General features: G+C 41.1%; 3 protein-coding genes across 4 annotated transcripts in view; all 3 read left to right on the top strand.

Annotated features, from left to right (window-relative positions):
• The window catches only part of mmp2 (matrix metallopeptidase 2), a 14,577-nt gene extending 3,818 nt beyond the window's left edge, over positions 1 to 10,759 (top strand). Inside the window, exons 6-13 of the mRNA XM_035154494.2 lie at positions 631 to 804; positions 1,575 to 1,748; positions 1,972 to 2,127; positions 2,297 to 2,423; positions 6,919 to 7,055; positions 7,662 to 7,821; positions 8,118 to 8,227; positions 9,590 to 10,759. Of these exons, the coding sequence (XP_035010385.1) occupies positions 631 to 804; positions 1,575 to 1,748; positions 1,972 to 2,127; positions 2,297 to 2,423; positions 6,919 to 7,055; positions 7,662 to 7,821; positions 8,118 to 8,227; positions 9,590 to 9,693 (1,142 nt within the window). The 3' untranslated portion in view covers positions 9,694 to 10,759. The remainder of the gene's footprint in view (positions 1 to 630; positions 805 to 1,574; positions 1,749 to 1,971; positions 2,128 to 2,296; positions 2,424 to 6,918; positions 7,056 to 7,661; positions 7,822 to 8,117; positions 8,228 to 9,589) is intronic.
• A 3,531-nt stretch (positions 10,760 to 14,290) lies between these two features.
• On the top strand, positions 14,291 to 24,942 carry lpcat2 (lysophosphatidylcholine acyltransferase 2). The gene is made up of 14 exons (XM_035158877.2): positions 14,291 to 14,585; positions 14,973 to 15,115; positions 17,266 to 17,483; positions 18,578 to 18,690; positions 18,947 to 19,007; positions 19,438 to 19,496; positions 19,883 to 19,917; positions 20,088 to 20,142; positions 20,543 to 20,625; positions 20,973 to 21,098; positions 21,376 to 21,529; positions 21,778 to 21,876; positions 22,773 to 22,914; positions 23,566 to 24,942. Exons 1-14 carry the CDS (start codon positions 14,475 to 14,477, stop codon positions 23,742 to 23,744), a joined length of 1,578 nt encoding a protein of 525 aa, XP_035014768.1. The 5' UTR covers positions 14,291 to 14,474; the 3' UTR covers positions 23,745 to 24,942.
• Positions 24,943 to 30,516: 5,574 nt separating this feature from the next.
• On the top strand, positions 30,517 to 55,208 carry slc6a2 (solute carrier family 6 member 2). 2 transcript variants are annotated; one of them, XM_035161454.2, is made up of 15 exons: positions 30,517 to 30,596; positions 31,023 to 31,497; positions 33,061 to 33,192; positions 34,342 to 34,579; positions 42,134 to 42,272; positions 42,934 to 43,068; positions 44,082 to 44,185; positions 46,049 to 46,173; positions 46,295 to 46,407; positions 47,433 to 47,561; positions 48,511 to 48,610; positions 48,973 to 49,073; positions 50,478 to 50,645; positions 52,326 to 52,397; positions 53,115 to 55,208. In XM_035161454.2, exons 2-15 carry the CDS (start codon positions 31,197 to 31,199, stop codon positions 53,136 to 53,138), a joined length of 1,881 nt encoding a protein of 626 aa, XP_035017345.1. In that variant the 5' UTR covers positions 30,517 to 30,596; positions 31,023 to 31,196; the 3' UTR covers positions 53,139 to 55,208. The 2 variants fall into 2 exon arrangements, with proteins under 2 accessions (XP_035017345.1, XP_035017354.1); XM_035161463.2 differs by having other exon boundaries at positions 30,517 to 30,615.
• Positions 55,209 to 72,089: the final 16,881 nt, after the last annotated feature.

Here is a 72,089-nt window from a genome sequence, read left to right as displayed (position 1 = left end):
CATATGAGGAAGTTCAGTAAATAGAATCAGTGTTTCCTATAGAGGCAAAGTAAAACCTCATATCAGATAAGTGCCATATTAAAAGCTGCTCTGCTGATTTTGGACAGAAAGAAAGTAGGTTGGACCATGTGCCAGGAAAGTGTTGTTTTTTGTTTGGAGTGGAGTATGGAATATTTCTTTTCCAAGTTGCTGCCCCACTTTAGAAGAGTGGGCTTTGTCAAACATTTTGTTTATCTGTGTTATGTTGCTGTCCATGGTACTAACATGATCACAGACCCATTACAAGAAAACAGACAGAGTACACATGTACTGAGTTGTTTTATATCATGAGAACACAACTGTTTGTACTGGAGCCGTCTGTTATGTGTATTGATGTACAAGAAAGTTTCATTCCAGCTGTAATTATGGTTTATTTTCCTCTGTCAGTACATTTGTCTGAAATCATTATTCAGGGATCAAAGCGTCTTAGTTGCTTGCAATAATCATGTAAGAAACTGAGCGTATTCATTGTAAACAGGGAAAAATACAATATTATGAAATAAAATATTTATAATAACTATAATATAGATATGTGATCTTTATATGTACTAAACTACAGTATATCTCTATTTATTTACCTTTGTTATACAGTGCTATTCACCATGGCTGGAAATGCAGAGGGCGCTCCATGCAAGTTCCCCTTCACCTTTCAGGAAGAGAAGTATGACAGCTGCACCACGCAGGGCAGGGACGATGGTTACCGCTGGTGTGCCACTACTGAGGACTACGACCGTGACAAAAGCTATGGGTTCTGCCCTGAAACTGGTAAGGGGGTGTTATACACTGTCTGTTATGTCAGACTATGTTCATCACATAAGAAAACTGAATTTCCTCTACGTATCATAAAGATGCTCACAGAGTATAGGTTATCTTCAGTTTATGTGTCCTGTTTATGTGCTTGTTTAGATTCATATAGTGCATTTCACTGTCTGTGTGTATTTTGATGTGCAGTGTATGGTACCAAGTCACGTGCAAGGTCTACTGGAATCTGCCAGTTGGGGCTTCCAGTCTTGCTTGTGGTCTGCTGAATGCCAGTGAAAGTATTTTAATGTGCAGTGGCAGGGCTTATTTTCCATTCTGTCAGTAGGACTGCGTTTTAGGGCTGAAGTAGTGAAGTTGGGAGGGAGAGACGTTGAGATAGAGAGAGAGGTACAGCCACTGGGGCTTTCGTCTGGTTCTAATTGATTGGGAATGTAGCCTTGTTGTAAAGCCTTGAGCGATACCTTGTGCTGAATAATAAATTATTTTTCTTTAAAACAGCACAAAACCTGTCATGCCAAATTGAAAATGATGTTTCTGAAAGAAAACAATTCGGGCGGGCTCTTCTTGGTTTTATGCCTAGGTATTGATGTCATGTGCCAGCTGCCTTCGTTGTGTTGTTGTCGATCATCTGCGTCGATTTCACAATATAATACAAGCCTAATTGCTCTGGAGAAGAATTTTGGCATGTGAATGAGTTCACAAGACAGTGAGATGAACCAAGGTCGCTGCACATTTCCCTTTTTCTCAGTTTTACTTTGTGTTTACCCCTCCAGCCATGTCAACAGTGGGAGGAAATGCAGAGGGAAGCCCCTGTGTCTTCCCCTTCACCTTCCTGGCAGACACCTATGATGCCTGCACCTCATCAGGGCGCAGTGATGGCAAGATGTGGTGTGCTTCCACCAAGAGCTATGATGATGACCGTAAATGGGGTTTCTGTCCAGACCAAGGTATGAAGGCATGGGCCTGTAGGACTAGCAGCCAAGTTGCCTTTCCATAAAAGGCAGAGGAATGATTACAACACTGTTAAATCACAAAAACTATGAATTGGTTAGCCATAGCAATTGTCAAACTGTCAGTCAGACTCCATCATACTCATTTACTAAGACTTGTCTCAACCTTCAAATGAATTGTTTCTCATGTGAAGATAATCATTGAATCACGTCTTTTCAGGCTACAGTTTGTTCCTGGTGGCAGCCCATGAGTTTGGTCATGCCCTTGGCTTGGAGCACTCTCAGGACCCCGGAGCTTTAATGGCCCCCATTTACACCTACACAAAAGACTTCAGACTTTCTCATGATGACATTCAAGGCATCCAGGAGCTCTACGGTGAGATGAAATGTTGTGATATGTGTCTTGTTGCCTAGATCTTGATTAAGTCTAATACAAGAATGAAAAAAAATGTTTTTCTTATTAGAACCCAGGAAGTATTAATACTATGAATGTGTGATTAATCAATCAAAGATAAAATATATTGTGGTAAATCTCTTCAATTTAGGTGGGTCGACAGACAAGCCTCTGTCTCCGACTCAAGGTCCAGTCACTCCAATGGATATCTGTAAGGAGCCAGTTGTCTTTGATGCTATAGCACAAATCAGAGGAGAGACCTTCTTCTTCAAGGACAGGTAATCACATCAAACAGGAAGTCCTGATGTTGTTTTGGCCCAAACTAGATTTCACCAAGTTTGCATACACCATATTAGGGCCAGGAAGGTGCACTAACAAGCAATCCATCCATAATCCAATCTCTGGATCATGTTGTTTGATGTAATAACTGCTCTGTTTTCATTTGCTCCATGTTTGACTTTCTTGAAACTTGCAAGCACTGCCAAAGTCTAGCTGGATTTCCTGTCTGTGATCTATGGAAAGAACAACAAACAAAACCGAGTAGCCTACTTCTGGCGTTATGACTTGTGCAAGTGAAATAATTCAGCCGACGCAAATTGGATTTCATAATAATCTTGCCCACAAAAACAAGCAGTTTGACATGAGGTACCCTGTTAATTATTGTTTCTGCCACTTTAAGATTGTGGTGTGGATTCCTTGTTTCATGATGTGACGATTAGAAAGAAGCAAAAACAAACAATTTGTCTATGCATGCAGTGACAACCAAAATAGTCGTCAGCCATAAACACAGTCCGCAGTCCTCTCCTCCACTGGCACCAGTGATTTCAAAGTCTCGTAAGATTACTGTGTCTACCAGCTGACCCAGTGCAGGAGTTGTCATGCCCGGGGTTTGGTCAACAGTCTTTGTGAGTCAGAGCATTTTCCCTGACAATAGTGAACACTTTCAACAATAGCAGAAGTTTGTTAGTCAAATTCTCCTGAGGGTTACTAAGAACAAAAACAAAAGAAGTGGTGAGTGATAGAAAACACAAACAGCATCCTTGCTGGTTATGATGCATTAATTCTCATAGATGCACCCTGTAATATCTACTCCTTGCAATTTTGAGGTTAACATAGCTATGTATCTGTCATGGCCATTTGGGAAAATCATCCAAAGTAAACAGGCGAGCAGACCTCCATACCAAAGAGTGTAGTCTTTCATTTAGCCTGGCCCTCACCCCCTCCAAGAACCTGGACTTAAAAACTAGAAAAAACAAGCCACACTCACTTGCTTTAATACAGAATTTCTCTTCACCCACATTTATTGCGAAAGACAGAGCAGCACATTCGCTCATAGGGTGCCATGTGGACCATGACACCGTGGACCATGACCCCCTGGCCCTGTTGCTGGAAATCAAACTAGTTTGATACTTTCTTCTCTTAAAAGTTTCCATCTGAGTTACAACTATGAAAAAGTAAGATAAACATAGTTGATTATCATCTGTGCTGTGCCATAATTGTTAACTTAACATTCTGATGCAAAGCTGCCATCTAGATACATTTGCGGACCAGTAATAGTGAAATTTAACGGCTCCATGTTCTAGTTGAATAATAGGACTTTGCCTCTCTTTGGTTATCTGCAGCTAGGCCTAGTTCAGCAGATGTTTTAACTGAAATCAGAATCAAGGGTTTGTTAAGCAGCCTACGTCTGTGTTACGTCTCATGTGGAGTCATAAGACTTTGTTTTGTATATTTTCAAGCAATTATTCATTTGATATGAGTTGAATTTCAGTCATGGAAAAATGTGTCAATGCTTGAGAGGACTAAGAGCTACTCATCTAAAGGCAAGGGAGATAAATTGAGGACAGAGTTCTCTCAAGGCACTGAAATGAACGTACATCACATTTTGACTCTCTAGCAAAGTTTCCGAATGAGCCTGTTGTCCTGACCTTCACAGCAACTTAATGAGTTGCCTGAAGGCCATGTCAGGCTTGTAAGCTGCAGAGCTCTGGTACAAAGCTTTATAGCTTCAGAGAAAGAGCAGTCGCCTCTGGGCTCCAGGGGTAAAGCTCACTTGACTTTTCCATTGTACAAATTGGAACCCCCGTCTCCTGGCTCAGCAATATTTATGATGTAGGACAAATCTTGACATGATACAATGAGCAAAGCTTGTAGCACACCCTGAGCTCAGCAGTGGTGTGCGTCTGTCTGTCTGGAGGCTTAAGGAGAAGGCAATTATAAAGTCCGTCTCAAAGAAACAGTTTGGCCAACCTACTAATAAGCGTCCTAGTGTATTTATGACTATAATTTTACAGAACAAATATTGTCAGTGGTAAAACATGCTCACGCTCTTGTATATTAACATGTAGTCACAGCCAGGGGTTGTTTGCAATATAAAGAATTCCCTATAGTTGCAATCCTTGAGATTTCACTCCTAGTTAATCTGGAAACGCATGGTTTCCTTGTCACAATAAAACACTTATTCAGCAGACACTGTTAGAAACTAAAAACTAAACAGAAAATACATCAGAGGAGCAACGATTGTATTTTTTTGCAACACAAACAAATAACATTATCTTAATAAAGAAGTCAGTCAAGAATAATTTCAGCCAGAACCTAATTTTGTGCTACACATAATGCAATTATTGTTCCTCACAACAGGAGGATACACTTGAGTTAATTACCTTGCTTAGAAGTTGTGGAGCTACTGACAAAAACTGCCAAAAATTAGCATCTTCGAACATTGCATTTCGTGGGACTGCTTGCCTTTCCTGGTCTGGGAATAAAGGAGCAGAAGGCCGACTTACGAAGCAGTCCCCAAGAGTGTCAGTAAAGGCATGGACAAATGCAGGACCTCTACTGAGGTAGAAGGCCAAAAGCAAGGACTAGGACTCTCTTCAAGCAGAGTAGGAGGCTAACAGCAAAAACTGGATCTCTCCAGGGGTACGACAGGAGGCCAACAATGAAGGCTGGGACATGTTGAATGCAGATGTCCCTTCAGGAGGCTAAGCAGGAGGCCAGCGACAGCAGGGCCTCTCAGGAGGAAGAGTAGGAGTATAACTGGAATCTGATGGCATGGGTAAAGTCTCCGTGGACGATGGCGAGGAGACTGAAGATTTAGCAAGATGGCTGGCACCAGATCCTTCAACTGCAGGTCAGCTCAGGCCACAGTACAGCCGTTGGAATATAGGCTGTGTTGTCTGCAAGGAGGTAGGCAGGGCGGGAACGGCCGACTTGGATCCAGGATCTGGTATCGGACCAACCGTTCTTCTTCTTCTTCTTCTTTGTTCGGTCTATTGGCGGGTGGCAACCAACGTCAAGGTGCACTCCCACCATGTACTGTGTTGGTGCACCTTTCCTAGAAGTACTGCAAGACCAAGTCGATGCGTGGAGTGGATGGAGCAAGCCCCTACTCCATCTCCCTCAAGGACCATCAGTTGGTTGGAGATCATGGGGTGGTGTCTGCCAGACTGAAGACTGGGCATTATCCAGGACCCCAAAGCTGGAACTGACTGGACATACGCTGCAGGTGTCCTAGGAACGCATCTGGCGAGTTTTTTTGAAGACACTTCTCAGGGTCTGACAGACTGCCGGCCAATGTACAAAAAGGCCTGAAGGCTATGGGTAAAATTTTTGCCATATTGGGAAACTGACTGAGATTAGCACAGGGTGTAGGTTGCGGCAGTTAGCTGGGAAATAGGCTGGGGGCTAGCAACTGGGAGGCTGGCTGGATGCTAGCAGGTCTGGAGGATGACAGTATGTTAACAGGCTTGGATGCAGGTCATCAACAAATGGATGCCACCTTGGCAATGTCAGGGTCCTGTTTCAAAAGTATTTTAAAATCCTGATAAAAGCAGATTAATCACCAAGAAATGTTTCCTTAGATACTTCAAAATCAAAACAGCATCGATATGTGGGTCTACAAAATAGGTTTGAGAGAGGTGACCCCAAGTGCGGCTCTCCAGCCTCGACCACAGAACTGCCGCAATTGATGCTGCCTTCAACAAAAGGAAGGTTTTCAGGACAACAACACTACATTTGAAGTCACAGGACTAGTCTTGTCAACGATGTAGAATCAATTCAGGAGCATTATGGCTGCTGATATTTCTGTCAGACTTACATTGTCATTGCATCACAATGCAGTGCTGACCTTTTACATCGATTGACATTAGCACAAAGTTACATTACTTTGCTTTGGAAAAATCTGTCAATCATTCAAGTCTGTTCTCTTCAGCGGAAATGTTTTTTTAAAATGTATTAATTAATTAACTAATTAAAGACATTGGGACAAGAACACAGCTAATACAGCTGATACAACTTACACATGATTGGTTGAGACTGGAATATGTCTTTAATTCTGAAATACAGTACTTATGTGGAGTGTATATATGCTATTGAAGTTTATGTCTTATTTTTATTTTCTCATCATCACAACTTTGAAATCGGTAGATGATTTCTTTTCAAAAAATAGGTCAGTGGAAAAGAGTTTGGGAAGCTGATGTTGTTGTGCAGCTGTGGATTTGGAAATCCAGGCAAGATGGGTCTTGTTCCGCTGGCGTCGGCAACCTTAGTCCTAACGAGAACCAGATGCTCATGAATCAGGCCATTGTGGCTGGCTCAGCCAGTGAAGCACTTGCACTACCCCCCCCACACACACACACACACACACACACACACACACACAAAGTCACACTCCTCGTCGTCGACCTCCTCTGCTCCTCTTTCACTCTCACTCTCATTTCATCCCCAGCTTATACCATAAGACCGCTCAACCACTCATTATCTGTCTGCCAGGTTCCTGTTCAGGTCAGTCAACTTCAGAAGCAAGCCCAGCGGCCCGATGCTAGTGGCCACCTACTGGCCTGACCTGCCTGCCAAGATAGACGCTGCCTATGAAAACCCACTGGAGGAAAAAACAGTCTTCTTCTCAGGTATGCTGGAGAAGACAAGTATAACTTTTAGAAACAGATGATTTAAGCATTGCTTCGTGTTGTTACATAAACTGTGTTAACATCATCTTTTTGCTTTCATGGTGATCAGAGAAACAGAGAGTTGCATGAGTAATCAAGGGGTGTCTTTACTTTTTGATCATTGGGATGCTTTTCCATTCACAGTCAAGCATTTCAACAAAGTGAAACAGTAAGAGAAGCAGGAATGTTGGCGCTCCTATGTGCACTTTTGGGACACTTGAGATATTCCACAATAGTTATGAGTGGTTTATGGTGCATTCCTTGCAACTTAATAACATGACAATCCTCATGAATACTGATGAGTTTTACCTAAATGATCAGCTTTGAGTACATCAGCAGCAGAGCTGGTTTGGCTAAGGAGGGACTCTTACTATGCTAAATGGCAATCATAAGATCTCACTCATTTTTTATACATATATATATATATACTGTATATATATATACTTGGTAGATAGAAGTAAGAATGTGTATTTTGTAACGGTCCTTACCTTACCTTCCGTCAGTATAACTAATGTCTTGAGTATTTTTTAGCCACAATTTTCCTTTCTAATTATTTTTTTCTCCCAGGCAAGGAGATGTGGATCTACAAAGCGAATGAGTTGGAGAGTGGTTACCCCAAGAAGCTCTCCAGTCTTGACCTACCGGCAGACCTAACACAAATCGACGCTGCCTTCAGCTTCAGGAAGAACAGGAAGACTTATCTTTTCTCTGGAGACAAATTCTGGAGGTAGGACCCAAACTTGAAACTATTTAGGGGCCAACGGCTCTTGTCTGACACACCCTAGCTTATGCTGCTGTCATCACCCCCTATTGCAGTACTGAATTATGCCTGGATCTAGTTAGTATTTTGTATGACCTAAACTGTACTCTAAACGACAACAGCTGTGTTAGCCCTTACAAAACATGGGATTTAAAGGTGATGATGACAAAATGTTTTATCTCTATAAAAGAGTATGAGTGTTGAATATTTTTGTGTATATGAGGGAACTCTAAAGCATTGACTTTACTGTTTCATGTATACAGATATGATGAAGAAAATAAGATCATGGACGCTGGCTTCCCCAGACTTATTGCTGACTCCTGGAATGGCATCCCAGATGGCATAGACTCTGCCTTCAGTCTTAATGGCATCGGTAAAAATATATTATTTTTCTTTTTTCAAAAGCTGTGAAGGAAAAGGCTCTGTATAATTTGAGGTTGGCCAAATTACCACAAGCTAGCAGCAAATTGTGCTAAAATGCTCATTGGGCAATCACAGAGCATGTAACAATTACCATTGGCACCATCTTAGTTTAGCATGTTAGCATTCAATGATTAGCAATTGTCTTGAGCCTTGGTTAAAGGGGTAAACTTTATTTCAATCCATCCAGTATTGATTAATCCAGTGTTTAACTATAAAAGAAACAACCTCATGGTGGTGCAAGAGAACAAAATCTGTAAACGTTCAAAGTCACGAGGACTCATCCTCTGAGAATCATGAACATTTGCAATAACCTTCATATGCCTTTTACACCATGAAACCAATGCTGTATTACATCCATCTAAAAATTAAGAGGAAAGATTAAAATAAACCCAAACGCTAAGCACTGCTCGGGTTGTAAATAAAAGAATAGAGACAAAACAACAAAAGGCATTCTGGGTCTACACCTTTAGAGTTTTTTGGAGGTTGTTGGCTTCGATTAGAACTTGACTGGTTCTCTGCAGACTGGCTTTACTCATTTAAACACTGCAAAAAACAAAGTCAGCTCTATCAGTGAGTCGTGCACTTTGTCTCTGCCCCAAACCCAACAAGCAGTGATGATGCTATTTTGCCAAAAGTGAATCCTTTACAGGAACTGAATACACAAAGAAATAAATAAAGAAGTAAAACAGGCCAAAGGGAGTTGTTCTGGAGTTAGGGAGTCATCTGTGGTCTGATGTTGATAGAACGACACAGTCAGTGGGAATCCAGTTTATTTTTTCTGTCTCTTACGCAATGCTTTAATTTTCAGTGTCTGAGTAACACATAACAGTTTGCTCTGCTGGCTAGTGAGCAGGGCATTGCAGGGTAAGAAATCCTGTGAGTGAGTGTTGATTTTTAGGCATGATCCAGGTAAACCTCCTCTTGAGAATGTCACTGTCAGCAATGTATACTTAGGGTTAGAGGTGGCAGATATTTGTCTATGGCAAGCAACCAGGGATTTTTCCATTACTGCTTTCTGAACATACACACAGTGTAGCAAGCATCACAGAGCCCCTTCCCCACACAGTGAACAAACAAATTTATTTAAAAAGAACGCCAGTGCCCCTGCACAGAGGTGCCTCTGTATACTACCTGATTGGCATAATTTAAAGAGAGCGACTTTGCACTGCTAATCTAAATGCTTTTATTAGCTTGATTATTTGAAGGTTATCAGAAGGTAGTTTCTTCCTTGTTTTACACAAATTATTGCTGTGGGAAAACTAACTGAAGGAAAAACTTTGAACAGAGTGTGCATTGTGCTTGTTTTTAACAGATTACAGCTACTTCTTCAAGGGCAACCACTATTTCAAACTGGAAGACAGCAGCTTGAAGATTGTCAAACTGGGCGAAATCACAAAGGACTGGCTCGGTTGTTGAGCGCGTCGAAAATTTCTTACAACTTGCTGGTTCCTGTAATGACGCCTGGCCTCATGAGGACATTGGCATAATATCATACACAACTTGAGGTCACTGCAGTGCACACCATTGTAAGTTGTAAGTTTTTGTCCTGGCAACTATGCACGCTTCTGTGTGAGACATGTCCCTTCCAACCTGTATAATCAACCTCCAGCTTTGTAGAAAGGGACCTCGGGACCTTCTAAACAGGCTATACATGGGCAACTGGATATTACTGTGTGATATTGACATTGTATTTGTTATGCTGATGCAGATTTATTACATTATGTAGCCCCTGTTTTATTGTTTGGTAGTTGTTTTTTTAATTTGTTTTTTTATTCAGACATCAGGTATGTCCACACTGCATTGAACGCAGTGCTATACTTTGCTGTGAGATATTGCCGTTTAATGCAGATTTGATTCTGAAAGGCTGTGTTACACCAGATGAGGAATTCATGTTGGCTTAGAATTACTTCTATGTCCAGTGTGCTAAGTGCAGTTTTATAAATGTATCAGTTTTAATTGATTAATTTTCTCATTGTTGAGCAATACATTTAAAGAAATGAATTTGCACAATGTGTCTGACCGAAAATGGTGCTTTAGAGTTTGCTTTTGCATATAGTCCTAAATATATATACATATACACAACTTATATTCAGTGTAACTATGTCCGATGGGACAACTTAGCATTCTCCGAATGTCAGAAAGTAGTATTCGCAGACACACATTATTCTTAATTTGGTTAGCACTTTTTTATAAGACTATACAAGGGAACTAAACAATATAGAGACCAGATTATTGTCATGGCAACTTCATGTTGTATGTCCCTTCACTAATGGTATAGACAGATTAAAGGCACAGGTTGCCTCTAGAGGCTGTATAGGTTTGCTGCATGATAGAATCATGACAAGGGTACCACGGTAGTATTGATTTTTTTTAACAATCTTGTTTCTTTGCTGGGTTTTAGCAAAACAGTAATGTTTTTTTGTGTTGTTTTTAATGCTTTTGCACTTTGTTACTGTCATCAATAAAGATGAAAGATGGTCAATATATTGTGGATCAGTGATTAATAGAGGAGGAGGTAAATATACATTGTGGGTTGACACTGTAGACTGTATATATATATATATATATATATATAAAGATCATATGACAAGTCACCTGGTGGTTGTCTGCAGTATAGGTCATAAATTCTTCCTTTTAGTGGATAGGGCATGGACCAAACTAAAAAGTCGAAGTACACGTCAATTTTTTCTCATAGAAGATTTCTGTCACTTTTGGTAGTTCTTATCACACTAATGTATGTTCAAGATCTTATTTTTCTGGTAAGTTTGGTTTAAATTATTTATTTGATGCTATAAAATGGGGTGAAATGTCATTATTGACAGTTGAGACTGACTTACGTTTGGTCCCACATATCCATGGGTCCTTGCTCCCACAGCTCCTACCCCCGGTCGCTACTACAGACTCTGGCTCCAAATTCCCAAGATGGCAGCATTCGTTTCCAGCATATTTTGGTCTCATTTCTGGATAGTGAGAGGAAGTGGAGACAAGTTGTCCATCTTTATATACAATCTTTTGTTGACACTATTCCATTCATTCACAATCTCTTGGGCAGGGGAGGCAGAAAACACACCCAAAGTCGCCCTTATCCACACAGGCCCATGTTGCATTAACAGATCAAATATATACAAAGTGAAATACAATGTCACAGAAGGTCTTTTCCTTTGCATTTCCTTAGATTAAAGATTAGAAACTTGGCTCCTTCTCCAGAGGCAAGTGACAGATGATAAGTACACTTGGCGGTTGGAACTGTTGAATATAGAAAAAGCAACTTACATGTTTTCATCATTACATAAATACTTATTCTGTTATTTTTAATCAAAATCCAGAGATATTTAATACATCAGGGAAATATACATAGTATCTCATTTAAAATATGTGATCCAAACCTCCTCCCCTAAAATGGCTGTTTCCCAATCTTCCTTTTATCTGAAATATTTAGGAGGGAAAGTCGCAGTCAGCGCATTGGGACATTGATTTTCAATGACATGACTCATGTACATTGTGGATTCAATAGAGCTTATTTCCACCACATTGCAACTTTTCTGACCATCAATGTTGACCACTTTTGCTATCTGGGAACACAAGGTATTTCAAACCCAAAGCCAATAAAAGTGTATTTTTCAGGGAGGTCTACGTGATAGTCACCAAAAACAAGAGTTTTGAAAAAAATTTTATTATGTTCAAATAATGAAGTGTCTCAATTTTGTGCAGCCTAAACCCTCTTCCCAAACCAAACAATGATTTCTGACCTTTCAATTAATTGAAAATAAATAAAAAATCTCTTGTTAGATACTGTTACTGTCAGATTTACCTCCGTGCAGTTGATCTCCTTCCTCCTTTCCTCCTTCCTGCACACAGGATATAAGAACCTGGGCCAAGTTTCCTGCTTTAATGAGTTCTGGTATTGTTTAGAGCAGCATGATGAAGAGGAGTAGATCTGTGTTATCTCAACTGTTCACAGAGATTAACACGATACTGCTATTGCTGCAGCTACAAATGCTACTGCTATTGCTACTAATGATACTAGCTACTGCTACTGCTACAGCTGCTGCTAGTGCTACTGCTTGTGCTACAGCTGCTACTGCTGCTAGTGCTTCTGTTAGTGCTGCTGTTATAATTATTGCTGCTACTTCTTCACTTGTGCTGCTGCAATTTCTACAACAGATACTTCTGCTGCTGCTACTACTGCAATTGGTACTGCCACTGCAGCTGCTGCTATTTCTTCTGCTGCTACTTGTGCTGCTGCTGCTGCTGCTGGTTCACCACCATCATGATTTGTTGTTGTCTATTTATAAAGAAGGAAGGGCTGGATGTTGGGATCTCATTGGCATAACAAGGACGGTGTGCCTATCATATTATGAAAAACACATTAATTTCCAGGCCTACCCAGGGGGCTCCACGCTGTTTCAGGGGAGGTTCAGTTAATGGAATTTAATTTTTTTTTTACATTAGTACCATTAGTTATCAAAAGGAAATCACATGTGGGACTTGGCTAGAGAGATAGTTCAGATATGCATTCTTTGTGGAGAATTTCCCTGTTTTCCCACTTTCCCCAAAACACAAATGCCACAACCAACATTTTTCGTATTCGTTGTAGTGTGGCTGTCTTTGCTGTACCGAGTGTCTGTGGGATCAAATAACCATCATGTCTGCACAAACAAGCAAGTAAATGAAGAGTTAGGAGCTGCTTGTTTTCCAAGCTTTATCAGAGAGGAGATCACCAGTCTGAGAATGTTATAACTCTGTGTGTTGGCCAGCTGTCACCTTTACATTGCCGTAATTTGTTGGGATTATACAACTACAAAATACAACTACAAAAAATGTATCTGTGTGCACAAAACTTTTTCAACGCATGCACAAAATATTTCCACAGCTGCAAACCTATAAACTCCCACATGCTTGCATGTCTTTTACATGAATTCATCAACATCCGTTCAAAAGCGCAAAATACCAATGGCCCTAATTTGAGTTTATATTCAGTTTAAATTCAGTTTGAGCAGAAGTAATATTCCCCCTGCAATGTCTTCATAAAGTGTATATTCTAGTTGCATCCTGTATGTCATCTGGAGATGAATGATTCATGCAGCATTGTGAGGCTGTAGCTGGTCCTAGTGGAACAGGTCTCAGCTACTAAAAATTGCTGGGTAATTCAAGTCTATAAACATGCATGACATTTTAGAAGATGACCATTTGTTTAGAATGGAAAATCTAAATATGCAAAGGAACTAGTAAATGAATGAAAACCATGAATGCACATACAAATCTACCATTTAAATGAGAACACTCAAAGTACAAAATTGTAACATGCACTTAATTCCCACCTCTAAATGACTCATATAAAGTGTTGATTCAATAGATCTTCAACCACGTTGCAACTTTTCTGACCATCAATGTTGACAACTTTTTCCATCCGTGAACACAAGGTATTTCAAAACCAAACCCAATATAAGTGGTGGGTTTTCGGGGGAAGTCTAAATGATATTCACCAAGAACAATTAGTCTAGAGTTCAACGAAAAGCTTTCAAACAAATGATGTTTAAATAATGAAGAGTCTCAATGTTGTGCAGAGTGAACCCTCTTCCCAAACACAACAGGCAGTATTTTGACCTTTCAATTGAAAAGAAAATATACTTAGAACCTCTGACGCTGTTAGATTTACCTCTGTGCAGTGGATTTCCTACTACACAACCTGGGCGAAGTACATAAAGCACAGTACATGCACTTCATTTCCTTCACTACCAGAGCTTCCTCAGTGGGGCGAGATTTCTTGTCATGAAACGGCGCCATCTTGTGGACTATCATGAGAGCTTGTAAACAATCCGCAGACTTGTCATTGGTACTGATTCATTGAGGCTGTCTTTGTGCTTTTTGATCAACGGCCACCACATAGCATCATTTCCCCTCCTCCTTTCATCTGATCTGTGATGTTTATTGCATGTAACTCTAATTAAATGACAGCATGATGGCTCAGGTATGGTGAAATCTCAACCCCCGAAGCTCCCACGCCAGCTCAGCCCGCCGCTGGAGGTGGAGCCTCAGTCCGGCTCCGCTCACGTTGTTGTGTGTCGGCACTTGCCCCGTGTGATCGCCCGATCTGTGGGGGAAGAAATGCGAGAGCAGGGCCCCTGCTGAGGAAGTGACATGAGAACACTGCTTTCACCGCAGCGTCAGCCCGACTCTCCGCTCCCTGGACCGCGATGCCCCCGCAGCGAGTGTTCGCCCTGCCGCGGCAGCAGTCCCTGCTGCTGCCCGCCGTCATCAACCCGTTCGTGCAGGACACCAAACTGTCCCGAGCTGCGATAATTAAAGTGAGTATGCTGCTATGAGTGTGACGATCGCGATGATAAAAGCTGGCGGAGATGAAGACATCGATGTTTGGGGGAAGCACGGCGCGTCTGATGATGTGTGAGATTACATTGCTGTGAGACCAGGGCCTGTAATCTGCTCCAACCAGCCTCTCACAATCCGCTTGTAATGCCTCGTTCTATGCAACTCAAACAATAAGAGCCGTTGTGTGCTTGTGATTCTGTAAAGCTGAGCAGGGATGTGGATTTCCACACCGGTGCATGTTTCTGCTCTGTGGAATGTCATAACCCAGGGTGGAGTTGACTTGACAGCACACTTCCCTTTATGCTCTATCGGCACATATGCTCCTATTGATGGTGTATCTGTGTGTCCTCCTCCTCTCCATGCAGTGTGTCCTCCTGGGAATCTTCCTGGTCCCCATTCGCGCCATCCTGCTGTCCCTGGTTCTCATGGTGACATGGCCGGTGGCCATCATAACAACCTTCAAGCATCCTCTGAAAGGAGCCGTGGAGCCAATGACAGGCTGGCGACGGTAACTAGGATGCAAGCGCTACACCATCTTGCTGCACCACAGCTTCCCCCAGAGCTGCCCAGGTGTCGGGGGCACCAGGTCCCACTGGTATCAAACGCCATGTGGATATCAGCCACTTGTTCCCTTAGACTACAGCCATACTTCAACTCTCTGTCCGTACAAGCGTTTTGGCTCTGTATCAGTTCTAATCCCTGTCCACACTAAAACCCAATTCATGCTTCTGTGTCAAAGCCACGCCGTAGCCTACACGTAGATGTGTACCCTACGCAGAGCCATATGTCGTACCCTGACGTGCACCTCCCCAAAAATGTAACTACGCGTCAAGGCCTCACAGACCGCAAGAGCTGTGATTAGTCCGCTTGGTAGCATCGCATCTCAGGCAGACTCGCCGCCGTTTTCGCTCTCTCTTGCTCTTTAACATCTTTCAGCTCCAACACGATCCACTTAGTAACACTCGCCATTGTTCTGAAGTAAACAGAGACGCCAGAGAATCTGTGAATAAGCAGACCACTAGGGTTTCGGTGGTGTAATTGCAGCGCAACTCACACACATCTAAGCAAACTAAAAATGTTCGGCCCCGTGCGTAGGCTATGTGCGTACCTGCAGTACGGTGTAGTTTAGACGCAGAAGCATGAATCAGCCTGCACATACCTGAAAACATGCCCAATCAGCAAGTGGTTGTGATCATGTACGTCATCGTTTTCAAATGTCTCAATTGCTGCCCAGCTATGCTAAAACGCAGGATTACCAGGATTACCTACCCTAACTTGAAATTAGTTGCTTAAGTTAATTCATTGTAGCTTAATATATGTACAAAATATGTAAAATATGTACCTGCTCCATTCAGTGTATTTAAACATTTACTCCTGGTGAAGTAGCAAATAAACATTTAACAAAGATGGATTGAGATGGTTAAATATTAGTTCATACTAGAGCAAGAAGTAGCAGAATCAGTGTATTTGCTGGGTTCAACTGGGCAACAAAACACAGCCAAGGCAGCATATTCCTAAAAGAACAATTCCTGTCATAACAGAAGTAGTGATGTATCCCCTTTTATATACCAAACGTTTTTACATCAGCCATTGAACATTTTCATTGTAATAAATGATGGGCTGTCAAATTAGAGTTTCTTATATCTATTTAATAACGCACAAAATATGTCATACTTTATATTAAATGTAAAGTTTTTGTGAGATTGCAACATTTTCCCTGTGAGCAGCAAACAGGGTTCGGCATTCTTAACTAACAGTTCTGCAGCTGACAAGAAATCTCTTGTGACCTTAGAGCCCAGCCTCTTATGTGTTTATGACCCAATATGGTGTTGAGTAAGCTTATCTCATCACGTTAAAGTTCAGCTATTTGTTGACTAGAAGTGTCAGAAACTCTCCGGGACGTTTAAGCACGGAAGCTTAGGCTTTATTCTGAAAGAACAACATTAGTAAACTTGGCAATTAAATGAGTATTTATTTGCTCCTTGCTCTGTGCAGACTGGTGAAAAGTAAATGATATTTTTAGGCTTAAAGACCAGTATTTTTGGACGTATGTTTGGCATGTGGTGGAAAAACTCCAAAATGCAGTTCCATGTTGCTTTGAGCTTTCTTCATATTTAGGCAGGCAGCATCATATATCATCATTATCATTTTATAAGCTGGTAGTTTACCAACATGTTGATTATTTATGTCTGGGAAAGACACTGGCTGTTCTCAAAACTGCTAAACACGACATTATGCTGTCTGCACATATCGCGTGCACATACGTTTTTATACTCTTGGTAAAAGTTGACATTCCACTTCACCGTGTATCATCTTTTCACAGTGTCTCAGACTACAGTGTTCTCATAACTTTCCACCCTGTCTCTAGATTAAGAGGAAATACTTTTCTCTATGTTGTAACTCTTCCTGTTAACACCCATTCAGTCATTGTCACACAATAGCCCTGAAGGTGATTTCCGATGAACTAGAATAAACTAAATAAACACAGAGTACAAAGATCTAAAATACTTTATCTGCCTTAAGTTTTTATTTGGATTTTTACAAACTTCCATTTAACTAATAATGAGCACTGTTTTCAGGCTGTGCATTAAACTTTCCATTTATTAAACCTTTATGTGATCTCATGGATTCATCATCTAAAACGTCTGTCACCTCCAGGTTCATGTGTCGGAGATTGATGGCCGCCCTGGGGAGGATTTACTACTTCTGCATGGGCTTCAGAGTGGTGGTCAAGGGGAAGCAGGTCAGCAGCAGTGAGGCCCCCATTCTGGCTGTCGCCCCCCACTCCACCTTCTTCGATGGGATCGTGTGCATCGTCGCAGGCCTGCCCTCCACCGTCTCCCGCGTCGAGAACCTGGCTACACCCATCTTTGGCCGTGAGACACTTTTTTTCTGATTTGCATGTGGTTTGTGGGCCCTCTCTTGTCCTCACAGCCACTAGTGTGTGTGTTTGTGTGTGAAACTTGTGTCGAGTTGCTTCAGGTTCATCTCAGTTCAATTTCACATCCTCTTTGTTGATTTTTTTTTTATTTTACACGATGTGTTTTTTATTGCAAAATCATCATCTTATGCTACCAATAGGAGATCGGTCAGTTCAATGTCTTTATTGACAGTGGCCCTTGTTAATCAGATATCATAATTATTACTATAACTAAAATATCTGCTATTTAATGTAATAGTCTTCTGAGGACTTGATAAACATGAGCTATTCCAACCCTTTTTATACACCACAGATCTCTTTTTTTTAGAAATGTCACATAATATCATTAGTGACTGTTAAATGGAACAATGTTATTAATCAGGACCTGCACATGAAATCATCAGTGAATAATATGACAGTTTTCTTCCTATAAGTTCGTGTTCAGACCTGATGTTCACATCCGCCCTGAGAGATCCGATCACAAGTAATCAGCGCTGGAACTGGTCGGAACTCACCTACATGCGTCCTGAGTTCTGATCACTCAGACCACATTCAGAGGTGGTCTGCATGGGACACATATGAAGGACCACCTACTCATCTGACGTCCTCTGACCACCTACAGTTTCACTACAAACATATTTTTATGCTTCTCTGTGACCATATATTGATTTTTTTGTAGCAACCACCACAATATCATTAATGATTAACATTTATGATTGACGGTAGATTCTAGATCTGCGCTCTGCTCATTAATTCACCCAGCCCCTCCTGACTGAGCTCATTCTCTTTAAACACACACACATACCCAACACTGTCATCAGGCACATCTGTTAACTCAGACTGGGTAAAACCAACATCTTATGGTCTCCACAGTATATTTGCAAAGAGCAGGAAGTGAGATCCATGTGGTCACAGGAGACACATTCTAATGCCACGTGTGAACAGATGAACTTAGCGCTGACGACTTGTGATCTCAGGACGGATGTTAATAGCAGGTTTGAAGTTGGCACAGTATATTGATGTACAGTATTTGTTTTGCTCTCTCTAAAGGGTTCGTGCGCTGTCTCCAGCCAGTGCTGGTGTCCAGAAAGGACCCTGACTCACGGAAGAATACAATCCAAGAGATTGACAGCAGAGCCAAGTCAGGAGGACACTGGCCACAGGTCTGTTACATCACGTCAAAGAAAACATCCACATACACTGTCAGCATAGACGACTGTATAGTTGTGGAGGAAACTCAGAGATTGTCAGTCAAAGAGCTGTAACTCAGGACGTTGCTTTGGCTATGAAAATGCTTCTTTTTAAATATTATTATAGAATTAGCCAAAATTCATAAAATGATACATTTGCTTTGCATATTAGTGGCTGTAGTGAAGTTGTAGTGATTTTAACATTTACTAATGATGCCGTTTTCCTCAGGTTCTCATCTTTCCAGAGGGAACGTGTACGAATCGCTCATGTCTCATCACTTTCAAACAAGGTAATGCAAAACAGACACATTTGCATGTCATGTAATGTAAATAGCAGTCTTATGCAACAAGTTGTAGTAGCGACAACGGAAATAAAAACAGGCAAATGAAAGAGAACCAAAAAACCAAACATCGGTTTATCAACACTTTTATCTGTTATCTGTCTATCTAACATTTCAAACTCGCATGCACTGTATCCACTGAGCAGAGAGGCTACACAACAGAAAGGTCTCTTGATATTACACAGCTCCATTCATTCACTGTGCGATGCGGTTTGTGCTTTGACTTATGAAGTGATACAGTTATTTAGAGTGATGTGAGAGGATGTGGATCTCAGCTTTGTAAAGTCATACACTTTTAAATACACATTCATTCATGTGGAATTAGAAATCACAGCCGCCATGTTTTTATTCATACTGTGTGTCACTGTCCCACCTTTAGGTGCCTTTATCCCAGGGGTCCCTGTGCAGCCTGTGGTTATGAGGTATCCCAACAAACTGGTGAGTGATTGTAACTGATGCACAGTTGTGACCTCACCTTCTGAGAGCTAAATGTGTTGCGTATGCCACACTGTACTCACCTAAAAGATAAATATTTGATTCATCATATAGAGCCATAGATGACTGATATATGCTTGTAGAATATACACACTAACCAACCAAGCATCAATTGTCAGTAAGCCACATCATAGAAATCTTTACAAATGGTTGTTATCCTCTTACATTTGCAGTTTTAGTTTTCCCACAGTGCTGTCATTCACAAAGACAGACTGATGGCAACGCTTCCAGCTTCACTGCATCACACTCCCACCAGATAACACGTAACCATCTCTATCCACTGTTAATGTTTTATATCTTCATGTATCCTCCTCTGTTTTCTCCTGCAGGATACAGTGACTTGGACCTGGCAGGGTTTCAGCTCGTGAGTTAGCTTCTTTTTTTTTATATAATTGTGCCTCTCTAGTGGCTTCTCATGCAGATTCTATGTTTGATGAAGGTGCTGCTACTTGTCAACTGTTAACACTATCGAACCACATTTGGAGCTGGTGAACCATTACATGTGACTGACTGCCTTGTTTGTGTTTCACACAGGAAGACGCTGCTGCTTCTAACACTGTGCCAGCTGTACACCACAGTGGAGATAGAGGTAACAGGCATGGCCTGTTTCCTTTTTTCTTCCCTTTAGATCTTCTAACAGGATTAACGAACACTGATAATTGTGGACATTAATAATAAAACAGTTGATGTGAAGTGCCATTTACTCTATATATGCACCTTGATTTCAAATCCAATCATTATACAGAGCACCTTGTTTAAAAAGACCATTTAAAATCATTTTTTGTTAATTTAACTGTTTGTATCAGTGCCTCTCTCTGTTTGTAGAATTATAGTTGGATTTGATTCTGCTCTTAAAGATCCTGATTGAGAAGATTTGTTTTCTGCAGGAGGGGATTAGTTTTCCATGAAAATGTTTCAAAGTTTGCTTTCTGCTTGCTCTTTCTTGTGACCTTTTTTTTTTTTTATAATCTGCTTGCTCTGTGTTCCAGTTCCTGCCGCCGTATATTCCCTCAGAAGAGGAGAAGAAAAATGCGCCTCTGTTTGCCAGCAGAGTGCGAGAAACTATGGCGCAGTGAGTCAAGGTTTAAGAGCACATTCCATTGTTGGAGCACACAGTAGAACAGAGTGTTACAGTAAAGCAAACATAAATACTCGGTAAAAGGTCATTGATTCAATGTTAAAAATACACAGAATACATGTAAGTTAATAGACAAACGAATGTTGCTTTTTTTTATATAACCGTCAAGATAAGATTTAGATTAAAATATTGTATCTGCATTGACATATAGCTAACTTAGTTTGCAGTAAGTTTGGTTATTGCATTTCTCTGATCAGTCTGATCTTTGCATACTTTACTGGTCTGCTGCGCCCGCCTCTCAAAGGATCATTTGCATTTGATATGAAAATGTGTGTTTACAGCGCTTTGGGAGTTCCAGTAACAGACCACACTTATGAAGACTGCCGCCTCATGATCTCTGCTGGTGAACTGACTCTGCCCATGGAGGCCGGCCTGGTCGAGTTCACCAAAATCAGCCGTAAACTCCAGTAAGAACGTCTTTGCCTCAGTAAGCTGTGGGTGTGTCCCATAGACTCTGTATAAAGATGAACGACGACAAATATCTTGACCTGTACTTTGACCACCAGGGGGTGATCAAGACACTTGGGCCACACTTCCGTGAGCCGTCACGTTGACCATCTTTATGTACAGTCTATTGTGTCACCAAGCAGGGAACTTAGGATTGACAAATATTGCTCGAAAAGTTGTATTTATTGTTAATGTTCATACAACGTACACTTTCCTCATTGTACCCTGTTCGCTCAGTCTGAAGTGGGACAATGTGAGGAAAGAGCTGGAGGGTTTCGCGTCCATGGCGAGCTCCTGTAAGGGAGGACGCATCACTATCGATGAGTTTTCCAGATTCCTGAAGCTACCAGTCAGCTCTGCCCTTGAGGAGCTGTTTGCACTGTTCGACAGGGTGAGACACATTCACTGTAGACAACTGATTAATACCAATATACTGTAAATGATCAGTTAGTTTTGCTCACACACAGCCAGGCCTCAACTCAACAAAACAACAATGAGTATCAATCCAAATATTAGATCTGTTGATATTTGACAAACGTCTTTGTTTGTATATCATAAAGGGTAAAATATTACGCCTCATAATAATCTTTGCATTAACAACTGAAGTTTAATTGTTGCTGTTGCTTTCACCCCATCAAGAACGGCGATGGCACTATAGACTTCAGAGAGTACGTGATCGGTGTGACCATCTTGTGTCGACCAGCCAACACTGAAGATGTTCTCCGAATGGCTTTCAAGGTAAAACAAAGACATTCTGATATTGTTCTGCTGAAAACTCGGGTTTAAAGGAAAAGTCAGAGGAACTAGGCCAAAGCTGATGGGCCACTTTATCACCATATTCCATTTTCATGTTTTGCATCAGATACAGATACCACGAACAGACATTTTCTGCAAACTGCTCACATGACACAGAGGCAAAATATCAATTCACCCCACTAAAAAAACGTATTTGCATTCACAAAATACAGATCATTATCCAGATCCACACAAAATTCCACCTGTTCATTTATACTAGCACTCTACATGTGTCTGCCTTGTTTTCTGCATTATATCTTGAGAAATTTGGGATCCTTACCCCTTTAATTTCAAGGAAATTGGAGTTTTTGTGTAATCCTGCTGACAGACAGACAAACAGCAATCAAAACATAACCTCCTCGGCAGAGTTAGTTCTAAAGAGACAGAAGTGAACAGGATATGGTGATAATATAATATAATGTTCACTTTTATACTGAACGTAAAAAATATATAACAATATTGATATTACACTAAAGTTAAGGGTATTTCAGAGAATTGAATTTGAGCGACAACACGCAGAGCAGCAGGCGGTGTCAGTGCCACTGTAGGAAGAACAGAGGGAGCATTCACAGAGGCTTGGATAATGTCAAGTTAACAGTGTGTGTCGGTTGTGTAGAGCAGTGAGTCATTCTGCCGTCCGGAAAGTGAAACAGTGGTTGTTTTTTTTTTTGACAAACAGTCCTGGTGTTTCTATTCTGTGACTGAACAGCAAGAATGATTAATTTCCCCTGATTTCACGTAAACTTTATTCTCACACATAATATAGAATAGTTTTTTCTGGACGTGGAAACACGTGAAAGGAAAATTGAATTTCCTCTTTTCTCTCCTCTGTCATGCAGCTGTTTGACACAGATGAGGATGAGAGGATCACCAGGGAGGAGTTCACCGCTCTGCTGCGCTCCGCTCTGGGTGTGTCCAATCTCAACATGACCAAGCTCTTCAAGGAGATTGACGCTGACGGCTCCGGCTTCATCACCTTCAGTGAGTAGAGACTGTTCCTAACACAAAAGGTTTAACACCAGTCCACTCTCTGCCCTTTTACCCTCCTTTAGTATTTACACTATTATTACGGGATGGGAATACGTGCTGTAAAGTGATCCGTATGTCCTTTTTACAGACTGTATATGAAGATGAACAACATGAAGGCTTCCAAAAGTGAAGCCAAAACACCTATATTGCCTCCTGGTGGCTGGCTGCAGTATAGGTCACAAACCCTGCCTCCTCCATGTTAGTGGATGGGACATAGACCAAACAAAAAAGTCAACGTGCATGTCAAATAATTTTTTCTCGGAGATGATTTGTTCAAATGTTCTCTCTTATGGAAAATTTGGTTTTGATTAGTTATTTGATGCTGTAGAAACGGGATGATTAACAGCTGAGACTGACTTGCGATTGGTCGATGCTGCGACTTAACTCCATGTTCACTGCTGCCCAGACTTTGTGCAATTGCAAGATGGCGGCACCCACGTCTAAGTTATTTTGGCTTAATGTTTGTACAACAGGAGGAGAGTGTCATCCATCTTTATAAATATTCTATGGTTATTCTAAGACAATGGTTTGTTTTTTACATTCCTCTCAGCAGCTGCACTTTTTCCTAATGCTTTTCTCTGTGCCTTCTCTGTGATTCTTCAGGTGAATTTCAATCCTTCGCCACAAGCCACCCGGAGTATGCCAAGCTCTTCACCACCTACCTGGAGCTCCAGAGATATCAAGCGATCCAGGAGGCGACGCCAGGTGATCTGGAACTCACCGGTCAGCCCAGTTCAGGGGAACAACAGGAGGAGAGCACCTCGGACAAGAAAGATGACTGAGACGGACGACGAGCGTAAAAATAACCTTCGTGACTGCGCTGAGAGACAGTAAACTGTACTGACTGCACTGAGATGGAAAAGGCAGCAAACTTGAGTCAGTTGCTATGGCGTTGCCATATTGTAGGTCATGTGCTTGCCTTTTCATTAATGTGGTTTATTGAGTACTTCTATTTTCAATTTTAGTGCCTTATAGAGATTTTAAAAAACTACTCCCCAAGTCATTGCACAACAAATGTCTTATGGCCAGAGGCTGATATTGCTTATACGTCTTGCGTACATGAGTGTGTGTGTGTGTGTGTGTGTGTGTGTGTGTGTGTGTGTGTGTGTGTGTGTGTGTGTGTGTGTGTGTGTGTGTGTGTGTGTGTGTGTGTGTGTGTATTTTACCTGTCCTTTTAGAAAAAAATTAAACAATTAAAAGTTAGTTAAGGGTGACATGAAAACTCTGTGTTTTAGTGACCTGTGTAAAACCTGCAGTCTTTATAGTTGTAATGTTAATAACAGTGTTTACGATATACTTCAGTATATATTCCTCATTGTTAAAACTGCCTCACCATGTTTTCCACTTGGATGCACCACTCTCTGTAGCCTGAGCTTTCCCCTCGCTTGCTTGGACTTAGATGAACTTAGCGTTGTGTACCTTTATCCTTTGTCTTTGTGGTTTCATGTAAATGAGCAGAGAAATTGCCAAACACAACAAACACTGTTTTAAACAAAAGTGAAGAGTCCTCGTGCTTCTGTGTTTCTGTATAATTAGCGAACAGTAAGCTTTATTAAGATCTTTCTAATCTGGCAACACGCAGTTGCTCCGCAGAGCATACATGCTGCTTGTTACACTTTTTTTGCCCAGCGCTCAGGGACACAGACCTTGTAAGGTGGCTGTATAATTAGCCAGAGGTTTGCTTTGCATGTGTACCCATTTGCATTTCCACTGAATACGGTTTTGCTGAGGCAGCAGTGCGTCTATGTGGCTTTAAGTTTACTAAAGCAAATCAAGCATTGAAAATAGGGCAATTTGTGAGCAAAAAGGCAACAGTGCTTCTTCACAACAGCATATTCCAGCAGGGTATGCTTTCAGATTAACTAGCACTGCTGTTATTTATTTAGCAAACAGGGTGCATTGCAATTATGTGATTGTTTTTTTTTTCTTCTCCTTTTTGCCAAGTTTGCTTTTTAGAATAAAACAAGAGTACAATTTTAACTCTTGCCTGACTTGTGTGGTTTTTTTTAGATTCACCACTGAAGAAACTTGTAATGACTTTCATTGACTTTATAAATAGTATTTTAATAATGAGTGTAATGAATGGGCTACAGCTGCACCTACTGCTACCGCCACCAGGTGCCAGCAGATACCTATTACAAATTCTGTGTGCGTGTGTGTGTGTGTGTGTGTGTGTGTGCGTGTGCGTGTGTGTGTGTTTGTGTGTGTGTGTGTGTAAACTAGGCAGGGATGAATTAGAATCTGATTTAATGTGTGCATTGGCGAGGGCTGGAGAAAACCACAGATATGTGTGTGCACTTGTAACATGTGTAATACGTAACCCAGAGCAATACTGTAGGGTTGGTATTCTGAGTATTGGCAGACATTCTGTTATGTCAGAGCAGGAAAAGCACGAGATATTACTGATGACATTAACGATGGCTCTGTTCAGTTCAAGGGTCTCTTAGACAGGGCCGTGTGACAATGAGCCGACATGCACAATAACAAAACCCTGAAACCGAAGCAGCAGAATGGAATACAGCCATCATTCATTTTGTCATTTACACATGCTGTGATATGTCAAAAATGTCTTTCTGGTTTAACGTGTAAATCCATTTTAACTCATTAACTGCACAGAGAAAATATTGTATTGTTGGAGTGGATATTGCATTGACTCATGAGAACTCAGTCAGGTGTGACATGATTTTCTTATGTTCAATATAAATATGCTCATCTATTTGAATATAATTTCTCAACCCTTTAGAAATGATGTATTATTAGTATTTTTAAATGTCATGTAAATCAATGTGCATCCAATAAACATTTTCATTCATTTCTACAGTTCATTGGTCAAAACTGATATTTTTCCTGTGGGTGCTGCGACCATGAATCCTTTTTCTCCTGCTGTCAGGAAACTAGTTCATCTGTAAAGAGGCCATAATGCAAATACAAACCTAATGTATGCTGTCCTAAATACAACTTATGTGAACATGCTCACACACACACACTCGCTCCATATGAGTTGGTTGGAATGAGTGATGGAGAGCGGCTCACTTCATTAAAAGCCTGCTGTTGGACAAAACTGTGATTACCTGCTGTGATTTCCTCCTTCAATTTGTTTTAACCTTTTCAAACGTACAGAGGCTCATTTCATTTTAATCAGAATTGATGAGATGGCAGGGAATCAATTAAGTCACATTGTTGCCGTGCTCGCACCGGTGTGACACCTCCCCTGCCCGCACAGCTCCCACCGCCCTCCTCTTCTGGTCCCACACCCTTCCATCCTGCCTCTTCCCTCGGCGTGGCTGTTTTATATTGCTGTATCCATTTGAGCGCCGCCTGGGGGCTGATCCTGTCACAGTAGATTGTAGGAGATATGTGGTGGTAATCTGATTTGTTTCTCTATAGGACCTGAGTGAGTGAGTGGCCTCTTGTCTGTGGACCCGGGCTGGACGCAGGCCTCGTATGGTGGAGGGTTTCACTGTGCCAGGCTGGGAAGGAAAGGTCAGCGTCGACAGGCTTCGCTGCTAAACTGATGTGACACTACTATGTGCCTCAATTTCACCAGGTCGCCCGGCTTTCTCAGGCAACATGACGACGATTTCACAAACCATGAGGCTGTGTAGTGTCGATTGGTTTGATTTGTGAGGGGGTAAATGCTTTGTATCAACCTATCTCTAAGTACTGTCACATACTGAGAGGGTAAACACATTTAACATCTTTCTTCAACTGTTTTGTTCAATTGACTGTTTTTTTTTTTTTTAAAGTAAGCGGTGATTGGGCTTCGTTATTGCAAGTATGTTTTTTGCATTGTTACATAAGAGGAGGAAGAAAAGTTATTTGGGCTTCATGCTCCTATAGAATAGACCTTCCTGCTTATAACAACAGGATACCTGTGTGCATATACACTCCCCCTCCTTTGTCCTGCGTGATGAACATAGAGCTTCAAACAGGCCGCACAGTGTGTTAACCTGAGTGTATAGGTTAGAAATGGTTGCTAACAATGTAAAGGCTGAAAGTATTGTGTAAAATAGAAGAAACTCTCTCCTCTACCTCACACCATGCTGACAGTAACTGAAATATTGAAGCCTTCAGAGGAAATTGGCCATTTGGTCATGACTGTGTGAATCATCTAATGGAAATATTGAAGATGTCATTTTTTATAGATATTTCCTTTCACGTCATGATATGATGGATATTTGGCGAACTTTGGGATGTCCAGTGTGATTTATTATCGTAATTCTCAGAATTTGAGTAATGCCTGGCAGCACAACATACCACTGAGAGGGAGGATAAAGAAGATGGACCCACAGCTTTGTCCGTTCTCAGAAACAGGGCCTGACTCACCTCTTTGCGTCTGATGGGCTTCTGTCGACACATGGTGTGGATCACCTTTGACTGTGGCGGGGCCGACCCTGGCGACTTGTCCGTCGGCTCTTCGGGGAGTTCCTCCAAACCTTATTGTTACGTTTCCTTCTCGCACCAGATGACACCTTGTTGTTTTTCTCCCTCCTATTATTCTCTCAGGAAAGTGATTGTTCCTCCATTTCCCCATGTGATGATTTGTAGGAACAGTAAAGGTCCTGACGGGGGCAAGGTTTGGGGAAACTGCATGAAACATTTGTGGCCAGAACCAGCCAAATCTGCACCGGTATCTGCATCCCAGGTTTGTTTTCTTTCTCGGTATTTTAGGTGTTACACATCTGCGTTTGATTCTTTTCCAGATGACTTTTGGATGACGGGCAACAACTTTTTCCTGTGTAATATTTGAGGAGGGGTCAGCGTGAGGATGTGGAAAAGACATTTGTCTCCAACTTGTCAGTGTGACTGTCCAAATAAGGCGTGGAAGATTTTTATAGATTCCAAACAAACGCGAGGCTCATCTCTCTGCACAGTGTGAGACAAGAAAAGAACATCTTCAGTCACTCTTAAAACTGCTGTGGTTAGTGAGGGAGAGTATGATGCGCTACAGAGTTTATTAATAATGTGCAACAATTACGTAAGAAAAAATAAGATATATATTTATGGATATGAAAAGTATGTCTATAGGTTCAGTCTGAATCCAATCTTTTGTCTCAATCTTACTTGTCAATCAATCACAGCCTTTTAATTCTATTTTGTCAGGCTCTCACAGTTAAATAACGCCTGTCCTTCTGCTGTCATGCCTCCCTTTTTGTGCCCCTTAATTACTACCCACCATTCAAACTCAACTTGCCTGCACCCCCTATTGTGTTCTTCATGTTCCACCCACTTGGGGATCGGAGGGGTGTGACCTCTGCTGAAAGATAAAACATGTTTTATAGACGTATAGACTGCCAGAAAACATGCTTATTATTTTAAGCTTTTTAAAAGACAATGGTGCCACATTCTCTGGTGTTTGTTTTGGAATGTATGTGTTCGGTGGAAGCACGAGATGAGGTGTTGCTGAAGAGTTCACTTTACCCCTCTACACCTTTTCATGGTGTTCACACGCCACACCTCCCAAATGTGTTGTGTTGTTGGAAAGCGCTCCTGCTGCTGCTCTAACTGGACGTGGTGCGCACGCTGCTGTTTCTTCTCACTCCATGTATACAACCTGTGAAGCAAACAAGACTTAACATTGCTGAGGTGCTTAAATCTTTGCAGATACTATAGTAAAGCCCAGGGAGCAGCTTTATGACACTCCGTCTCTGGGGAGGCCTGAGTGGAGAGATTTAACCCAGAGAGTTTAGACTGAGGGACAAAACAAACCCCACTCATTGCTAATACCACAACCTGATTACCATGCGATAATGACCTGGCACTTTAAGTCTGAGGAATGACAAAACAAGAAATGCACTTCCCCATTCAAGAGGACAAAGGTCACAGATGTAAGAATGCTTGAAAAAGGGCACTTTCCAAAATTTTAAAAACAGGCTGACACACGTACATATAGATCTGAAAGTCTGATTCAAGTCATGTCATAAATCATCTGATGTCTGGAACTGTGAGGTCAGGTGGGTGAAAGGTCGAGATGCAGTGTGTGTGTGTGGACCAGGTATTACTCATCTTATGGGGTCCTAAATCTAAGTGCCCATAATGTAAATAGTTACATTTTAAGGTGAGGGCATGTTTTAAGGTTAGGATAACATTAGGGTTAGGTTTGGGTTTATGTTTATGTTTAGGTTAGGGTTAGGGTTAGGGTTAGGTTAAGTTTAGGGTAAGGGTATGGTTTGGGCAAGTAGCTATGATTAATGTTTGAGTTAATGCAAAGAAGTAGCAGTGCATTTACAGACATATCCAGAGTGAAAAAGACAGGAAAGGAACAGAGTCTTATGCGACCTCAACCAAATGCGCAGGTTAAATCCAGAGGGTCGCACTGTGAGGCTGCGTCTTGTTCAATTAGCTTCTCAACCATAGCTTGGAACTGATGGGAGAGTCCGAACGTTCAAACAGAGCGAGAGGTGAGGCCTCTGGAACTGGATCAAACTAAAAGGTAAGGGATGATGTAATTTTGCCTCGAGCAGTCCTGTACACCTCCATGGATTCAGCATGATGGTGCAGGTTAAGGGTTCAGTTCCTTTTTATTCTCCAATATATAACCTGAATATACACCTGCATATTGAGCTGAGGGACAGCTCCAATCAAACTGTATGTGCCAGTGTACATTACTGATGGCTTGAAATTCAAAGAAGCCCAGTTTTATGCGCAACATCACACAAGTACATCAGATCACACATTCAAATGTACATGACTATACAAAAAAGGTGCAAAGAATAGAACATATTCAGGGGAAAACATCAGTAATAACACATTATCCCTCCATGTTAGCCGAACCTTTACTTTACCATCACTGCAGTTATTCAATCTTCACAAACAAAATGCCTAAAACCAGCCCTATTAGGCTTTTATAAAAACAAGCACTGGAGAGCAAAGAGGACATTTATTGACTTTAATGGGATGAACTGATCAACCATATCTAATAGAAATCATTGCCCTTGGCTAAAGCTGGCGTGGAATTGAATTACACATGGAACACAATGCTTTTACTGCTTCTTAGAAAACTGTAATTCAATCTGTTCAGAACAGAGAAGAAACAGATAAAGTCTGAATTAAAAACATTGGTAAAAGTTTTGGTTGAAGCCCATATGTAAAATTCAAATGTGAAACTGCAGGTAAAGGGATCTTATGTGTCTTGGAAAATGTTAAATCCAAGCACCAGTCTGAGGTACAAGAGGCGGTCTGTCTTTAAAATGTATCCTTCAAATAAACAAACGCACCCAAAGCTTTTAAAGTTTACATCAGGTTCTTTCTTGAGATAAACTATGGGATTTATAGAAAAGGTAAGTGGCCATGTCACGCACCACTAGTGGATTTATTTTTAAACCTGTATACTGCCGTGTGACTGTTCCCCTCCCGTCAAGTCAGGAGCAGATGCAAAAGTTTTGGGGATTATGAGCTCTGCAAATGAAAAAAAACGCGATCATGCCAAGTCAACATCAAACTGGAGAGAAAGTGTTCAATTATAAAATATCACGTGGGGGAGAGAGAGAGAGAGAGAGAGAGAGAGGGGAGCGTTTTAAAAGCTCGCTTTTTTATATGGTTTCCGTTGGAGAAGGCGAGTCTTATAGTTCCCTCAGAATGGGCAGGCGTCCCTCAGATGCGTCTGGACAACCACAGCACCGGGTCATGGAGAGGTATCCCTAGCTTTTCCAAGTACGGAGGGATTTGCCTTTCAGTGGCACGGCTTTAAATCGCTTTAGTAACGGGGACATATTCAAAACTACATTTATCTTTTTCATTATCCTTACGAGGAATGTTTTAGGTAGTTGTTTTAATTGGGTAGATCGTTGCGCTCTGAACAATGCGCGCCGGTGACGCAGGGAGGAATTCGCTCTGAAGCGTTTATCGCTCGGCACCTGCTCCTGCTGCACATCAGACTATAATGTTTTTTATCTTAATGCGGCACAGACATAGGTCTGTCTGCTGTAGGAGTAATAATGTCACCTATTCCCTCCTGGCAGTCCTAACCTGTATTTCTCGCTGTGCGTAAATGTATTGCAACTTTACGCACCAGCACCAAACCTGTCCAAACTCTCTTGTTTGTCTTCCCTCCTCTCCAGCCCATGCACGCGGAGGTCTCTGCTGTAGTGTCAGCGGAGAACGCTCTCTTGTCCGGGTGGTATCGGCGGGATCCTCACTCCAGTGCACCGGCTCAGACCACCAGCTCCCGGAGGGGGCTGTGAGAGCGCCGGACCAGCGCGGGATTCCTTCCCGTGTACTCACCCGCAGAGAAGATGAACATCCAGGTTCTGCCAGAACACAAGCTCTCGTCGGTGGCCCCGCTGAAACAGTGCAATGTGGAGAAAAAAGAGGTAGAACTGATCCTGGTGAAGGACCAGAATGGCGTCCAGTACACCAGCTCCTCCATCATTCCCACCCCCGGCCACCTCGCGGGTCACCCCGGATCCAACTCCGACGAGGACGAGCGAGAAACCTGGGGCAAGAAAATTGACTTTCTGCTGTCGGTCATTGGCTTCGCGGTGGACCTGGCTAACGTTTGGAGATTTCCTTACTTGTGCTACAAAAATGGAGGAGGTGAGTTAACCATGTTTTATTCTGCGCGTAAACAGATGCTTAAACATTTTGGAGGTCACCAATCACATCATGACGCGAGCTGACACGTTCAGGCTCTAAACCCTTGTAGCAAAATGTGCCAAGGAATTTTTTACTTTTACTTTAAAATGTCTAAAATGAGTTTAAACTGTTCATAGATATCATATATAATTTATTTCACCAGGTAAACGTCCCAGTGAGATTGAACTAAGTAACCAAATTCACACTGAGGCTTCAGCATTCTGTGATCGAGTAATCTTTTGTCATTTTGCTGTATAGTTGTTGTGATTTTGGTTCCTTTAATCTCATTTAATCAGCTTTCAATACTCTCAGGTCTATATATGAGAAGATATATGTCGCTTTTTATGAAGGGAATAGTTTACATCTCTTTATCAAAGCATGCACATGAAAAAAGATCACGTGTAAAACATCTACCTACTCCAAACTGCACCATGTGAGACTGACAGATAAAAAATGTCAAAAAAAAAGGGTTTGTCACAGAATACATTGTTTTAATATCCTGCAAGATTTCTTTGTAAAATGTAAGTGAGTATGGAAATACAGGTGTCATATTCTGCAGGTTTGGTTACAACATAACCACCATTAGAACTATAGGAAACTGAAGGTTCCCTGCAGTGAGTGGGGGGAAACAGTGGTGTTTAATTGTGTTTAATTGCTTAATGGCTCATTAGAAAGCTTAGAATGAAGAAAAGGTCTCATGCAGATGTGGCTCTTAAACGGACTCCTACTGTTTCACATGGTCAGACGCATCAAGTGAAGTTACCTCTCGACGTGTAAATCATTTAGATTCTAATCTTAATATCAGATTTTAAATATACAGCGAGGTTCATTTGCCAGAACTATCTGAAAACCTGAGAACAAGTCTTACTCTTTAAGTCTGAATACAAGAGCGGGACAGGTTGCACTGTTTTCAAGCCCATTGACCAGTGAAGCTTCACTGTAGTAAGAGAGCGAGAGGAAAATAGGTGTGCGTGGTTGAGCCAACAAAGGATGGTGTCCAACCGTGTTGTTTTACCTTCAGTACTCATGACAACAGAGTGGTCACTAGAAGGTGCACTGCTCTGTCCTCTGTTTGCCGACGTGTCCATTCAGAAGAAAAAAAAATCAACACGTTGTGCGCGGTGCCCCAAAGGATCAGCTCCTCTGCCGTCCCTGTCAATCATATTGACCCTCAGCGAAATGTATTCATTACAGTAGATAATGTGTCATTTGTGATGGACAATGTCGAGAACAATTCAATTACAGGGAGGTCATTTCCTCGCTGGTGGATGTGCCACTGAGGCGAAGTGGGAAAATAGCTGTGAGCCTTCCTGCTCGTATGTTAGTATGTTGTTACGTGGCCTTTTTCCGAGAATGTCAATCCCCTCTCCAACTTTTCTCTTTGGTAATTTGTTTTATCTCGCACTTATTTCCATATGAATATTGAAACATCTGTTACCGTGAGCTAAATGTAAGTCACACCAGAGATGAATGAGCAGAAAAATACTCAAAATGTAACATGTAATTCCCTCTTTCTTTCTCCAGGTGCCTTTTTGATCCCCTACATTCTTTTCCTGGTCATAGCGGGGATGCCATTGTTCTATATGGAACTTGCTCTGGGCCAGTATAACAGGGAGGGGGCAGCTACGGTTTGGAAAATATGCCCCATCTTTAAAGGTGAACTGTAACACAAACACACACTCACCTATGTGAAGCTGCACGTGTATGAACCTGTGTCTCTCTAACCGCATAAAGTACTTACCCTGCTCTGTCCTGCCCTTTCTTTCTTTACCTCCTCTTTCTTTTCATCCCTTTGATGATGTCCTCTCCCCTCACAGACGTATAAGTGTCTCTCATCACCTCTCTGCATTTCTATATGTTCATTTTTCTTGTAATTGCAACATCATAGATTTCCGCTGAGTGAAAACAAACCAGGACAGAAACACACGCCTACATTTCAAATCAAACATGTTCCTTATTACAGGGAAAAGGTTGCAGCACATTTACTATAAAGTTCAAAAATAAACTCACTATTTTTGTGATTTGTGATAGAAGGAGCTCTAATAACATGTATCTGGATAAGAGTAAATCCGACCTGACCTTTACACACTGCAGCCTCTTATTCAATCACTTCTTATTTAATACTGTCAGTCAGATAACCACCGTTGTCTGCACTATTGAATCAGCACCAGTCGTTCTTTTTGTTGGCGCCAGCGCTGAGGAGGGTTTGTTATTTTCCTGCCGAGGAATGAGTGGGTGATGGCTCCATGGACCTCTCTGTTTTCATGTGAGGATGTCACATTCCAGAGGAGACAGAATGACTTGGGATACGATAAAATAAAAAAGAAGTGCAATTCAATGGAAATTCTACATTAAGCCCAAGTAGATGTGTATGCATATTAAGTAGTTTGTGTTTATCAGCATATACCCTTCACCGCACAGAGGGAGTTATACACTGTACGTACCTTATGGTGATGGTGCATGAAAATGACTCTTTATCCAATCAACTCTAAGAGGCCGTTTGTCGGGGGACCTTTCACCAGGCTGATGTTCTGAAAACAGTGGTTTCCCTAAACTGACACAAATTAGACCACGGACCCTCATTTGACAAGATATTTGCTTTTTACAAGAAGTAACCAGGACCAAAATAGTCATGCATTGTGTCACTCCTCAAGGAGATTGAGAACCCCTGCTGTAAAACACTGTAAAGACAGTGGTGTGGTACAGATACGTGTACTGTCGGTGTGTAACTTGCCTAAGGTCATGTTTGTATGCACAGCACAGTGTTAGAGTAAACCATCATCTCGTCCTCCCTGTCTTCTCCAGGTGTGGGCTACACTGTGATCCTCATCGCCCTGTACGTCGGCTTCTACTACAACGTCATCATCGCCTGGTCCCTGTACTACCTGTACTCCTCCATGACCAGCGAGCTGCCGTGGCTCAGATGTGACAACAGCTGGAACAGTCCGAACTGCACGGACCCCAAAGCTATAAATGCATCCCTCCTCGGCAATGGAACATCTTACGCCAAGTACAAGATCACCCCGGCTGCGGAGTACTACGAGTAAGTGATCTCAGATAAGTCAGAGCATAATGTTCCCTTGTGTCAGGACAATGGCAGAAAGGTGTTCATTTTGTAGGTCTTAGTGATAATGTTTTGCTAGATTGTGTTGTACAGGGAATTTCATAATAGGTTGTACACTACCACACATTTTAAAGAATATATTTGAAACCTCCTCTACACAAAGCAAACTTAACTTAACAACTACAGCTGACTAACGCCCTACACACCAAAATCATCTCATACATTAATGCTGTGTATTTGAATAACCAGTTGATGTGTCAGACCTCATTAAGTGTCACAGACTTTCAGCATTGACAACATCTGAAGTGTGTGTAGCAGTTAAGTTGTGTGTGGTTGTCTTAAACTAGCTGACTAAAGCTGCTTTCTGCGTTGTGCATGTGAGAAAGTCAAACTCCGTAGCAAATTCTCTACTTATCGTAGCTTTAGGCTTTAATGTATAATTGACATTTCAGGGTTTATGAGAAGTTACGTGCTAGAAGTATTTCTTTACAAACAACAGCAGGACTGTGTGACTGTAGAACTTGGATAGAAACATGGATAGATTTACTCACAAATTGTTATTTTTCCGTTTTTCTCTGAGTCTTTGGTTTAAACAAGCAGGATGTACTGATTAAATACAAGAATTTAACCCAGGATGAACTGACACCAGATCCATAATTGCACTAATGACTTAATGACTTAAGCCAAATATGGCCATTATCTTGTCAGAGTCCCATGAATGAAACTGCTTCAGAAAGTTGTTTTACGCATTAGGTATTTTCAAGTGAAACACTTTGGTTTCACCATCAAAGTTATTTGATGGGGGAAACGTCATTATTTGACATCTGAGACTGACTCGCAATTGGTTGAGCGTGTGTATCAACGGGTTCTTGAAATCCCCCAATCGCTACTGCAAAGGCTACGGCTCCAGATGTGCAAGACAGTGGGAAGAAGTGGAGACGTGTCATCCATCTTCATTGTAGACATTTCAAATCCGTATCACAGTTAAAAATCGTTCTTTCTGTTATTTACTGTTGACACATACTGTGTGCGACTGTTGCCAGGCATAAAAAATACTGTGTAAAATGACAGTTATAAATCACTGCATTCATAAGGCCTCAGCAGATGGTCTGTCTGTCCAGGACTCAAGACGGGAAAACGCGTCTCCAACAAGTAAGACGGTCTGTCTCTCTTTCACTATGTCTGATGTCTCTCCAGAGCTGAGAAACACTCAGAGCGGGTCGTGTTTTATTTGGATATCAATATCCTGAAGTAAACTATTTCAACTCACTTTTGTTCCCTTCACATTTGACTTTCCTCAAGAAAAGATTCAATCTTGTTGGCATGTGACGTCGTGGGTGGATAAACAGCGGAACTGGATTAGAATCGGATACTCAGGTTGCATACACAACCGCTCGACACACAAAAAGCCCTCAGGAACACGCAAACTGCGTATGTGTCCAGACGTACAATCCGAAGGGACCGAAGGATCCGCGAAACTCCTCTTTAGCATTCGCCTTATCTTTGGCTGATAGTAAATTCAAAGCTACAGGGTCTTCTGGGAGACAGATAGCAGCGTGAAGACATCAGTTTATTTGGAGAACGAAATTTAGAGTCCGTACATGACCCAGAGGCCTTGTGTGGTGTTGTAATTCCCAGAGGCCTCCTTGTACATCTGATCGTATTGATATTGCGCTGCCAGTAAATGTTCACTTTAACATCATTCCAGGTCCCTTTGGCCCTGTTACTCTAAACACATTTACTCTTTTCGTCACTCCATGAGCTGGTGTGCTGCTTTTCCTAACACACAGGGCTGCCATTGGCTGGCCTTTGTATACTTGAGGCTGACGCAGTGTTTTAATGTTGGTTACAGGATGAGAAACGGAGTAAGCAGGACAAAAAATGAAATAAATGAAAAGCATCATAGGTCAAAACACAGCTGAGAGGTTTGATTTCATTTCCTCCTAATTTATCTAATTAATTACAAAATGATCTGACGTTGTTGTTTTAAAAGTAATTATTTCAGCAAATAAGTCAAATTGCATGTGAGGCTTAGGTGAAATCAATCTCCTCAAGTGTCTGTGTAATTAGATCTCTTTGTTTAAATGAGGGCTATTCATCAAGTCTGGTTATCCCTGACATGAAATCACATGTGGCTGCTTCAGGGTTGTTCTGAAGAGAATGGAGGTTGATGTGTGGGGTTGGTGTTCTTGTCACTGTCAATTTTTCAGTTTGAACGTTAGTTTTTTTTTAACTTTCTGTAAAATTACGACAGTTTTTTTTTTAAATTTTCGTTTATTTCTCAGAGAACAATTCATGGATCTCTAATGAAAAAAAGGCAGATTTAGGGGACTGATATTGGGGCCGGCTGGGGCTCAGGAGGGAGAGCAGTTCGTCCACAGAAGACCTGCGATTCTTGAGCAAGCTACTGAACCCCAAATTGCCCCTGACGTCATCAAGACAAGAAAAGTGCTATATAACTACAGACCATTTACCTTGATATTTAAGAGTGTGTGCAATTTGGTGCAGCTCCAAATTAAAATCCGGATTTGTAGTGAATTTGAATGTGGTTCCATTCTAGTTAGAAAGGTTTTGGGGGAGCTGGTTTCCAAAAGTGTTGGACTTTCCGTCCCGCAGCTTAACCATGAAAGCTCAGTTTCAACAGCTTCATGATTTGTATGCCTTCAAGCTATGAGGCAGCCTCATTCTGTACAGTTAATTGACTTGATGCTGTGATTTGAGAGTTTAACATCTTGGAGGTTTCTTTTGAGGCTGCACGAGGTACAAAATTAATTGCAGAGAAATGCCCAGATCTTTTGTTTCCAGGTCAGTTTTTTTGGCCGCCGTCACTGAGCCCCTTCCACTCCACATCTTCCAAATAAGCCATGTCACATGAATTAAATTTCACTTCCATATCACCTTCATCGAGTCCGCTCATATGGAGTTTTCAGTCTGTGTTATCATTGAATTATTGTTAAAGTCCTGCATGTGATGCCTAAATCAGCCCAGCTTGCTGTTCTCAGCTACAATAATGTTGACGGTATTCATTATTCAGTGCTAAAAAAAGAATTAACTTGTTTCAGAGAACCTTTGGAAAATATATTGGAGGATGAAATCAGGTTATGAAGTTGTAGAAGTGACAGACGTGGATATTTTGGATCAGCTCATTCGATTTTTGACAGATCAGTATTTGGGAATCTCCCTTTATTGTGGGTTATCAATCAATATTTCTGTAGTTCCACTCAGCTCTACAGAGTGTTTAGCATCTTTCAACTAACTCCCTAATTTTTCGGGCCTGCAAAATACTTTTGGGATTTCAGGAACCACTGAAAACAGCTTCCACTGTACACTGTGCACCAAATGGTAGACAGGCACCTTTAACAAACATAAACTCTGCTTTTGGCCTTTGACTAAAATCTAATCAGTTCGTCTTTGACTCCAAGTGAATGTTTGTTCCAAATGTGGAGAAATTCCTAAGGCATTCCTGAGATAACGTGTTCGAGAGGTTTTGACCTTTGAACATCAAATTATAATCACTTTATTTTCATCAAAGCGTTCCTGAGATATCATGTTATCATGTGTGATAAGTGGCATTGGCCTGAAAGACAACTCAAAATGTTTATGGACATGGTCACTGTAAGAACTTAAGGAGGTAATTATATGACACCGCTTCCTCTAAGTGACTTGAAAAACATAAATAAACAGCCAGAACCATTTCCATGAAATTTTGAATAGGGTTGGCCTGAGGAAGAACCGTTTGGAAATTACATTTTGGAGCGGATCTAAAAAAATAAGCAAATTCAGGAATTGAAGCGTTTCCCACAGAATTAGTTAAACCTTAGTCACATGCACGGAAGTGACTCTCACAGATTCTGAGTGACAGGTAAAGAGCAAAAGACAAGTTCTTGCATAAGAGAGAAAACTGCATCGTATGCCACTTGCAAGTACGCGTTAAAACTGAAACTATGAGCTCTGACAATCTGTGTGGATGGTAAAAACTTTATGGAAGATAGCAGGAATATGCGAGTGAGCATGTGCTACACACAGCTATACAATGCAGCAAACAGAGCAAAGCGCCAAGTTAGAAATCTATTTATTATTTATTATTCTAAATATTATACCTAATATTTATTATTATGAGAAGTTACAAATTTACAGATAATTAGACAAATTAGCCGAGTCTTCCTGCTTTTAAGGCTCAATTCTATTCTGAAGGTAACTCGTTAGCTGTAACATGGACTTAATCATAATAATACAGTCCTGTATTAAGAACTGTTCTGTATTATGAGCCCAGAGCACAACATCTTTGGTGTAAAATAAAGTTAGATGAAAATAAAAGTTGGTAATGCTTTAGATTACATCCCACTACATACAGGGTGAATACACCAGAGTTACAGTGTAATGTACACTGTACTGTTTGTACCAGAACATATAACTACATTATTAGAAGAATATCACACAGAACTTACACATTAGCCATTTTTAACTTCTCTATCAGGACAGAGTACAGTTTGACCATAAACCTGACATTTCAGGAAAGATGGGAGTGATGACTACTGCCTTGTTTATTTCATTGCATGGGATCTTAATACCAACTAACAGGCAAACCACATTGATCCTTTCATAATTTTGCTGTGCTATAAATAACTAGTGCACATCTGTGTCTTAACTTTGGAAAAAAGGTCAGAAGTAAAGGTTTATCTGTAATAAGGTCATTTTAAAATAAAATCGCATGAGATGAATTAAGTGATGCAGACATCACTTATCCATCTTCGCTGAAAGGTCGAGTTTAATGCCCGTAGAGGAACCATGGTACCATGTAATTAAATAACTATGGTATGATTTCTCTCCAACTTACTCCCAAACATCTGGATCTTAGCTCAGCAGCTCATAAAAACCCTAACAATAAAATACTATTAGGTTCCCAGTATATATAAAATAACTACAGTTCTTTTTAAGATCCCAAACCGTTACCCCTCCTTATTCCACACATGTACGTGCACGCAACTACAGCTATAATCTAAAGCCGACTAGAACTTTCCATTATACAGTTTGTGTTAGAGTGCAAGAGGTGAAGGAAGAGAAGTGTTTACTCAGTTGGCTTCGCTCCCTCACGCTGTGCCTTGGCATCGCCGCTGTGTGCTCAAAGCTAGCAGCAAGAAAGAGGATTTATTATCCCCTACAGAGCCCAACCCCAAGCAAGATCTGCCTTGAAGTGCCCTATTGTTGTCCGTCCGTCCATACACACTATACTCGCTGATTATTTTTCAAGCGCAATAGTCCACCTGGAATATATGGTTCACTTCACGATTTTACGATTCATATATTATTTTCGAGCAATATCATGTCACTCTTTTTCCTGAGGTTTTTAACAATTCACAGGTCCGGAGCTTACATATGATTGACTTTGACACTGACTTTCTCCTGTCAAGTAAAATCATTGACTTACTAATAATAGATCAAGTCCCTGGAGGCTGAACAATATCCAGAGAGGCTGATAAAATAAACATACATGTACAAGGGAGTGGAACTTCAGCAGGTTTGATTATTGGCCATGCTGCGTGCTCAATATATTTAGTGCGTCAAGCTCAGCATGTGTCCTGTATTGTCAAAGTCATTTCACAGACTTCCTCTGGGCTGCACAGTCTTCACAGAAGCTATCTGTCTTTGAAGTATACAGTATAAACAGATGGGGCTTTTTTCATGCACTTCAAAGAGGGGATTTGAACTTTTCATGTATACACCTTTTTTACAGTGCAAACATTTATGACTGGAACATTTTTTATTCCTCCACTCGTGTTCAGTGACTAGTCACTGTCTTCACATGGACCGTGGCTCCATGGATACATACTGTCATTGTATTAATCCGACAGGAAACAAGAAAGCATCATGTACATGTGATGCTGCTGTTGTGTCAGACTGTGTTCAACAGTAACGCAGCAAAATCGTATCTTTTGTAACTGTCCTAAGGAAACAAACATTACAGAATGACCTGCACAGTCATTTCGCTTGTGGAAATTTAGACAACAGTCGTCGTCAAGAAACTGGCGTCATTAAACACTAACTGTGACTATATCAACATCTTTGATGAAAGAATACAAGACTAAATTAAAAACTTTAACAAAATCTCTCCACATTTTCCTTGATGAGACAAAAATTCTAAATGTCTTTCCTTGAATGTCGTTCTTGTGATCCTGAAGCACAACCATGAACGCACTTGATTGGACCAAGCTAAGCACTAAAAGGCTGCGGCTGGTTATGATCAGATAACATAAAGTGAGGGTTAAGGAACATGACGACAACAAGGCTGGTTGACATTTGCACCAACATCAAACATGATGCAGCTGAGAGAAAAAACCGAGTGTATAGTTTGGAGAGAAGCCCCGAGGCTCCGAAATCAGTGGGAAAAACCACAAACCTGAAGAGACACCTGAGGACGCACCACACAGAACGTGAGGTACCCTGACTATAAGATGATATATAACACTATGTTTCATTAAGAGCACTAGTATATACAGTGGTGACATTATAAATTAGCATCTCTCAACTCAGGGATAGTGTTTCACTGCAGATAGAGATTTAGTCTTAATGAAAGTCAGTTGCTTTAGCCGTTTTCAAATACACCGGAGCCTGGACCGTCACCACATGACAGGACGACACATTGGCTGCAGCTCATAACATCAGTGACCAGAACAATTGCATGTAACGTGTGAACTTTGCTCTTACTACAGTATTGTACCCTGAAGTTGTGCGATACAGCGCTTCCTTCCCACTCCTCAGAGCAGAAACTTAAAGAATGAGCTTGCAGCTAGAGTCAATTGTTGGCCAGGGGAGGAAGAGACACCATTTGTCTCCCCTTGTTTCATTATGTCATAATAAAACACTTGAACTTTTGAACTCCCACACTGATCTGACATTTAGTGTTTTGCTCGAGGATGGCCGATAATAGCAAAACAGTCCCGGAGGTCATTATTGACAGTTTTAAAGCATCCGTTTGTGGCGGGGCAGAGATGAGAAAGAGAAGGTTAAGGCACTTTAAAAACCAGACAACAGAGCTTTTACCCGGATACTTTCACGCTAACCTGCATAACTGCTGAATAACTTTTAAATGCGTTTGTTGTCGGTGTTTAACTGAGGTGACATGATGTAACGCAGATCTTCACCTCAGGCCTTATATTGTGGGCTGTTTGGTTTAGACTCTCCCAGCTGCTGTAACCCCCTGGGTGGGCCTGTTCTACAAAAACACCTCTGAACATTAAGATGTGGCCGAAATAAATAACATAAGATAACATTTTGTCCCTCTTATCATATTTAAACTCATTGATGTGTTGCTGAGGCACAATATCAGTGTTTATTATATTCCTATGGATCATGGTGCATATTTTTGTCATCTATTAACAATACGACGCTGTTGTTTCATCACATATCACCTAAAATAATATTAAATATACTATTGTCAGATGAAAATGAGTTTGCAGTATATATCAAAACCAAAGACAACCTTTTAGATGTCATGATCCCTTTTTCTTCATTTTGTCTGTGTGTTTCGTGCAGACGGGGTGTGCTGCATCTCCATCAGAGTAGGGGCATCCAGGACCTGGGCATGCCTCGCTGGGAGTTGACCCTGTGTCTGGTTGTGGTGGTCTTCATCCTCTACTTCAGCCTGTGGAAAGGTGTCAAGTCCTCAGGGAAGGTAGGGGCCCGGATCACCACTCAATACAAATAACCGTTGCTTTCTCAACATTTGATCTTCTTTTAGTTTACAAAAAAAGAACCTTGACACAAATATCTGTAGATGAATTTGTAGCAAATACTCTCACAGGCATCAGTATAAATTGATGGTACTGGGTCAAAAGGCAGTGATAAACATTGTGAGGGCTGGACTCTCACATTCAGCCTTTTATTTAATGCTATATAACCTACTGTAGTTACTCTCATTGGCCATCATTTAAAGACAAATTAGCCTCTGGTGTCAACGGCCAATATTTTGGGGTCTCTGGTGTACACAGGGAATATCTGGGCCAAGACTTTCATTTGATTGGTCAAACTAGAAACAGAAACCAGAAGGCGCCAAAATCTTGTCCGTCGCCTACAGATTCTGTATATTTACATTCAGAATCGGTTTATAGAGATAACTTTCATGCAAGCAACAAACTGTAGCAAATATACTGATTTGTTGCTGTCATAGTGTTTATCAAACTCACTGCACATGTTGTGCATGTTTAGCATATAATCTCTAGACAGTTTTTTCTTATTTCTCAATATTTATTTAATGATAGAAAGAATCAAAGAAAAAAAGGGACAATATGATGTATTTTTGCCCTTTCCCCTGTTTGTCCTGTGTTTGTGTTCAGGTGGTCTACATAACAGCCACTATGCCCTACGTGGTCCTTTTTGTGTTGCTGATCCGAGGCGTAACTCTCCCAGGGTCCATGGACGGCATCAGGGCTTACCTACACATCGACTTCAAGCGGCTCAACAATCTGGAGGTCAGAGGATTTACCCTTAAGGGGACTATTAAAAGAATTATCTTATTTTATCTGAACTCATCCATGAGTGTTGGAGATAAGAGACAAGGTTGACACAGGAATGATTGTTGCTTTGAGTGTGAAATCCCAGGTTTTATAGCAGTTTGGTGTTATTTGTTTATATCTGGATGGTTTCATGTTAGCCTTTGGGTTTATCTGCCCATTCATCTTACTCTCTAAATGAATAACATGCACGCCAGAGGCTATGTAGATTTAGAGAGCCGTCTGTCTGTCTCACTGTAATTAAGAGGGTGGAGTATCTCCAGCTCTCAGGGTTAAAGGCTGGATACTCAGCGGTGCCTCCAATGCTGAATGTTTGTAAATGAATGAATGTAGTCTTTACACGCGTACGTAAGATACAATCTTCCAGTAACTGATACTGATATACATGTGTTGGGGTTGACAAGAAGTTCACATTTTGCTGAATATTTGTGGCACTAGACGTAGTTGTTTCTTCCGGCATGGAGGTTATGTTTTCACCCCTGTTGACTTGTTTATAAGCAACAGGGGTTGCTATGAAAGTCTGGATCAGGGACACAAATTTGCTGTGGATCCGGATCAGGGGAAGAACCCAAGATTTCAACATTGCATTTTTCAACATTTCAGTGAATACTTTATCGATCTTGGCTAAACATAATCATCTGACACATTTAGGGGAAATGATATCTCTAAGTGTGTGAGATTTGGTGCAGTTTGATTTAATTTAGGGGGACTATTGGGCCTTGGTGGTGATATACACTGTCTGAGTGCCATTCCAGTATTATAATTATATAATTACATACTTCAATTACCTGCCTAAAATGTACAGGAGAATAAAGGATTCAGTTTTCCACATATTGGTCATAATGCACCATTTGAATAATAAAATAAGTTAAATAATGAGAGTTAGCATTTATAGGCTCTTCAAAACAGTGCTTTGAATATTCTTTAGCAATCCAATATTCTTCCTATTTGTCTTTTATTTTGCTGTATAGGTATGGATCGATGCCGCCACCCAGATCTTCTACTCTCTCGGAGCAGGATTCGGTGTGCTCATTGCTTTTGCCAGTTATAACAAATTTGACAACAACTGCTACAGGTAAGCGTTTGCAGTATATTTGCAAACCAAGCCAGCAGCCACATAGCATCCTGGTGATTTTAAGCAGTCGGCCGTTCCCGACATGTAACTGGATCACAGAGCGGTACAGGTGATGCTAATCTGTCCAGCTGACCCCAGTGACCAGGTGTTAACAGGAAAGATAAAGCACAGGCCAGGAAGGGTTGTCAGATTATAGCCCAGGGCTGTGCTGTACGTCCACTGATTTGTCTTAGTGCTCCTCTTCCTCACAAAAAGCAGATATGAGGCTGGCTCATGTTTTCCACATTAATGGGATGCAGAGGTGCTGTTAGTGACTGCCCATTGCCCGTAGCAGCAAAACTTTTTTACTATAGTTTCACGACATCGCTGCATCAGCTAATGCTGAAATGATTTTGTCTCTTAATAAAACATTGAATGGTTCAAGTAAATGATCCTCCAACGCGTGAAATATAATGAAAAGTGCCTGTGATGCTGCCGGAGGAATCAGATGCTGAGATCAGACCGGAGACCGGGGTTTAAGATAAGAGACGTCGTCTTTAATCGCAGTCCAAGTGATCGTACACAAAGAGTCAGTTTACATAAGAAACCAGAAACAGAAACAGACGATAGGGAGGTAAAAAGTCAAAATTGGCAGAGGAACAATAGAATTGGCAGATATAATGAACAGGGTTTACCAGGCAGGAAAAGCAGGGACAGGAAACTAACCCAGTAACAAGTGTGTAGTGGTGAATTGACCAAGAACCAGGAACTGAAAAGTGTTAGTCGGGAACAAAATAAGAGAGGAAATGGAATATGCAGAGTCTTAACTTAACAGATGTACCAACGCTGTATGAGGACAAGTGTAATAGAAAAGCACTTTGTAAATGTGTGTGTGACTGTGACTCATTACATAAGGCACTTTGATTGGTCGTCACATTACCATTAGAATTCAAAACTCAAATCTAAACTAAGTAAAAGGCCAGACCAGAATTGAACACAGATTTTATGTTCAAATACCCACACAGCTGGATGAAATCTATGAAAGCAAACTGCAGTAAATGAAAAGCAATGTGTCCTTTACACTCCATTCTTCCATCCATCCTCTAAACCTCTCTCCTTTGAGTTTTGCATGGGGTCTGAATCTCCTTCATATTGTACTCAGGGGAATCATACAGGGTGAAATTATGTAAGACCCTCAGAGCTCAAAAGAAGAAACTAATTCCATTTTTAACACTTGACTGAATAAATTGAAATACAATGTCTATAAGAATAAAAGACATAAAAACATAGTTATTTTAACCAGGTTAAGATATATGAAACATAAAAGCCTAAATGCCTCCTCCTGTACTCGATGTACACATATACTCCTGTGCTAGATCAACTAACTTTGATTAAAATGGGTTATTTAGAATTGTTTTTAAAGGAAAGTTTTGAGTATACAATGGACAAATGTCCTTCTTTTAATATACCCTGTTTTTCACATAGCTGGTTTTGAGGGAGCCACTGGCTCTGTGAATAAAAACAAAGGAAAACATATAAGAGCACAAGATCAGAGGGAAAATCAGAGGGAAGAGAATGTATCTGTGAGACGTTTCTGCTTCCTCGGCTCTGGAGGAGGCCGACAGCCACAGGTGTGAGGCCACAACAGCAGCACAGTAATTACTGATCGAACCACCAACTGGGCGCAGAGGTCAAAAGCGGCTCATTAACCTGAAAATCTCTCCTAAAACACAGTGTTGGGCTGAAGACTCATGGGAACCTTAAAAAACATTAAGCAACACTGATTTTAGCAGTGATTCAACAATGTTAGTAACACACACGCTGCCATGTTCTGTTAAAAATTAAGTCAGCGAATCCTAACTCAAGCTACAACTTTTTTTCTAGGGATGCTCTCTTGACCAGCACTGTGAACTGCATCACCAGTTTCTTCTCAGGGTTCGCCATCTTCTCCGTGCTGGGATACATGGCTTACAAACATGGGGTGAAAATAGAAGATGTGGCAACAGAGGGTGAGCAGGTTTTTATTCAGTTTAATATTCGCTTTGTAAAAGCATCTATTAGTCTGGGGATGTCATAACTTTTGTTTGTGTGTGTGTGTATATGTGTTTGTGTGTGTGTGTGCACTTACAGGGGCAGGATTGGTGTTCATCATCTACCCTGAGGCGATCTCTACACTCCCTGGCTCAACATTTTGGGCTATCGTGTTCTTCATCATGTTACTGACGCTGGGCATCGACAGCTCGGTGAGTCTCAACAAACACTTTGTCTGCAGATCATATCGTTTTAACCACACGTGGGATGGAAGTGTATATGTCAAGAAAACTTTCAGGTTGGTGATGATATCCATGCATAGTATTGTTGAGGAGTACTGTTGGGAAACTGCAACCTCCCTGTGCTAGTTCAAATCTGAGAGATAGCACATGTTTTTTCTGGAAAGTACCAGTTTGCTTTAAAAAAGTCAGATTACCGTGACTTTTGTTTAATCTGCCATGACATGGAAATAATATAGTAGAGAACACAGTAAAATGTTGTTTAACATTTCCCTCCTTGAAGAAGCTTTTCTTAATTTATATCAGATTTTGCTCACAGTCTGACTGATGTTAAACTAGACTGTTGAGTGCTATTAACATAAATAAACCTGCAGCCTTATGACTTGATTACTTAATACGTTTTATTTAACACAATTATACCAGTGAAGTAGAACCAAAGACACATTTCCAACCCTTGCTGGATGAAAAAGTTTTACTCAATTCGTCAAAATTGAAATTCTATCAACCTGTTTTAATGGACACATGATGTTGTAAATGCAATATTGAATTAACATTCATTAGATGTTAAAAGGTTAGATTCGCCCATGCCAGTCTGATTGGAAAGACATCGTGGTACCCTGGCATTGGTGCAGTGGTTAGCGTTGTCGCTGTGGGGGCCGGCCTCCTTACACTGTACAAAGATAAGGACAGTTTAGGTTTTCATTTTCATTGATTTCTCAGAGGGGATCGAGTGAATTTTAATGTGTTTTCATAAGGGGACTTTTGGGCCTGGGTGGAGGTATGAACTCAATAATTAAATTAGTGTTTCTGGAATACTATTTTTTTGATGATTGCATAACACAGAATACATACATTGGGACCACAGCTGTTTAGTTGACTATACAGTACTGAATGTATCTGCATACAAAAGCATACTTTCAAAGTGTTGATAATTATACTTGGATCTAGGAATAAGCATGAGTCGTCTCTCTCTCTCTCTCTCTCTGTGTGTGCGTCAGATGGGCGGTATGGAGGCGGTCATCACAGGCCTGGCGGACGACTTTAAGTTCCTCAAGAGAAACAGGAAAATCTTCACCTTTGCCACAGCCTTTGGAACCTTCCTGGTGGCCCTGCTCTGCGTTACTAATGTCAGTGTCATATTGTCACCATATATTTACAGACAATACTTGAATGAAGCACATGTCAAAGCCTCACGTCTAACATGACAAAGACTCATACACTCACTCAGCCATGATACTGTCCGTGTACAAATACCGAAAACAACTAAAAACCTGGCTGACAGAAATGCATGTTTCAAAATATATTGGATTTGAATGGTGTGTTAAATTTGAGAGATTGAGTTGATTTGCAATGTCAAAACAAGCTAAATCACAGATTCAAACCGATTCCGCCCTTTTCTGAAAGGAAAAACTAAAGTCCCTTGATGACGAAACTCTCAAAGAAATCATTTAGTTAGGTCACATGAGATCACACTTTAGAATGTTATTAGAGCTGTACAGAGGGAGCAAATCATTCGATTTCTCAAAGGTTGTCGTGCATTCACGTATCAGCAGTGATGAGAAATGCTGAACGGGACACAGACTCAGGCAGACAGAAAGACGTGATGTTTGTGAATCACATGGTTTCTCTTGAATCCAATAAATAATTCTTTGGGGGATAGTGAACGATGCCTTGTCCATGTTAATCCACTTACACAAGATAGCGATTGTTGATTCTCAGGATCCAAATCAAACGCCCAACAAAACCCCCTCGTTGTCATGTGACGCTCGTCTACGCTCCGACTTTCTCTCTTCAAAGTGCACTTCCATTCACCTCCCGATGAAAGGCAAGCAGATACAGAGAGGGTATTATGTTACCACTAGTGTTTATGTGACTGCACACAGGGGGCCACTCATCTCTAAGGGTGGAGGTTTATATACCACACGTGGCACACACACACACACACACACACACACACACACACACACACACACACACACACACACACACACACACACACACACACACACACACACACACACACACACACACACACACCTACGCTGAAATCCTCTCTGTTTCCTCTCCTCTCTACAGGGTGGGATCTACGTGCTGACTCTATTAGATAAGTATGCAGCAGGGACCTCCATACTGTTTGCTGTGTTGATTGAGGCCATTGGAGTGTCGTGGTTTTATGGTAAGTACGTAAATTATTTTCAAAAATTACTACATTTGTTTATCAACACTAAACATTTATAGATTTCTTCTAATGCCATTGCAACATGACAATGAATTTGACGAGTGAAAACTGAAACGTCTCTTCACTCACACATTCTCGAACTCTTGATATAATTTAAGTTAAGAAAAATACACTTTGAAACTTGTATGTGCAGATGATAGAAGAATGACTTGAAGGTGTAGATCATCATGTCAGTGCTGCTCTGCTTCTGCCTGCTGAGACCACATACTTGGCACAGAGAGCTTGGCGTGGCCTAAAATGTTGAGCGTGTATAACTTTTAACTCTGCAGTAACCTGTGCTGTGTAACATCTCTCTCCAGGTGTGGATCGCTTCAGCGAAGATATCGAGCGGATGATGGGCTTCAAGCCAGGTCTTTATTGGAGGCTCTGCTGGAAATTTGTCAGCCCAGCTTTTCTTCTGGTGAGAGGAGTCAAGAAAATGGATGTAGCTACATTCAGGGCTTGTGTCCTTGACAGGAATAATCTAATGTGTTGGAAATTCCAGCACAAATGCTTGCAAGATGTATGACGCCATCATTCATTGCATACAGAAGCTTATGCATCAGAGAACCTGGCCAGCATCAGAACTTTAATTGCATTGCAATCAGAATCAATAACAGCTCAAGTAAATAGATGTAATAGTTTTGTGGGCACACAGGAAAAGCCGTTTACACAGCGCCTCATATTCAATCATCTGCAGAGGTGCTTGTGGCCTGTTCCCAGAGGGAGGACAGAACAGAGAGGATAGATGGAACCTTCTCCGACTCCAGGCGACTTTATCACTGGCTGGATAAAGAGGAAGCACGTGGCTCGGTCTGCTGTCGTCCAGGGGTGGGAGTAAACAGCCATGTGCTTCCTTTAATACATACGGCTGCTGACAGCCTCTCCTGGACAAGAGAGGAATTTTCACAGCAATGAGGAGATCTCATTAAGATAATGTAAATTACAAAAATGAAAAAAATTAATTAGTATTGTTTAAAGATATAGCTTTTGATATATAGGAAAGACAGATCTTTTATGTCAAAAATTCTAATTTTTTTACAATCTCATTCGCAAAAAAGTTAAATAGAGCAATAAAAAAAAAAACTTTCTGTTTTTGTATTTTGTGCCATAGGAGATGTCTAGAGGAAACACATTCCCCATCCAACCAATTATATTCATCTCCTCATTTTCTCTTAGTCTAGATTGTCACATTTTACCTTTAATACCTCGTGTGCATACACCGTCAATGTGTATCAGGAGGTACAGGCGGGTCAAAACAATGTTCTACAGGTGTGAAGTCCAACCTTTTGGCCCCTACAAGCTCTGCTGCCTCCAGCACCCAACTAGACCACTGAGGTTTAAATGATTTTATTGATTAATTGACACTTTGTCTGTCTCGAAATTTCTAACTAACGGAGACTCAATGATCTGTCGCACTTTAGGTGGTATTTTCAACTAACATGGCCTTTGGTAGTCAGATGAAAAAGCCGGGTATACCGGTAAACTGACTCCTCCATGATACACGACTGCAAATGATGTTTCCGAGGGACAGAGCACAGGTAGCGCCGTCATGAATTAGTCCAGAACAGGTCAATCAGGTTACAGAAAGGGAGAGTGATTTATTACAGTGCACACAGACGAACTTTTAAAGAAATTACAGAGGGACCTTAATAAGGATTATCTGTTCTGATAAAGATATTTCAGTTCTTGACCTGGGTTCCGCTGTGTCTGTTTCTTCATTTCCCCTCAGCTTATCTCTGCCTCAGACTCCACATAATATTTAATGCCGCACTAATACTCTACTAATCTATGTTTCTCTTTCCCTCTCCTTTTCCTTTCACAGTTTGTGGTAATAGCCAGTGCTGTGACATCTTCGGGCCTAAAGTATGATGACTACACCTTCCCTTACTGGTCCAATGTAGTTGGCTGGGGTGTGGCCATGTCCTCCATGCTGTTTGTCCCCGTCTATGCTATTTATAAAATACTCAGCGTAAAAGGAACGTTAAAACAGGTCAGTATCCAATTAAGTTGTAAAAAATGTGTTTAACCTGCATTCTTATGCTTTTGAATGAATATTTCAAGATTCAAGTGTCAAGTGTACACTGGTACACAGTAAAAATAAAACTGGACATCACACACAGTGTAACTAGACATTACATAATAGTGTAATTGGAGGTAAACAGAACACTTGTGGCCAAAGGGCTTTTCAGTATGTTTGTGTTTCAAGCACAACTTGAAAACAACTGTCGGATTTGGAGGAAACTCTAATCTTGATGACACTGTGAGATTTCACTTTCAGATGAAATCATCACTTCAAAGCAGTCAGAGTTTATGTTTGTAATTATCCAAGAGAGCTGTTTTGAACCCTCAGCAGCTAACGAGTGGGTCACTCGACTGGAACAGGTCCGACATCCCATTGGCATTTCCCATTGTTACTCAGGCCTGAAGATTACCCACAGGTTAATCCTGAAAACTCCTAAACTCCTTAGCTTTGTTCTCTTCATGATGACCAGAATAAACTGCTCTGAGAATTCCTCACACGGTTCTGGAAAGAGATGGCATCTCTAAGCAGAGATAACCTCCATGAACTGTTTTACTAATGTATTTAAGAAGGCAAGCATTCGATTATTAAATAATAAAACAAAATTTTAAGTAGATACATTATCGGTGGAAAGTTATTACCGAATTTTTCTCGGTTTAATTTTTAATATTGGACTTCAGGTATGGGTCAGACAGTATGTTTCTATTATAATGTGAAGTAATAAAGGAAGACAGGCGGGCTAGCCAGGGGTTCGTCCTGCAGCAAGATAATAACTAAAACAGGGAGTACCAGGGTTTGACCTCAGAAGAAAAGAAGCAGACAGAGGCTTCACATGATGAAGAGCAGCAAGGTCTCCAGACTTAAACCTCAGGGAGCTGGTTTTTAATCAATTGGACAGAAGGTCGAACACATCAGTGTGAACCTCTGTTTAAAACCTTTTGTTGTGACGGGGTGAGCAGGTGGACCCAAATGCAGGAGACAAGTCCAGGTGAAAAGCTATACACAACCAATAATGAACACGGGGAACAAGACGAACTGACAAAGACAAAGGGAAGCACCAGAACTTATATACACAAGGGAGGCAGGGATAACCGAACACAGGTGAACCACATTCGGAACAGGAGCAGACGATCCCACAGGAAACAGGACAAAGACAGGAAGTTTAGCTAGAGAGAAACAAGGAGCAAAACTTCAAAATAAAACAGGAAACTGAACTCAGAATGAACAACCCAAACACAACCCACACTTCTAAACTAAACTTAACTCAAGGAAAACAAGGTCAGGACCAAAACAGTTTTTTTCAAAAGTTCATCATAACAAAGGCAGAATCATGAAACCCTTCTGAACAACTTTTGATTTCCAGAGAGCGTGTATGTTTGGCTGCTGTATGTGTCAAAAATGTTGATTATTTCAAATCCCATTTAATCTCCAAAATATTTGTTTGTGCATTGTTCTTATTACAGAAACAATTAGACATTAAACTAAGTCAATTTCAATAGAAACTTTTCTCTATAAAAATGTGGTTTACCTACTTTGACAGTAGTGTGTATGGACAGTTATTAAAGGGCCAGTTTATACATGCCTTGCAGATGGTAGCCATGTTGTGAGCTCAGGGTTGAGACTGATGTGTTGTTATTACTTGTTTTGCAGAGGATAGCATATTGTATCACTCCAGAACATGAACATCATTTGGTGGCTGAGGGAAATATACGGCAATTTACAGTAAGTATCTTTTCTGACTAACTTGAAGGAGCCTGCAATTAATCTGTATTTGAACACATGGAATTAGCAAATTGATTTGTGCACTATGACTTACTGTTGCTAATTTGTCAAAATGACCCCAGAATGGAGGGGCACCCGGTGGGGAAAATCTACTGTAAAAAACATGGGCAAAATGAAAGGAATAATACTTTTGGATGTACGCTTTTTAAAAGAAACATATAACGCTCATATTCAGGTTTATTATCTTAACTGGGGACATTGAAAAAAAAGTGTACATGCTTGAACATTCAGTAAACATAATTTTCCTCATATACTGGAAATATTGACCTCTGCTCCCACTGTTCCTGGCTTCGTTAGGGGGCGCACCAGACTAGCTGTGTGTTGTGCAAATTTGGTGCAGTGTGATGTCATGTGACATCACAATGATGCAAAGGTTTTGGCCAAACTACTTCAGGGGCTTCAGAAGCAGTGTTTTCTTTTGGGGGAGAGAAGCTACTTTTACTGCCTAGGGCTTTAGATAACACACCTTTATAACACACTGGAGTACTGAAAAAGTGAAAAAGCATAATATGTCTCCTTTAAAAGTGAAACAAAATGTGAGGAAACAACCTACTCCACTATATGACGTTGAGAAAATACCCCATCAGTGAGAAAGCAGAAAAAGCTACATTAAAACACATTTGACGACAACTCCCAACACTTTATTTTGTTTTCCAGCTCAAGCATTGGTTGGCCATCTGATGACGAATACCCAGAATTCCCTCGTCCATTGTCCCGTCTATTGTGCTACCAGTGGTCGGACACATGAGGAGAGCAGCAGTCTCCACTGTCTCGCAGCAGCCCCTCTCCTGTGCATCTACCACCCAAGGCATTCGTTGTCAACAGCGGCTTTAAGCACTTTGATTTCGGAGTCATGCCTGTTCATATTTCAACCATTCTACAACTTCGGCTCATAAGGGAGGGGCACCCGGTGGGGAAAATCTACTGTTATTCGCCCATGGACATTATTATGTTTTTTATACACAGTTTTAATTATTATAATACTATTTAATTTTGATATTTAGTGATGTGACTATAATCTCCTAGAAGGGATATAAACTAAAATAAAACCAAAACAATCCCTATTACTGAAGAGGAGACAAGCATATTTCAGTTTTCTTTTTCGGCCTGTGGTTATTTATTATTATAACATTATTATTATTGTCACTCTGTCGGTTGAGTGGCTTCTATGTGTCAGTGCCTTATCGAGCGAGACACTCCATGTTTCTTAAAGTCCGTACAGGAAGAAATAGAATAAACTGTGTTGACTCAGGAACCCACTAAATCCAACCACAGTTTGTGGAACGGCTCAGCTCGCCGGCTACCTGGTCCTTTGACATTCAAGTCAAAGAGCTGCAGGTCGACAGAGCATCAAGGTCGAGCTCCTTAGCGAAGAGAAACCAGGCCTGATATAATGCTTTTTGTCACATATTGTGTGTTACAGAAAAAGGGAATAATGCATGCATCACTCCAAAGCTTTAAAAAGAAAAAAAAGAGGCAGGCTTCATTCACCTCTTACGCTTTTTGAAAGGCCAGACTCACAACCAGAGCTTTATCTCAAAGAAAGACTGATCCTGATCAGTGCCTGGCTGCTCACTTAAGATGCAGGGAAAAAATTCAGCTAAACAAATGGCGTAACTGTTACAGTTTTGAATCGTTGTTGTGTTACAAACTTCCGTCTGTTCAGTGCTTCTGAGCTTTTTCTCCAGATGGCAAGAGAGTGAGAGAGTTTGTGTGTATTCAGATTTTGTTGTCAGCCATACAGTATTGCTGTTAGCGTTCAGTACATGGAGGAATACCTCTTTCACTGCACTGTTTTTAACTACTATGTTGAGTAGTGGATATACAATTCTTATGCTGTGTTCACACTAAACGCAAAGCCAATTTTTAAGGGTCAAGTGATGCGATTTTGACTACCTGAGGCCTGCCTACCAGTGGCCCATTCACTTGCTAGCTTGGTTCACTTTCTCCAGTGGGTTTCATTCTCAATGCTGATTGGCTTTTGCAACATTGCATCATTCAAGTTTTTCACTCGAGTTCAAATATTTCAACTCGAGCAATTCTGCATCTTTGCATCTCTCATATCACATCATTCGTGCTGTTTGTGTCGCCTGATGCGAGTGAAATTTGTGTCTATTCGCGTCTTTGCATTGGCTTGTCGTGAAAAAATTTGCTTGGCGTTTTGTGAACACACTATTATTCTGTCATCAACATATCTTGTGACGTTCTTTTTTAATAACCTTAGAAGTGCCATTATGTTTATTTAGGAATGTTTTTGATCATCTTTTTCTGTTTTCTCTTATTTTTTTTATTTATTCGAATGAAGTTGAATTTGAACCTTGAATCGTAACAGAACACCCTTACTGAAAGGAATAAAGCCACATCGAAAAAATATAATTTATGTGGAATATATAAGAAGATATAAAAAATATATAAATATATTCTTTTGTTATATCTAATCTTGTATTTATCAAATTGTTTATTACAAAGCGTGAATGTAAAGTATTTTAAACGTAAATGTCCCCAGTCATAACTTTGTGTTTGATGTATAGCTAAGATGGACTATTTAGAAAAAGAATATTATATTATAGTGTAATCCAGGGTTACATTGTCACATGCGGATGTGAACAAATACACCCTGTCTTTCCTGGGCTATGTTTACAAAAATACTGTGTACAATACCAATGTCCTGTGGAACGTGAGTGACAAATATCTATGAAGAAGTCTGAAGTATTCACACTATGATAATAAAGAATTTCTTCTACACACAAAGCTGAAGGCCACGAGTGGTGATTTCCGTCTTTTCTTGATTGCAATCACCTTTTATTATATAATATTGATTAGACTTAGCTTGTTAGATTCATGATAGACATCAAACTGATTAAGGGTCAAAACCCAGACCAGAGATATCAACTTATTTAGTCCACACATTCTTCTTTATTGTTTGAAGCTGGCTAGCCTTACAAGGCAGCTGTATTTCTTGCCAGAATCCATCGTGCTTGACTTTTAGTTATTCACTTGTGGGCGAACCACAGTGGTTCAGACCAATCAGTGTCCTATGAGGGAGGAATTATCCTGACAGGTGCTGGTGCGGGCTAGGAGCAGAAGTGGGATGTAAGACAGTACATTTACTTTGTACCTATACTTAAGTAGTACATTTTTCAAGCATCTGTACTTCTCTATATTTATTTCCGGGTACTTTGAATCCCTTTTACTTCATTAAATGTATCAGTAAATATCTCTACATTCTGATCCAATATATTTTTACACTGTTACATGTTTATATTGTTTTTTATATTTCTAAATGTAATCAATAGTGCGAGGTGAATTATTCCAATCAGATCCAATCAGAGTGGGCAGGGAACATCAGACTCCTGCAGCAGCCGCATCACTGGTTAAGAAACCTGAAATGGATTTGGAAAAGGCATCGGCCGAGGCTCAGCCATAGATAATTGGATTAGGGAATAGAATAGGCTACATCAGCAGGTACTTTTAATACTTTAAGTACATTTGGAAGCAAATACTCACTTGCTTCTACACAAAAAGAAAGGTTAATGTGGTACATTAACTTTTACTTGAGTACATTTTGTCTGTTTATTTGTACATTTATGTAAGTAAAGTATTTCCTCCATCACTGGCAAAAAGGTGTAGCGACAGCAAGAACAATAAAAATGACAGATACAAAAGAGTTTAGTGTAAGCTGCTATAGCATCGGTTATATTAGAAATGGAGTGTTTCTTTGTTGAAAGAAAAGCAAAACAATGTGAAGCAGGTTTTTCTCAATGGAAAAATAAAAAGGTTTCTGTCTTCTGCAGATGGCTCCTGCTAACAAAGAAGTGCAAATGTTTATTAGTAAATTCCACTTTAACAACAATATATTATAAAAAATGTAAAACTGCCTTAATAAGAAGAAAGATAAGTGGCACCAGAATCCCTGTTCATCGTTCTTTTATCCCAAGTAACATTCTCTACTTGTAATGGGTCATGGGTCAAGTTTTGTACATGTATTACTGGATGAGGATGTATTTTTTGTAAATCAAGCCCCCCCCCCGACCATGAGAAACTTGACTCAGTTTAGTTTTACTGCTGACTGAGGGCTTCTAATAGTGGCTGACTGTGCCTTTCGACTGACTCTCCCTTTGTTCTCCTGCTCTACACTGGCATACAAGCCTTCAGTGTCCATTCTCTGTGCCTTTGCTGGGTAAACTACTATTGTTCATGATCCTCTGCTGCACACAAGCCAGTTTTTCACATTCATTAATAACCCTTGAGGAAATCACTTCCAAAAAAGATACACACAAAACAGTGTTTAAACACTGGCCCTGGTCAGGTCTTCAAATAAACTGTAGCTAACAAAAGTGATCTGTTTTCTTATTCCAGTGATGTAGCTTAGAAGCAAATTAATTTTACTAAGGTTATCAATTGTGTTGATATAACTTCTTCACTTTAATTTGAACAAACTTATTCAATTGTACATTGCCAATTGAAGTATTTTTTTAAGTTTTAAGTTTAAGTTTTGAGTAAATAATGTTTATTTTTCAGTGTACATTGCAAACCAACAGTAACAGTTTAAACTACATTCAGTGGGACAGCAAAATACATCAACATCACACTAAAAAATGAGTGTACACAGGAAAAAAATAAACAAAAACAATATTAATGTGCAGAAATAAATAAAGTGGATGAGCAATGATCTTTCTGCTAAAAACGAGTACAACGTTGAAATTTACTTTTCAGAATAAATAACTCTTTAATACAAGAAGGTACTACCTTTATCTAGAAATAAAAGTAAGCAATTAGAAAGTTCATCAACTCTCAATACAACTGAAGAAAAAAAAATTAAACAATCTCCAGGAGATACTGTTAGCTTAAACAGTGTGTTGACTGGGAAGAATTCAAGCTAGTCATAACATAGTCTTTAGTACGTTATTGGCAGATGACCTGGCTATGACCTCAATACAGAGTTAAGACTGTGATCTTACCCAACACACAAAATGAGAGAAAGCAGAGAGAAGCCAGAACCATGTTAATCCAGTGGAATGCCTCCGTAAATGCCAACTTGACCATTTCCTCACCCCACAACCACTTCATCACCTGTACACATGTCAGAGAGGCCTGAGGACCCAGCTCAAGTTGGACTCCCTGTGGTGGTGCAATCGTTTGCGCTATGACTTAATGATAAGAAGGTTCTGGGTTTGTATTTTGGATCTTGCAACTCTGCATTGCCCATAGTATTCTTTTTTATATCCCATATTTTCTTAACAAAGTTATAAGTGCTGGGAGAAATCACGAGTAAAATATAACAATAATTGAAAGAATGAAGGACAAAAATGTACATTTAAAAGGAATTGATTTGAAGGCAGAAATCTTGTCGGCCAACGTGAGATCGTTCAGTTGCCTAACTCACTGTCACCACTGATCACAACTTTCGTGGCAGATACAAGCAGAAAAGTGACCATTAAAGTGCTCAGATAATGAGCAGCTACATATAAACTGCACTAATGTAAGATGGAGTAAGATTACAAATGGCTTTTAATGTTTACAATTGTACCTGTGTTAGGTTAGCTTGGGAAAGGAATGTTTAAATGTTTTCAATATTCCTACAAAGGTAAGCTTTTATCTGTTTTTAGCTTGGGCCTTAACAGAAGCTTATGGTTCCAAATTTATCCTGAGGTGTACTCTCTTTGTGAGGATTAAATAAAAGAACCACTACCTCGTCCTGATTAAGCTTTAAAACATTTAATCACACATGTTAACAATATCCAGGTGTTTTGAGAGCAGTAGATGTATGTATCCTCAACATAGCAAAGGAGACTTTATGCTGCAAAATGATGTGGCCCAGGGGAAGCATTTAAACATAAAACATAACACTTTGGGGACCTGAAGTTCAGAGGTGAGCACTGAGCACTGAGCACAGCAGGTGCGTAGGTCTGGATATAGGAGAAACACATGCTTTAGAATTCAGGGGGTGTTTTAACACACCCTGCTCTCTGGTAATTTGGGTTTTAGTAGCCCCACTATCTTTAAATGATACAAGGGATATACTGCTCTAAGATAAGGGTTTAAAGAAAGCAGAACGTTTGGCTGGGGGGAAGAGATGAAAAACTGGAAAATATCTGAAAAGATGAAATGGATGTTGTCCAAATGTCTAGGATGAGTAGATACAAATCTTCAAAAACCAAAAGTTGAAGGGGGATAATTATTATTACAGATTGGAGCCAAGGTTGGTGGAGATTAGAACTGGGACTGACCAATCACCACAGTCAGCTGCCATGAAGATATAATTAATATACTTTGTCAGTGTAATTCTGGAACTGCTCAAATATGCCTATAAGTTTAGTCATAAAAGCTGGAGGGATATAACTTTATATACTTTCCAGTTTTGGGGCTGGAAACTAACTCCTGAGTTTTTCAGCACTAGCAAAAAGAAGACAGTAGTATGCACACTTTTTGTAGTGTAGATGCAAATTATTTTAAAAGATGTACGATTCCTTTAAAATAATAAATCTTGAGATGTAAGAAAATTATTCTAACAGCTGTTGGGGAGGATGGAGTGTAGACGATATCCATTTCATGTTGGCCTTGAACAAACTTCAAACCTGAAAGGGCAGGAAATCCCATTCAGTTTCTTGTGTAATCTTCAAGCAGTTCGAAAGAGTGAGCAATGTAATTGCAGCAAGTGCTAAATCCTTAAAGCAGTGCTTTCCCCCAGCTATATTTGAAAAGCTAATACTTCCAGCAAATATGCATCAGGAGAGAAACCAACATTTCTTCACTAAGTCTCATGTGAATCTGATCAGCTTGAAAATAAGTCTTTGGGCAACTCTTGGACCTGTGAGCTGTTGACACAGGAGCCAGTTTCCACAGCAACTGTACAGATGCAGACACATTTGGTAGAGGTCTTTCAAGAGTTTTGAGCAGCATGTTAAGATCACTTGCTTTTTCCCATGTCAGCAACTTCATGTGCCAGAGGATTTAGTGCTAATTCCCTGGGTTATGGTTCATTATTAATACTGAACACACTTGATTATAGGCCTCACTGTTGACAAGAAGCTGGTTGAAGTCACAAAAAACTCAAGGCAATCCCTCATCTAACCGAACCCACTTGTTGACAGTTTTTTTTTGTATAACCGTTGCGTACCCACAAAATGGGGCCTGAAACGTGCGATCTACACTTCTCACCCAAACGTTGGGATTTATAAAAACAAACTTGACGGGAAAATGTGCGCATTTCCACGCAAACTCTGACTCATGCGTACTAACATTTTGGAGACGGGAAAATGACGATGCAGACGTGAGGTGGTAAACTGAAGCCAGATTATTGATCCACTTCATCATTTAAATTAAAACCAAAAGTTTTTAGTTGTGCTCGCGAGACATAACTGTTCAACACGAACCTTCAATTGAAAAAGATATAAAACAACTTCCAGCAAATAACGTTCAGATTCCATTAAACAGCAGAGTTACAGAGCCGAGTTATTCATAGTTTTTAATAATATCTTCTAACACTGTGCGTGTATCATCAAGTACGAGTGTGTGTAAAATCGCTGCAGTGAACGTGACTGTGCCATCAGGTGCACAGAGCGCACTGGAGATCACTCACAAAAATAAAGAAAAACTATTCACTTTCAAACTATAGCCAAATAATATCCCAGAGTGGAGGTTACGATCCACTGATGTGTGAGGTAATCGGTCCGAGTGATGGATGCACGTGAATGGAAGAATGAGGAGGAAACAAGGGTTCAGTGATGACTGATCAGCTGATATAGATTCTATAGGTCTGTGATCTTGGATCCTTGTGCTGTACTGAGTCCAGTACTAGATCGACAGACGGAAGCGAGCCATCCCAGTAGAAACACAAGCATATAATCGTAATTCTGTTAAATTCTATAGATTGGGGACGTCACAGCTGTCTTTGAATTTAATAATACTGCAGTTTTGGATGATTAAAATACGAACAGTCGATACAACAAGTTCCCTCACAGTGTGAAGCGATTACTTTTTTTGCCTTCACCTATTAATGACATTTTTTTTCATTTCAGGCTCCGTTCTTTCTATCATCCTCCCTCTCACACATTGTATTATCAGAAGCAACAGTGTATCAATGTATTTTCTTTATTAATGACATCACTGCTGTACCATAAAATCACTCTTCACCTCCACATCACTAAGAAACAACTCGATGTCAGTGTCAGAACGTTTCGCTTCCTCTTCTCATCGCTTGATGCAGTGATTCGCTGTGGAAACCCATTTTCCCAATTTATTTTCATGAGGTGCATTGCATTGACCAAAAGGGGGCGTGTAGAGGGCGGATCCAAGTACGAACGTTCAGGTGGACTGTGATTTATAAAGTGAACATTGCGTTCAGGTGTGCGTGCGCACGGTTTTCTAAATCTGATTTGCGTATGCCATGTTTTGGCTTTTGTGCGCACGTGCACTATTAGTATGAATCCCACGCAATGTTTTATAAATGAGGCCGACAGGGAAAATGTCCGAATCTGCATGAATTGTTTCAAATTAGCCTATAAAATGCACAGTATATCCATTGAAAAATGCCAAAGTGTTACTACACCACCAAGTGATGACCTGGACAATCCAATTCAAAACCACAGGCAGTGGTCAACACTGTGTGACATCACAAAATCATGGAAGTCCCGAAAGCTAGGGCACAATTTAAATATGGCCTATGTGAATTTTTCCATGGATTGAATTCTTTGATACTTTCACAATATTTATACTGCACCTATACCTGGTTTATCCTCAAATGAGACATGGAAATCTCACTCTCCACATTATGGGACCTTTAGAATGAATCCTCCCTCGGTAATTTACTTTTAGTAATGTGGAATTATTATTCTAACAGTAAGCCAGTATTTGCAGAGGTCTTGAATTATCATTCTGGCTGGTCACACTGTAAATGTCACTCGTCACAATGAATTTTCAGAAAGCTAAAATACAGATAGTCAGGTGAAACCTTTTATCTGTTAAAGCTGCTTGTCATATCTTGTTAGCGGCTGAGAAGAGAAGAACACATGCACACACAAGGGTAAAGGGCAGGCTGGGATTAAACACACACACTGGTATTGTGTACAGTCTTATGTACAGCTGGGGATGATGGTCCATCTGTTCTGCTATTAAAAAACACTAACCAATACACTACGAAAGAAAACTACAAAATAGTTTAAAGAGAGAGTACTTGCTTCTGCTTCTGTGGTGCACCAAAAACGTATTGATTATTAAGTTTAAGTTTTCCGTAAAATAGGATACAGGGTAATGGTGTGTTTAGACAATGCAAAGTGGATTTTTGTCCCAAACACATACAAAGTCAATGCACAGACATGATTTGCCACAATTCTGTGCTGGGCAGCGTTGTTGTGCCTGGTCTAGGGGACACCTGAGCATAACATAAAGATGGCCTCTTCTAACAAACAAACAAATTATATTCTATAACAAACAATATTCTACAACCAATCCCCAGTAACTTTCCTAACAGAAAAACCAAGAGAAAATATGCATCCATCTGACGAACTGAAAATATTTCAACTCAAGTGAAAAATTTGTGTCACGAAGACCTATTAGTGTGGAGATTCTTTATATGTCACAGAACCAGACAGAGAGACTCACTGATGCTTTAAGTGGGCACCCGCAGTTGCAATGCTACTTCTCGTAGTTGAGTTAAGTCCTGTCTCTCTTTTTTGTGCGTTTTTTAGTTGTTTCCTGTTTCATTTTGTACCCACCATTGTCTCTCATTTCAGAGCACTTCACTCCCTGTCTTTGTCTCCTTTCCCACTCTTTGTGATTACCTTGCATTGGTTTCGTGTGTAACGTGTGGAAACTAGATTTCTGATCTGATGATGGCGCCTCGAACGGCCGCCTCAGTGTGTTGGTGCGCAGTTCTGTGTTTGTTTTTAGTCTTTAATTCAGTACATTGCGACTCAACCCGGATTATTTTCACGATGGATGAGCTACTTAACATCAGGGACACAACACCATCTGATTTATGTCCCAACTTTCTCGCCTCTTCCGTGGATTTAGTGGACTTACTAATCAAAGGTGCCGTGGTCCTCGGTCATGCAGCGAGACGGTTGCAGCGAGACGGTTGCAGCGACGTGAAAGTGATTTTACAATCCTGTTCTCCTGACCTGGAATCTTTTTTCATCACCTGCAGACCGTTTTACTCTCCCCGTGAATTCACTTCTTTTATCCTGGCCGGAGTTTACATCCCACCGCAAGCTGACGTGCGCGAGGCTCAACGTCAACTCGCTGATCAGATACTAGGAGTGGAGAGAAGGAGAGAGAACACGTATTCCCCTGTTATTGTCATTGGGGACTTTAATAAGGGCAACTTAACTCACGAACTCCCCAAATACAAACAGTTAGTTAAATGCCCGACCAGGGGGGAGAATACTCTGGACCACTGCTACAGTACCATCAGCAGGGCTTATCATGCAGTTTCCCACGCTGCTCTGGGTCTATCCGACCACGCTCTTATTCATCTGATCCCGGCTTACAGACAGAAACTCAAACTTTCTAAACCTGCTGTGCTGAGATCTAAGAACTGGAGCAGCAGAGAAGCTGTGGAGGAGCTGCGTGACTGCCTGGACAACACAGACTGGGACATTTTTAGAACTGCTTCCAACAGCCTGGACGAATATACAGAGGCTGTGACGTCATACATCAGCTTCTGTGAGGACAGATGTATTCCAACACGCACCAGGGTTACAACAAGAGTTACAACAACGACAAGCCCTGGTTCACAGCAAAACTCAAACAGCTTCGTTTGGAGAAAGAGGTGGCCTTCAAGAGTGGGGACAAGGATAGGTTCAGACTGGCTAAATACTCGTTTGGCAAGGAGATTAAGGAGGCCAAACGACAGTATTCCAAGAAGCTGGAACAACAATTTGCAGCCAACGACTCCTCGTCAGTCTGGAAAGGCCTTCGGGTGATCACCGGCTGCAAAACCAAATCCCCCCACTCTGTGGAAGACCTTCAACTTGCAAACGACCTGAATGACTTCTACTGCAGATTCGACAGACAATGGACCAGTCCTAACCCTACCCCACATTCCCAACCCCCCTCCACAGCTATCACACATCTTCTTCCCAGCCTGGACAAAGACACTACCCCCACAAAATGGTCCCAGACTGCCCCCTCCCCCCATCACACCTCTCTCCATTCAAGAGAGATGTCAACAAACTACTGAAGAGACTGAACCCCCGCAAGGCAGCTGGACCAGACGCTGTCTCCCCCTCCACACTAAGGTACTGTGCGGACCAGCTGTCTCCAGTGTTCACGGACATCTTCAACACCTCACTGGCTGAATGCGTGGTACCTGCCTGCTTCAAAACATCCACCATCATCCCCGTTCCCAAAAAGCAGAGTATCACAGACCTTAATGACTACAGACCAGTCGCCCTGACCTCTGTAGTAATGAAGACCTTTGAGCGCCTCATGCTGACCCACCTCAAGGCCATAACCAACCACCACCTCAACCCACTGCAGTTTGCCTACAGAGCCAACAGGTCTGTAGACGACGCAGTCAACATGGGACTCCACTTCATCCTCCAGCACCTTGACTCCCCCGGCACCTACGCCAGGATCCTGTTTGTGGACTTCAGCACCGCATTCAACACTATCGCCCGAGCACTTCTCCGAGACAAGTTGACACAGCTGAGCGTGCCTGAGCCCACCTGCAGGTGGATCACTGACTTCCTGACAGACAGGAAGCAGCGCGTGAGGCTGGGCAAGCTTGTCTCTGAGCCCCGGACCATCAGCACTGGAGCCCCACAAGGTTGTGTGCTCTCCCCTCTACTCTTCTCCCTCTATACCAACAACTGCACCTCCAGCCACCCCTCTGTCAAACTCCTGAAGTTTGCAGACGACACAACCCTAATTGGACTAATCTCCAATGGGGACGAGGCCGCCTACAGAGAGGAAGTTGACAGCCTGGCTTCCTGGAGCTGAACGCTTTGAAAACTGTAGAGATGGTAGCAGACTTCAGGAGGAGCCCAGCCCAAACCGCCCCCATCACCATGTGCGACTCCCCAGTTAAAACAGTGGAGTCTTTCAGATTCCTGGGGACTATAATTGCACAGGACCTGAGATGGGCGGAGAACATCACCTCCACCATCAAGAAGGCCCAGCAGAGGATGTTCTTCCTGTCGAGTTCTACACGGGCATCATTGAGTCCATCCTCACCTCATCAATTACCGTCTGGTTCGCTGCCTCCACTGCCAAGGACAAGGGCAGACTGCAGCAGATCATTCGGTCAGCTGAGAAGGTCATCGGCTGCGACCTGCCGGCTCTCCTACACCTGTTCCACTCCAGGACCAGTAAGAGAGCAGGCAAGATCATTGCTGATCCTTCCCATCCCGGCCACCACCTATTTCAGAGACTCCCATCCGGAAAAAGGTTCCGGGCTATCAAGACCAAAACCTCTCGCCACCTGATAAGTTTTTTCCCCACGGCAGTGGGGCTCACAAACAAGCCCCCTGCATCACACTGACTCTGGCCACCCCCCGCACATAATTTATATATTATTGGCACTATCCCGAAACCAATCACTGCACCTTAGCACCGCACGTGCCCATAACTTATTGTTCTTACTGTATATATTGTTGTTTTATGTCCGATTGTTGTTTTTATGTCCAAATGCACCAACCACACCAAGGCAATTTCCTGTATGTGTAAATATACTTGGCAATAAAAATAATTCTGATTCTGATTCTGATTTCACCTGTGTCTGTTATCACTTCACACTTGTGAAGATGGTTTATTGGAACCATCCTCGTGTGGAGTCGTCCATTTGAGTCGTCAACGTGATATATCAATTCTTCAGGTGAGATTTTAACAGTCAGTTATATTTATTAACCGTAGCATGCTAGCTGACGTTAGCCTCAAAATGTTAACAGTTGCTTTGCTGGGCATCGTCTGTGTGACAAGGTAAGTGTGATGGGCCTTTATACATGGTCGGATTTTTAAATTGCTGCCTGTTTTATACTTGGGTGTTTTATCTTGACTGTTTTCTTAATGATTTTTAATCTTTTGTTTGATTTCTATGGTTTCATTGTTCGTGTGGATTGTTGAAGTGTTTTCCCTGACTGCTCCTGAACTGCACGGACACACACCAACCCCAAGCTGCAATCAGCATCAGGTGAACAAAGACCAGCGGACCAAATAGAGACAGCAGAGACTTTCAGTTCAGGCCAAGGATGAGAAGGGCAGTTAGCATCTCTGCTAACTGTTAGCTGTGCCGTCTTTACGTAGAAGACTTAAGAGGGACCAATTAAGAGGGACCAAGGGACCTGGCTGTGGTTTCGCTGGCTATGGAAACCACAGCCAGCGAGTCGTATCTATACGGCAACTCTCAGCGGAACTTATGGACCAGAAGATGGGCCGCCAGCAACACAGTGAGTAAGTGTAGCCTTTATGGAGATGTAGGCATCTTCTCATCTCTAGGTAGTGTTGTTGGTGTTTTAAAATGACCAATATAAATTCTCGTAAAATTTATATTGGTTTTAAGCAGAACCAGGTTCAGCTGCTTGTATCTCTCTGTCTCTATCAATGGCTGTTATGGTTTGGAAACTGCTGTCATGATCGTCCTGATTTTAAATGCTAAATATCAAACCTGTTTTGATCATTATTGTGGCAGCCTCGATGATTCTGCAGGCAGTTCAGGAGGTGTAAGAAGGGGCCCTGTAATCCCTCACACTACCAGATAATCTGGGCTGAACATCGTTACCAACCAAGGTTGTAGACTAGATTTCTCGGACCGGGATTTAACCGTCCTGAAATTCCTGTGGTCAGCTTTAGTCAGTTTGCTATTTACTCCAAAAACATTCCAGCAGCTGAGCTTGCACAACTATTTGTTTCACATTTGGGCCACATCACCAGACCAATAATGTTGAAATTGTCTCTGCTGCGTGTGGAGGTAAAATTTTCCTCACACACACTATGTTCTGGAGTACTTTGACCAAGAACAGCAAGTTTTACAATAGGCTTTTTCCAGCTCCTCATCACTGGCCTGCTTCTCAATGCCTCCAGTTGTACCTTAATGCAGCGAAAAGGTCAAAACCACAAAATTTCATCAAATTTGGCCAATAAAAGTCAATGCGGACGACCATAGACTGCTTCTTAATTGGCAGCTCTGCAGAGCACTAATGTGATTGAGGCAAAGAAGAGCCAATTTTAATGGTCCTCTTTAGACTGAGGACTTGTTCTATACTCATAATCAAATTGTCAGGGAATAATCCTTGTGACTGTGCAGCCAAATCCTTTTGTGGTTGGCAGGGACATTGGAGAGAATCCTGAAACTTTAGGTTTATCTGCAGCATTTGTCACAGTGGATTATACCTGATTATACATGTTTGCTGACTGTGTACTATACGGTTTCTGTAACATGAGTAGTAAAGTTGCAACAGTGTCTGATGCCGGATCTAATTTATGAGGATCAGTTGTTGGTGAGAGCTTCCAAGATTCCCACTCTATATTAACTACTATGACGTGAGCACTATACAGTACTCTGATGTGAGCACTCTTTGTTTGCACATCTGTGCATTCGGCTTGAAGTAAACAGCTCAGATTTATACCTCAGAGCACTGAGGTCAGCGTCCGGGTGATGGTTACTATGCGGTTTAAATTCAAGACTGGATAAGTTTCACAAAACACCAGCGTCTCTGTTTTTCTTGGAAATATAAGAAACTCAGTGAGCAATGAGCTTTTCTCACCACGATGTCTAACTGCGACAACAATCTTTACATGCTTTAGGTTTCACACAAATATTTGCTGGTACTTAGATGTGACTTTTTGATGGATGAGATGTTGGGTGATTTCAATTTCTCAATGCTAAACTTAGTTATTGAATTTATTGATTTAGCTGCTGTTCTTTTCCAAAAGTTACATTCCACTTTTATTCAAATGGGGTCTTTGAATGCCTTCTTTGGCTGTGACCACATGGCTAATGACCTCAAGCAACCACAGATCATGTGTGGGCATGGCACTATGGCCAACATTCCTCAAAGGCAGGAAACTCCTCTCTGCCCATGGGAACACACTGTGGAGGAAAAGTCTTCAAAAGAATGACAACTGTAAAGACTAAGCATATCTTTGCTCCACATTTGAGCTGATGTTCATTCATATTTGTCTAACAATTTCACTTTGCTCATAAGCAGAAGCCTTTTTCCTCTGCCGAGGAGGTTTTATTTTTGCCCCTGTCTGTTTGTTCGTCTGCAACATTACGCAAAAGCTGCTGGGCGCTGTGCATGGATTGGTGGAAGGATGTGTTATGCGTCAGGGAAGAGCACATGCAATTTGAGTGGATCCAGGAATTTATTACTTTCTCTAACATTGCAAAATAGGGCATTTTTTTATACTACTAACATTTCCCCAGGAATAACTCATGGATCATGATGAAAAAACCAGGCTGTCTTGTTTATCTTTAAGGAGGCTGTTCAGAAGAGGTATGCGCTCTGAGTGTCATTCTAGATAGTTCTGTTTTTTTTATAGCAGGCCAGAGAGAATAACTAGACATTTCTTGCAGAGTCCTTCAGTGTTTTCAATATTGTTTGCCATATCAATATTCCATTCTACAATGGTAAGTCAACATAAACTTTGGAACAATTTTACTTTGACCATTTCTAGTAGTTCCACACAGGTAACTAAGGCTCCTTCACTTATTCTCCTTAGCTTTAAGCTCGGTCAACGTAAAACCTGCGTAACACTTAGCATGTCTCAAAAGCAGCTTGTTCAGCAGTGTCAGGGGAAGAGCGTTAACTTTATCCAAGCACATTTGTCCTTGCAACTCATCCAGTTTAACTGCATGTTTTGAGCTGTACAGCGCACCCCTAAAATCTGAGCTCTTTTACTCAAACAAACAAATTATAAAATAGAATGCCCTGTGACCCTGAAATCCCTACTGCCAGAAGGGACCACAAGTACATGTTGTACATGTAAGTTTACTATGCTATATTATCTTTTTTATTGCAGGAAAAATATACATAATATACATAATGTCCCATTGGTGCTCCATTGGATTTAGGTCCGGGGAACGAGAGGGCCAGTCAATGGCATCAATGCCTGTGTCATCAAGGAACTGCCTACACACCCTGGCCACATGAGGCCGGGCATTGTCCTGTACCAGGAGGAACCCAGGGCCAACTGCAGGGTAAGGTCTGGCAATCTCTCTCTGCGACCCTCCAAGGATATGCCTCGCCCGACCATCATTGACCCACCGCCAAACCGGTTCACGCCTAACACATGTGCTCAGTGTGAACCTGCTCTCATCTTTGAAGTGAACGGGTCGCCAATGGCGGGCCTGCCAATTCTAGAGTTCTCTGGTGAATGCCAATCGAGCTGCACGGTGCTGGGCTGTGAGCACAGGTCCCACTAGAGGATGTCGGGCCTGATGCCACCCTCATGTAGTCTGTTTCTGACAGTTTGGTCAGAAACATGCACACCAGTAGCCAGTAACCTGCTGGAGGTCATTTTGTAGGGCTCTGGCAGTGCTCCTCCTGTTCCTCCTCACACAAAGGAGCAGATACAGGTCCTGCTGCTGGGTTGATACCCTTCTACGGCCCTGTCCAGCTCTCCTTGTGTAACAGCCGGTCACCTGGCACCTCCTCCATGCTCTTGAGATTGTGCTGGGAGACACAGCTAACCTTCTTGCGACCGAACGTATGTATATGCCATCCTGGAGAACCTGGACTACCTGTGAAACCTGATTGGGCTGCAGGGACCTTCTCATGCTACCAGTAGTGACAAGGACAGTAGCAGAACACAAGACTAGAGAAGAATAGTCAGGAAGGATAAAGAGGGAGCAGCTGTCTGTGGCAAGCACAAGCAAAACCGTTCCCTTTTTGCTGGTTGTCTTGATTTTGCCTTTACATTGCACCTGTTATCACTTTCATTTACACCAAAGCAGGTGAAACTGATTCATTATCACTTGTGCTTCCTAAATGGACAGATTGATAAAGCTGAAATTTAACTGACTTGCTGTCATACTGTGACGATTAGTGTTCCCTTAATTCTCTGGAGCAGTTATAGAAGAATTGTGAAGCTTCTTTATGATACAGAACCTGAGGGAAAAGTAACCCACACTGACTCCGCTGCTCTCTCTCTCCCTCTCTCTCATCTGACATCTCTGACTCCCTACAGTTGATTTGTTTGTCGCCACAATATCAACAGTGATCATCACATAATGATCCAAGACATTTTTTAATGAGCTAAATATTTATTCAGAGCAGCGCATTCATCAGCTGCACTCTCACTCACACACTCACTCACTCACTCACACACGCACACACACACACACACACACACACAGCGTGATCGGAAACGTGTAAACTGGGTAAAAATAACAGACTTTGTAAACTTAATGTATGTAGAGCTGGAGAAGATGTCGGGGCGCCCTCAGTTTGACTTGGTGCAGTGCACAGCTTAAATGACAAAGACACAGAGGACCAGTAAATTACTGACAGAGCCACTTAAAACTGTAAATATACAACTTTCCACGGTCAAAACATGGCTTCCTGGTGTCGGACTTGGTGGCGCTGCGGTCAGGCTGTGCGCCTTCTCTGCGGCCTGTGGAGCTGTCTGTGGTCTCTGCGTCCGTAGCCAGGGACTGTTTGTTCATTTATCGTAAGTCATATCGCCATTGGGATATTAAACAACGTTATCGCACCACACAGAAATAACAAATCAATACAATGGTACACTGTTACACAACAACATATTTCATATATTCTATAAACATAACTCAAATAGTTGAAGAGTAGTTTAACTCTCAAAGCAACCAAATGTAATGGTGAAAGGGGTGGGCATCATTTTACTAGAACACACACACACACACACACACACACACACACACACACACACACACACACACACACACACACACACACACACACACACACACAGTTCCATTGCAGCAGACCAGAAAAATCTGATATAGATCCCTCTGGGAGAATTACTTTAAGTTCACATTTAAAAATGGACACATTTTTGCGCCAGAGATTATCCACTAAAAGACTGTTTAGGGAATCAACTGGCAGATCACTCAAACTGAGGTACATTTAAGTACTGGTCTGCTCCCACAGACGGGAAACAATCCTGATTACTCATTATCACACTCCAGACATGTTAATTTTAATATAAAAATAATAAAAACTGATTTGATGTAATGACTACAATTGATAAATTCCCTGATTGTTGTTACCATATCTCATAATTTCAGTGATTACATTTGTATTTATAGTTGGCCTAATCTTCACAGTGAGGATAAGACCTCTGGGACTCTATGTGCAGTCTGCACTTGTGAGCATGATGCGTATCTCAGTCTGAAAAAAATGTTTACTATCGACAATGAGGACATTTGTTTGTTCAACCATTAGAAATGGAAAAAAAAACAAACAGGAACTGATCAATCAGATTGAGTTATACTGAACCCAAATTACACTTCACATACATGCTTATATCTATAACATCAGTATCAGCAGGAACTATTGTGGAGTTATCTGCTTTGCCTTGACAGAAATGAGAATGAATCAAATCACAGTGCAGACAGGAAACATATTTTAAAATAAAACAGTTTTCCCAGTATTGCAAATGAATATTGATGTAAAAGTGACATGTTTTATTTTCAGGCAGAGATGTTGTCTCCTAAGGATCACATAGTTTTTACACCACTTCCTGTTAATGATGTTTGTTATGTATGCATGTATTTACTTTCAATGTGTCCAGACCACGCATTTATTTATTTAAGCATGTGAGTGTTTACATGTGTGCAGGCATGTGCTAAACAACAATTGCCTCTGTATTTAGAGCTTGAGTAACATGGTTTACATGTGGTAGGTCTGACTTGTACACCAGAACTAATCAGTGGCAGCACTCGGCCATTTCGAACTTAAACGGGCTTGAGGGGCCAGCTCATTTAACCCTGGAACTAAATGATATAAGTGTGACACAGGATGTAATTACTTCAAAATGCAACACCATCACAAATCACACATAGCCCAGCAGGAGACCAGATTCTTTACACTGGCAAATTTAGGGAAATAAATGAATAACAGTAGAGTTGCATTGCCATAAAAAATGACCACATATTAGCCAGGCTAATGGAGCAGTAAACTGTTACGTAATTTTACAGTCAGTTGAACTTATTGAGTCAGAACAAAGCAGCGTGTGTTCCTCTGTGGAAAGAGAAATGTGTTTGGGTGAAGTGGAAGTGAGTGTTAGCAGCTGCTGAAGAAATTACAAATACCTGCATGCTTTCCTCTTACATATGTGTTGCACTTTTTCATATTGCAAGTGCTATTTTAGCAGCTAGAAGCCCTGAGGAATGGAATTCCAACTAGTTGGCGATTAGAGTTTTCTTTTACATCACACTAATCTGTTTCTTTCTGATCAAAGAATAATTAGCTTGACGCGTTTTTACATAAATGTATATCTAGATCAGATGGACCACAGGGAGTATCTTCTGGAAATATTGTCACAAATGGAAATGTTTTCCCCCGTGACTTTCTGTTCTTAAATGCTTCACATGCAGGTTCCACATATGGCAACATCGAAATTTACGTGGACAAGTCGTTCGCAAATTCAATCCATATTATTGTTATGTTATGTTCAGTGGAACGAGGCAGGACTTAGTGTGCAAGAACA

Source organism: Hippoglossus stenolepis, chromosome 1, assembly GCF_022539355.2.
Source record: "Hippoglossus stenolepis isolate QCI-W04-F060 chromosome 1, HSTE1.2, whole genome shotgun sequence".
NCBI lineage: Eukaryota > Metazoa > Chordata > Actinopteri > Pleuronectiformes > Pleuronectidae > Hippoglossus > Hippoglossus stenolepis.
The sequence above is the reverse complement of the archived record's forward strand: the minus strand, read 5'-3'. Positions and strand labels throughout refer to the sequence as shown.

Excerpts from the sequence above, each read along its gene's own strand:
- lpcat2 (XM_035158877.2), top strand. The coding sequence starts at position 14,475 with ATGCCCCCGCAGCGAGTGTTCGCCCTGCCGCGGCAGCAGTCCCTGCTG. Across the intron at positions 19,497-19,882 it reads TGAGGTATCCCAACAAACTG|GATACAGTGACTTGGACCTG; the intron begins GTGAGTGATTGT and ends TTTCTCCTGCAG. Across the intron at positions 21,877-22,772 it reads TTCTCCGAATGGCTTTCAAG|CTGTTTGACACAGATGAGGA; the intron begins GTAAAACAAAGA and ends TCTGTCATGCAG.
- slc6a2 (XM_035161454.2), top strand. The coding sequence starts at position 31,197 with ATGAACATCCAGGTTCTGCCAGAACACAAGCTCTCGTCGGTGGCCCCG. Across the intron at positions 44,186-46,048 it reads TTTGACAACAACTGCTACAG|GGATGCTCTCTTGACCAGCA; the intron begins GTAAGCGTTTGC and ends CTTTTTTTCTAG. Across the intron at positions 48,611-48,972 it reads TGGAGTGTCGTGGTTTTATG|GTGTGGATCGCTTCAGCGAA; the intron begins GTAAGTACGTAA and ends ATCTCTCTCCAG.